The following is a 72,089-nucleotide window of genomic DNA, read 5'->3' on the forward strand; positions in this document are numbered from 1 at the left end:
ATCCCGTCTTTCCTCCAAAGTTTGCATACTGAGTAGCGAGATTCCAGAATTCCAATAAGTAGCAAGATTCTATGCTATGTAATCTCAGGTATAGGCAACGGCTTTTTCTCAGGTCTACTTTAATAACAACTTTATGAATTTGTCCTTCAGAAATTTGCCCACATCTTTTTTTTAAACCCAGCTCAGTTACCTTTTTTTGTACCACTTGCTCCAATAATGAGTTCTAGATGTTAACTATACCCTGAGGGAAGAAATATTTTCTCATAATTGCTTTAAATGTTCTTCCACATATGTAGCTTCATGCAGTGTCCCCTAGTCTTTGTATTTTTTTGATAAAGAATAGATCTGCATTAACTCATTCCACTCCTTTCTGACCTTTTACTCTATCATACCCCTGCTCAGCCATCTCTTCTCCATGCTGAAGAACCTTAACCTCTACTCATAGTAATGCCTTTGACAATGATCTTTATTTTGAGCACCATGGAGCTTCTTAGATATGTAACCAAGGTTCCGTAAGGGCCTCTTCTCCCTCGAACAGAGGAGATTGAGAGGGGACATGATCGAAACATTCAAGGTACTGAAGGGAATAGACTTAGTAGATAAGGACAGGTAGTTCACCCTCTCCAAGGTAGGGAGAACGAGAGGGCACTCTCTAAAACTGAAAGGGGATAGATTCTGTACGAATACAAGGAAGTTCTTCTTCACCCAGAGAGTGGTAGAAAACTGGAACGCTCTTCCGGAGTCTGTTATAAGGGAAAACACTCTCCAGGGATTGAAAACAAAGTTAGACAAGTACCTGCTGAACCAGAACGTATGCAGGTAGGGCTAGTCTCAGTTAGGGCGCTGGTCTTTGACCAGAGAGCCACCGCGGGAGCATGGACCACTGGTCTGACCCAGCAGCGGCAATTCTTATGTTCTTATCTCAGCACAGAATTATCAGAAAACCTTCCACGATCATCTCCCTTGTGTCTGGGCTCGATTCTAAATTTTACCCGAAGGATAAATTGCTTATTCACTCTTTGTACTGCTGCTGGAAGGAATGTTATCTGGACCTGACCCAGACCAATAATGATAGCCCAGCTTCAGCAGAGCATTTTGTTAAGTGAGTTTGATTTCCGTGGTATAATCTAAACATTACAATAGCTACTGAGCTGTTCAGGCGGAACAGGCTCATATAATGAGATCTCCTTCTGGTTCAGGTCTGAGGCTCTGCCACAGACTGCTGCCTTACTAAATCTTCCATTTCCTCTCTCCCTCAACGGGGCTACAAAGCACATTTTTTTGATAACCCTGGCCAGTCCTGGCCAGAGCACAAGCAGCCCTGAGGAGACCTATCGTGATGTTAAACTTTACAGAGGGTGCAATCTGCATGCCTTGAAATTAGAGAGAGAAGGAGGAGAGGATATGAAAGAGATATTCACAAACTGAACCCCTCTCAGGTGCAGGTCAAGGTAGATGCATTGTTTGGAAGAAAGAAACTTCCAGAACATCAGGGTTATGATATGAGGCTCGCAAAATGTTGCATAAGGAAGCATTTCTTCCCAGAAAAATGGAGTGGATGCGTAGAATAACCTTTCCTGAGAGGTAGTGGAGGAAAGCAACAAAACAAAATTCAAGAAAAGAGCAACAACAGCGCAACGAGGATGGACATCTGACTATCTGTATGCTGGGATAAGCATTGTGTGAGTGCCTTCAGTAGGCGTGCTTAAATAAGGGCATGTGGATGCCAACTTATGCTAGTAATCTGTTGAAGAATCTCATCACATAGATGCCATTAAAGAATTGAAACTCAACATGTAACATTGGCACACCTAACTAGAGGTGCCCAGTTATGGAATTGCCCCCAAAGTCATTAGCAGGTGGGACCTCCACTGTGAAGGCTCTTTGTTAATGTGGACCTTCACTCTCCTCTGATTCCTTCCTGTTCCTCCAGGCTTCATCGGTCAGTAACTCAACCCCTTTCTCTTTGGAAGGATTTTATTAGTTGGCTGGCTCTCTATTTCAGTTTCAACCAGTGGCTACGAGTATTGCAGCAACTCCTGTCTCCAGGCACAGTGGTTGGGTTAGAAGGAGACCCTCTTCTCTTCAGTGGAATGGAACAGTGACCAGGAAAGCAAGAACAAAAGACAAGAAAACTCCCACTGATTAAATATTTATATCGCTATAGGTTCCCTCCAAGAGGTTTTCTCCTCCTACCATTGTTACTCTGAAGGTCACTTTGAAGGTCCTTCAGCCCAGTTTCCTGTTTTCAACAGTGACCAGCCCAGCCCATTGTTCCAGAAGCATCTGGATAAGAACAAGGTCAAAGCTCCATTATCCTGGTAGAACCACTATTGGGTCTCTGCAAATCCTTAATAGGCAAAACTCAATGGCCTCTTTGTGAGGCAAAAATCATACCTAGACGGAAGGCATTGAACACTATGGGGTTTATAATCAAAATAGAAATACATCTAAAATCCCGCCCATATCATCACTTGGATTACCTAAAACACAGATCATCTAAGTGCCAATAATCGAAACAGGTTTTTAGAGGTATCCAGAGACTTTTTAGGCTGAAAGGGGCATTTTTGAAGGAGTGGTTAGGGCAAGAGGTGGGCCGACCTAGACTTAGGCCCCGATTCACATGGCCAATCAGGTGCTTCCTTAGGCTCCTGCCTAAAGAAATCTCTGATTGGCTCAGATGCTTCAGGCCCCTCCCAAGAGAAGAGCATGAGGTGTCTGTGCCAATGAGGGCCTTAGACCCCTCCCTGCGCATCACATGATGCACCAGGGTGGGGCCTGAGGTCCAGTGGCATCGCACCAGGCAGAGGGGCAGGAAGTCTTTGTGGTTCCTCCTGCCCCCAATGACAAGATATGAGCCAGGGGAGGGCAGGGGAGGCCAGGGGAGTGGAGTGGGCATTGCGGTGGCAGGAGAGTGTGGGCATCCCTCCTGCCATTTTGGCGCGGAGGGGTGTTCAGCATGGGGGTGTATGGCACAAGGGGGGGTGTTTGACAGGCAGGTGGGCGGGGAGGCGATGGTGCCGATGGCAGGAGGGAGTGGGCATCCCTCCTGCTATATTTTTAAGCATGGTGGGGGGAGCGTCGGTTGGCAGTAGGGAATTTTGAAAACCACAAATGTGGTTTATCACCTGACAAAAGGCAGGAGAGGGCAGCTGAAGCGCTGGCGGGTGAAGAAAATCACTCGCGGTCTGCTCCAACCGCCTCTTCCTGTAGTAAAGTTGGGATACACCAATCAGGAGCTGCTTTGACACACAGCTCCTGATTGGTGTAGCCCGACTTTATTACAGGAAGAGGGGGTCGGAGCAGAACGCGAACGAGCGAGTCTGCGATTCGTGAACCATGAATTCGTGGAGGAACACTGTATATGTAATTTTTTTTGTTTTGTTTATTATCACACTGGCTTTGGAGATATACATAGTAAGATAGTAAATAATGGCAGATTATTATTGGGCAGACTTGAATGGTCCATCCAGTCTGCCCAATAGTTACGCTCGTTAATTCATGATTAAATTATCGTTCTTTGGCATTTCTGAGACAAAGAGCACAGAAGGTTGTTCGGCAATGTCCTTATCTTCCAACTACCAGAATTGCCATCAAAGCTCACTCCAGCCTATCCAAAGCATCTTGTTATTTGCAGGATACAGACCATACAAGTCTATCCAGCACTGTCCTCACTTTCCAAATTACTGGCGTTTCCGACATAAGCCCTCTCCAGCCCATCCTAAACTGAATTGCCATAGATGAAACACAGACCGTACAAGTCTGCCCAGTACCGGCCTTAGTTCTCCTGAGGCAGGGTCACCATGTAGGCACTATTTGACTTGTCAAACACAGATAAAACCATTTAAGTTTTGGTTTTTACCCAGAAAGATTTGGGATACATCGACCTTCTACCTTCTCTTTGGGCAAAGAAACCACAAAGTATACTGTGAATGGAACCCAGAGCTCCATGCTCTAAGCATCTTAATACACAGCCGTCAATCATATGGGGCAGACAAAAATAGAAAAATGGCGCATTGGTACGTCCCAGAGAGAATTTATGTGATTGTAGATGCATAGCAAAAAAGAAAAACCAAAAAAATTCCACCTCATTGGGTAGCTAGCAAACCCATCAACAAAAAGCCGACAGAAAGGAAGATTCAGGCTGCATTGGAAAGATATACAGAAAACAAGCTAAGATAAAGCCATCTCAGGAGCTCTCCTTTTTTTTTTTTGTAAATCTTTATTGATATTTCAAACTTTTATAATGTATACAATTGAAGAATCAGAAAAACTATATGAAAATACATTCTTATCACAATTATTATATTAAACAATTTTTCCTCCCCTTCTTATCCTAGTTATAAACAATAATATTATATCTTATGCTATCAATATAATAAAAAAAATTAATTTTACTCTTCCAAATAAATATTCTACCCCCCCCACCATAAATACTTGTCTATAGAACTTCAAAGCCAGTTTTTCAGTCAAGAAAACTCCATCAGTTTTTTTGCAAAGAATTGATAAAGCAGGCAAAACAGAAGAGCCCCTCGTCTTAGGACACAAACGAATCAACAAGCAAATTCAAGGGGGCTGTCTTAAACCACCAAAACAGGTCTTTATTCAAAGCAATAAGTCCCTTATTCAAAGCAATAAGTCCCAACAAGAATCCCGGTTTCGGCATTTAGAAGACGCCTTCTTTAGGAGACGCTTTGCTGAAAATGATGCAGATGCAAAATAACTTGCGCAGAAAAGTCCGTGCTGAACTAAACGCTGTGAAAGCGAAAGACATATTTATAAGTACAAGCCTGAGGAAATGCACGCAAACCTGTTTGAATCATTGTCCAAGCCCTAACATTGCCTGGAGAGACCAGTCTAAAGGCTGGAATGCCAGTTCCGTCCTATTCCATCTTCCCCTGTGTCTGTAGGGAGCCTCTTCCTTTTTCTTGTTGATCAAGCCCTCTGTTTGCTGGCTTGAAATTCTTTGACATCTCTGGGCATGAAGCCTCCTGTTTTATAGCCTTTTAAATTGCACGTTGAGATTGCAAGGCAACCCTACAGTTTCTTTTGCCACAAGAAAATGTTTCCTGCATTTTAGTAGTGTTGGAGAATAACCTGGAAAAAATATTCACCTCAGCGCCTCCATAGGTCAACGCCTCTGTTGCTTTAACAGTAAGAAGGGTGACCTTTAAAGATGTAGATTGGCACAGGTGACAAGGTTAGTGGTAACCCCATTTTTATGTTGCACTTTGCTGGCTGACTCTGAAGATATAAGAACATAACATAAGAACATAAGCAATGCCTCCGCTGGGTCAGACCTGAGGTCCATCGGGCCCAGCAGCCCGCTCACGCGGCGGCCCAACAGGTCCAGGACCTGTGCAGTAATCCTCTATCTATACTCCTCTATCCCCTTTTCCAGCAGGAAATTGTCTGTAAGATGTGTGCATGGGGATTCTAAACGTTACCCATTGGCTAAAATAGAGCTCGAACATGGTAGGAAAAAGTATAACCTACATGTTGCTATCTTGGAGTCTTGCCCTTTCCCTTTAATTCTAGGTAGGGATTGGCCAGGATGGAGGAAGTGGGTCAGACAAACTAAACCAGTTCTTAGTAAAACACAGGTTGAAATTCAACCACCTACTAAACTGGTGTTTGGAGCCCAGGTTAAGGGGGGTCGGAACCCTGATAGGAAGAATCGGGAGAAAAGACCGGGGTGGCGCCCCACGCTTAGGTGGGTCCCACTGTCTGAGAGTGCTAGAGCCCCCACCCAAGCATACTCCAAAGCGGCGGGCTTTGATATCTATGCAGCCCACGAGCAGGTTATACCCGCTAAAGGCCGAGCTTTGGTTAAAACAGATTTACAGATCGCCCCTCCACCGGGTTCATATATTAGAATTGGAGCCAGATCTGGTTTGGCATTGGAACATTCCCTTGATGTGGCAGCAGGGATTATTGACCCCGATTACAGAGGCAATATCTCAGTGCTCCTAGTGAACCAAGGACATGCTGATTACCAAGTGCAGACTGGTGATAAGATAGCGCAAATGGCACGCTAGGCTAGAACGTTGGGTGTACTTGAGGGAAACTAATAGAGGAGCGAAAGGGTTTGGGTCTACAGGCTTAGGCTGCCCAGACGATATACAGAGTCTGGAGAGGAACGCATCCCAGGACATTAAAGGGGGTAACTTTAAGGAAAGGCTACTCCAAAAATCTGGGGGTGATTGGAACCTTAACTCTGGGGAAAGTATGGTACGTCTCCAACAGGAGTTAGCTTCCCTTAAAAACAAAGTACAGGAGATCACAAACACACAGGTGTCCCAGTGGAAAGAGGAAATGGAAATCCTCCGCCAGGAAATGCTTGGATGCTGTCTCTAAACCCACACCTGAAGTAAAACCTCTCGCCAACAATTGCGTGCTGGAGTTAAGAGAGGCATTGAAACAGGAGATGGTGGTACAGGGACAACAACAAGCGCAGACTTTAGAAAAACTAGTGATCCAAATGAAGAATCAGATCCAAGAGATGGAGGTGAAGGTAGCCGATAGTCAGACTCGGCAAAAAGAAGTATTACAACAACTTTAAAAAAAAAAAACACAGTTAGCGCAGGAACACTGGGCAGCTGAAGGAGTTGAACCGGGCAATTTAATCAAACAAAGCCAGAACAATAAAACCCAGCTAGAACAGCAGGCCGTACAATTAGGAACTATTAAAGATTCAGTAAAACACGTAGGAGGAAGCGTCACCCATTTCCAAGACCAAGTTCAGGAGCGCTTTGAGGAAATAGCTCAGGTTATGACAGCCATTACCAGTAGAATAGAAGAGTTGGAGGAGACTGAAGTCCAACCTGAAGGGATTGAAGCTCAATCTCCAGAACCTCCAGTCTTACATTGGCCTGAAGACTTTGAAAATTTGTGTCCTAATCCACGGCCTGAGGAAAAGAAATTTAGGAATAGGCGACACAAATAATCTTTTCTTGATGAGGGTAAACCCCATGCTTATAGGGATAAGCATTGTTTAAGGGTGGGGGTATGTGACCAGCCAGGTATTCTCCCTGCTAAGGTCCCAGTTAGGGCAGGAGAGAAAGTAAAAATGAAATCCCGGGGTGGAATCTGGAAGGGGCATATGGTTCCTGAGAGTGATAATTCATCCTGTGACCACCAGAGGGAGCCTGAATTGTGCGAGGAAGAATTAGGTGATCACCACCGAGTCACCACCGGGGGAGCCCAAGAGGTCCCAGTAACTCTGCTGAGTCAACTAGAGTAGGGCGTTGCCCCAGAGTATTTAAGCCTGCAGTTGAGAGCAGACAAGGAAGCCAGCTAGGGAGGAGGTTTAAGCCTTTTCTCCCTAGGGAGTCCCCTGGGCCAAGTAGGAGCAACAAACCCATTCCAATGGAGCTGTTAGAGGCTGGACAAGCTGAGGAGCTGCTATTTCCAGAAGAACAGCCCAGGGAGTGTGAGGAAAGTCTGTCAGGGTACGCTCCTGATTTTGCTGAAGCCATGCAGGTAGACTGGGTCTCTACCAGCAAATAGTGAGTGGTGATTTTTGCTCTGGACTGTTTGGGACTATTTTTGTTTTGATAAGCTGGGAGTGTGTATTGTTTGGGAGAGGTTTTGCTATCATCCTGGGAGGGAATTTTGAAAGCCTGTATTGAGGCCTTTCTTTTGCAAAACCTGACACTCTCCTATCCTGGCAGTGAGTTGAACTGGCCAGAGCAGGGGTGTCAAAGTCCCTCCTCGAGGGCCGCAATCCAGTCGGGTTTCAGGATGTCCCCAATGAATATGCATGAGATCTATTTGCATGCACTGCTTTCATTGTATGCAAATAGATCTCATGCATATTCATTGGGGACATCCTGAAAACCCGACTGGATTGCGGCCCTCGAGGACCGACTTTGACACCTGTGCGCCAGAGGCTTTATTAGAACTTTGGGCACTAGAGCTATGGAACAAGTGCCATGAACTGTATTTGTGCTTTTTGAAACTGCCTGCTTGGGAGCAGTCAGTACTAGCTCTGTGGAGAACTGAATCCTCAGGCACAGCTGAGACTAAGTTAATGCTGAGAGCAAGCCTTGAACTTTATTTTGTGCTGTTTTAGTTGCTTGCTTCTTTTGGTATTTTTGTTTTGAGGCTGTTTGAAGTTCTGACAATTTTTCTGCTACATTAATGATCTACTTACCTTTGTGAAGGAAGGAATAAAATGGAATGATTCTCCTATGAACTACAATTGTTGTAGCTGTGATTTATGGTTCCTGTTTAAAGTCCAGTCCTGCAGGGTGACTCCATTTTGGGTCACACGTCAGTGTGCTATTTTGTGGTATCCACTGGGAGTGCTATTGAGCCCTGTCCTGGGCTACAGTGGGCTACACCAGTGATTCCCAACCCTGTCCTGGAGGAACACCAGGACAATCGGGTTTTCAGGCTAGCCCTAATGAATATGCATGAGAGAGATTTGCATATGATGGAAGTGATAGGCATGCAAATTTGCTTCATGCATATTCATTAGGGCTAGCCTGAAAACCCAATTGGCCTGGTGTTCCTCCAGGACAGGGTTGGGAACCACTGGGCTACACTATGTAAAAAATTGATGACATTCAAAGCAAACTTGAAACAACTTTATACAAACTCGAGATGGAGCAATGCTAGACACATGTATATTAACACAAAAAAACAAAAAAGGAACACTACAATCATAAAATCACTTTATAAACTTGCTCGAGGAGCTCAGAACCGTAAGATGGTATGGAAATCAGAAACAGGGATAAACCCTACAAATGTGTTTCAACGTGTCTAGCATTGCTCCATCTCGACTTTGTATAAAGTTGTTTCATATGATGTAAAGCTTGTTTCCAAAATGTATATAATTGTTCATGAATGCACTTTTTAATGAATTTTCAATCGTTCTTAATATGCTAACTTCAACTAGGCTCATTTGTGAGTCAAATCCAAATAAGAATGTGTCTTGCTGAAGCGGGGGGTCTGACGCGTTTCGCCAAGACGGCTTCTTCGGAGAACCTGCTTAAACTGGTTAACATTCAGTGAGAAGAGCTTCATTCTAACAAAAAAAAGATGAAAAATTCCATTTTACTATGTAAAAAATTGATGACATTCAAAGCAAACTTGAAACAACTTTATACAAACTGGAGATGGAGCAATGCTAGACACGTTGAAACACTTTGTAGGGTTTATCCCTATTTCTGATTTCCATACCATCTTACGGTTGGTTCTGAGCTCCTTGAGTTTCAAGTTTCAAGTTTATTAGGATTTTATATACCGCCTATCAAGGTTATCTAAGCGGTTTTTACAATCAGGTACTCAAGCATTTTCCCTCTCTGTCCCGGTGGGCTCACAATCTAGCTAACGTACCTGGGGCTATGGAGGATTAAGTGACTTGCCCAGGGTCACAAGGAGCAGCGCGGGGTTTGAACCCACAACCCCAGGGTGCTGAGGCTGTAGATCCAACCCCTGCGCCACACACGCCTCAAGTTTATAAAGTGTTTTTATAATTGTAGTGTTCCTTTTTTGTTTTTGTTTTTTGCTAAGTGCTTTATCACTTTGGGACACTAGTCTTTATAATATAATAATAATAATAACTTTATTTTTCTATACCGCCATAGTCAGATTGACTTCTAGGCGGTTTACGTAGAAAGAAGGCTGGACAATCAGCGAATTATACAGTGTGAGAGGAAGAAGTTACATAATACATTGGGGGAAAGAATATCTGAGAGAGGTCATCTAATTATATACACTACTAGTCTTTAAGCCCGTTAACATTAACGGGTGCTAGAATAGATGTCTGTCTGTCTGTCTTTCTTTCTCTCTCTCTACCTCCTGCTGTATTTCTCTCTCCCTGACCCCCTTTCTCTGTCTGTCTTTCTGTCCCTCTGTCTGTCTTTCTGTCCCTCTTCCTGCCCCTGTGTCTTTCTTCCTTTCTTTCTGTCTCCCTCCCTCCCGCTGTCTGTCTGTCTTTATTTCTATCTGTCTCTCTCCCTGCTCCATATGTAACATTCCCTCCCCTGTGCAGCAGCATTTCCCTCCCCCAACCTCACTTCCCTGTGCAGCAACAGCAGCAGTATTTCCCTCTCCATCCACTTCTCTGAGCAGCAGCGGTATTTACCTTCCCCTACAGATCCCTGTGCAGCAGCATTTCCCCCAACCCTCCCCCCTTTGCTTCCCACGGTCTGGCCTACCATCGCGCTCACTGTGGTTAAGGAGATCGAGAGGGCACAGCAGGAAAAACGGCAGTACCGGAAGAAGTTTATTTTTAAGTTTAAAGTTGCTGCCGCGATTCCTCTCAAGATCGCTGCCTGCGACGGAAGCCTTCTCCGACGCAGGTGCGGCTCGTGAGAGGAGCCGCCGCAGCACCTTTAATCTTAAAAATAAGCTTCTACCAGTAGTGCCATTTTCCCTGGATTTAGGTTTGCGCGAGGTGGAGAGCAGGGAGAGAGAGAGAGAGCTTTGGGCGGCCGACATCTGCCTGGGAGGGGAGGGAGAGAGAGAGAGAGCTAGCTTCGCGCGCATGCGCACTCCTACCTGCAATGCCCTACATCTCACGGAAAACGGATGCACGCAGATGGGAGTGCGTATACGCGAGTAGCCTTTTATTATATTAGATTACCCAGTAGCGGTTTATGGGGATCCACATGTATATTAAAACAGAAATAAGCATTATCCAAAAGACAAGATAGAGAAAATGATAATAAAAATGAATAAAACATAAAAAGCGTGGGTGAAACCTGTAAAATCGACATCATAGATGGAGCAAAGGTGCGAATGTGAAAAAAAGGCAAAGTATAGACGTGATTGGTTTATAATAGAGAAATGTATTAAAGATGCAAAAAATTTAGGGCTCCTTTTACTAAGGTGCGCTAGCGTTTTTAGCGCATGCAGGATATTACCGCGTGCTACGCGGCTAGAACTAGCGCCAGCTCAATGCTGGCGTTAAGGCCTAGCGCGCACGGCAATTCAGCGAGCGCTAAAAGAAGCCCTTAGTATCATCAAGAAACCTCAAACTTTTTTCTTCTCCCTACGCCTAAGGGGCCCCTAATCCGAAAACATAAACGTCCAAAAAGCATCCTCAACCAGCAATTGGACTTCCTAATTGCCAGGACGTCCAAGTGCCAAGAATCAAAATCATCGTTTTGTCCGTGTAGCAAGGTATATGTACATTTACATTACATTACATTACATTAGTGATTTCTATTCCGCCTGTGCCTTGCGGTTCTAGGCGGATTACAAATTATAAGAGATCTGGACATTACCGAGAGAATTGTGTAACAAAGATTATCTAGAGAAATTACATAACAGATTATCTAGAGAAATTACATAACAGTGATTCATGTACTTTACATGGTGTGGTAGAGGATTCAATTATAAGAATTACATAGCAGAGAATCAAGTGATAACAGGGTACAGTGGAGAATATCATTATATACAGGTTATAGACGAGAAGTTACCTAACAATGACGTAAGAAGTTTGTTGGATAGTGAGGTAGATGCTTATTTAGGAATAAGAATATTTTTGGAAGGAAAGGTTCTAGAGTTGACTAATGTGTTATTCAAGAGAGGGAGAGCTTGATTAGTTAGTTTAGAACACGAGATGGGCATGGTGGAGGCGTGTTATGGGCGGGCTTTTGGCAGGGCTGGCTAGACACGGACGTCTCGCTGCGATAAACATTTTGCAAGACAGCCTGGACGTTTGGAACGAGACCTGCTTTAGAAGGGTCTAAGCGCCACAAAGGTGCCCAAACTGACCGGATGAGCACTGCACGCATCAAGGTAAGACACCCCCACACTCCTCCAGTGCTCACTGATCCCCCTTCCACCACACAAAAATGAGAACAAAAAGGTACACAGCAACATCTGGAAGGGGGCATCCTAGTACAACTGCACCCAGGTGTCTTAAGTAGCCTAGTGGGTGGACTAGTGAGGATATAGAGACCGTATCTGGTGAAAGACGTAAGAAGACTTGAGGCGGTCCAGAGGAGGGCGACGAAAATGATAGGAGGCTTGCGCCAGAAGACGTATGAGGAGAGACTGGAAGCCCTGAATATGTATACCCTAGAGGAAAGGAGAGACAGGGGAGATATGATTCAGACGTTCAAATACTTAAAGGGTATTAACGTAGAACAAAATCTTTTCCAGAGAAAGGAAAATGGTAAAACCAGAGGACATAATTTGAGGTTGAGGGGTGGTAGATTCAGGGGCAATGTTAGGAAATTCTACTTTACGGAGAGGGTGGTGGATGCCTGGAATGCGCTCACGAGAAAGGTGGTGGAGAGTAAAACTGTGACTGAGTTCAAAGAAGCGTGGGATGAACACAGAAGATTTAGAATCAGAAAATAATATTAAAGATTGAACTAGGCCAGTTACTGGGCAGACTTGTACGGTCTGTGTCTGTGTATGGCCGTTTGGTGGAGGATGGGCAGGGGAGGGCTTCAATGGCTGGGAGGGTGTAGATGGGCTGGAGTAAGTCTTAACAGAGATTTCGGCAGTTGGAACCCAAGCACAGTACCGGGAAAAGCTTTGGATTCTAGCCCAGAAATAGCTAAGAAGAAAAAAAAAAAAAAAATTTAAATTGAATCAGGTTGGGCAGACTGGATGGACCATTCGGGTCTTTATCTGCCGTCATCTACTATGTTACTATGTTACTATGTATAGAGAGGAGGACCCAGACCCATAAAACAAGCTAACTACTACATTTATGGTGGAAAGTGGGAGCCCACAAAATTCTACTATACTGCCATATAGGTGCCACCCGCAGCCATAAGGGCTATTGAGGTCGGGGAAAGGTGGGCATAGTGGGTTTTTGGAGGTCTCACCATAACCCATAAGGTAGTTCCGGTGAGATGTTTATCAGGCACCCTTTATGTGAAGTTCACAGCAGTGCCCTCTAAGATGCTCCACTGTTCTGTTGCATGGCTGGGCGGCCAGTCCATTACAGGACTGGCCCCTTCCATGTCCAAATGGTCTTGTTCTGGCCATTTAGGACATGGACAAAATTTTGTTCAAAAATGTGGTATAAAGATAGATGTCCTGACGGTCTTGGCGTCCCTATGGCCTGAATGTCCAGATAAAGGATTTTCAAAAATATATAGATAGATTATATAGGCGTGTGGTGGTTTGCCTTTCGAAAATGGGCGTCTTCCTCCTGCCGACCTTGGACGTCCAGCGCCATATGTTGAAATCGGACTTAGAGGTATGTTTTGAAAATGCCCCTCCACGTACTCTAAGAACACAAATATATTCCATTTACAATAGAGTGTTACATAGTAACATAGTAGATGACGGCAGATAAAGACCTGATTCAATTTAATTTTTTTTTTTTCTTAGCTATGTCTGGGCAAGAATCTAAAGCTCTACCCATGTTTTGCTACAATTTAACAAGAACCAGACTGAACAGATGGGCTACTTTGTTTACACCCACGAGAAATCTTTGCAAGATTTCAGGTTTGCATCTCCACATTTTAAAATTGTCCACTGGGCCACCACTAGAGAAAGGGCAGTTTTCTGGTTAGTACCAAATGCTTGGAACACACTACCCGAGGAAATTAGAGGAGAAGTACATTTTAAAAATGTTTTTAAAACTACGAAAAACTTTCTTTTTTTAAGATGGCTTTTGAAAATTGAAGAAAGCCTAAATCTCCAAGAAACAAGGGAAAACATTGTACTATTAGTCTTGCTTATACCTTAAGAATGTGGAGAAGTAACAGGAGTATGACTGTCTTTCTTTTGGATGTGTTTAGGCCTTTACTATTATTTTAATGGTTTTTGGATTTGTTTGTTTTTTACTTCTTTTAAAGTTGATTTTTTTGGAAACTGTAAACCACCCTGATCTGATAAGGCTGGGCGGTATATCAAGCTTTTAAATATAACATACAACATTTTGGCCCTCTTTTACTAAGCCGCAATAGAGGTTTCTACTGTGGCCCTGGGCTCTAAATGCTCCGATGCTCATAGGAGATTGAGAGGGGACATGATCGAAACATCCAAGGTACTGAAATGAATAGACTTAGTAGACAAGGACAGGTTGCTCATCCTCTCCAAGGTAGGGAGAACGAGAGGGCACTCTCTAAAATTAAAAGGGGATAGATTCCGTACAAACGTAAGGAAGTTCTTCTTCACCCAGAGAGTGATAGAAAACTGGAACGCTCTTCCGGAGGCTGTTATAGGGGAAAACACCCTCCAGGGATTCAAGACAAAGTAGATAAAGACAGGTTGTTCACCCTCTCCAAAGTAGAGAGAACGAGAGGGCACTCTCTAAAGTTGAAAGGCGATAGATTTCGTACAAACGTAAGGAAGTTCTTCTTCACTCAGAGAGTGGTGGAAAACTGGAACGCTCTTCCGGAGGCTGTTATAGGGGAAAACACCCTCCAGGGATTCAAGACAAAGTAGATAAAGACAGGTTGTTCACCTTCTCCAAGGTAGAGAGAACTAGAGGGCACTCTCTAAAGTTGAAAGGGGATAGATTCCGTACAAATGTAAGGAAGTTCTTCTTCACCCAGAGAGTGGTGGAAAACTGGAACGCTCTTTCGGAGTCTGTTATAGGGGAAAACACCCTCCAGGGATTGAAGACAAAGTTAGACAAGTTCCTGCGGAACTGGAACGTATGCAGGTAGGGTGGTATCGGTTAGGGCGTTGGTCTTTGATCTAGGGGCCGCGGCGGGAGCAGACTGCTAGGAACGATAGACCACTGGTATGACTCAGCAGCGGAAATTCTTATGTTCTTATGAATTCTATGAGCGTCGGAGCATTTGTGCTCCGGGCCGCAGTAGAAACCTCTACCACAGCTCAGTAAAAGGGGGGGGGGGGGGAATTGTGCTTTGGAGGATCAACAAACAGATGTCATATTTTATGATCTCATTCAGAAAAGAAGTGGATTGCCCTAAATTAAGGGCTTAATTTTGTGTCCAGATCAAAGATCCACCCACAAGGTAATTGGCTAAATTGGCGGTATTGGCTTTAACAAGTGCTTAATTGGCAGATCTGCCCTAAGCCCTATTCTATACCACACCCCTAATTTTTTTCATAGTGTGTCACTTCAAAGAGGATGTGGCCACGGGAGAGGCACAAGCGTAGCATTTATTGCACATATACCTTGTAAGAGATGTTTTTAATCCTAATTCCAATGTTTCAAAAATCACAAACCTACTTTGGCAATGTAATTACAGCATTATTCTAATGCCAGGTCAACGTGCTGTGACCTTCAGTCACATGACTCCTGACAGGGTGAAATCTTCTGCTGCTCCAGTCTCCTTGATGAGACTTGCAATCGGAAAGTGCTGGGAGGACACTTGAAACACTAGACTCAGGTGATCACAACTCGCACATCCTAAATGAGTCATAAATTAGGAGCTGGAATAGTCCGTCTTGTTACAACCACAGTGTAATGCTATGATTTCCCTGTAATGTGTTCTTGAACGAATCATGATGGATGAGGAATTGATTGAACTTCCTGTCCATGATTGGCGCTTGCAGATCATGTGACCCACTGTATCTGAAAGGCTATTGGATTAGAAAGAAAACAATGTTCTCTATGGGTGGACTGAATTCTTTATTATAGTCTTAAGTTTTTCAAGTTTATTAAAAAAAATTTAAAACCGCTTAATCAGGTTTCTAAGCGGTATAATATAAAAATTACATCAAATCAGATTAAAAGTTAGGGATACTAAACAATACCAAAATAGCTTAGTGAAACACATAATAAGACATATGGACTTACTTCATAGAAACATAGAAGATGACGGCAGATAAGGGCCATAACCCATCGGGTCTGCCCACTCTACTGACCCATCCCCAAGTCTACTATCCTAGGGATCCCACTCCTGGTGACAGGTTCCCTTGGCTTAACCCTCTAAGGGATCCCACATGGGCATCCCATTTGCTCTTAAATTCTTGCACGCTGTTTGCCTCGATCATCTGCACCGGCAGCTCGTTCCAAGGATCAACCACTCTCTCGGTGAAGAAATATTTCCTGGTGTCGCCATGAAATTTCCCACCCCTGAGTTTGAGCGGATGTCCTCTTGTGGCTGAGGGTCCTTTGAGAAAGAGAATCTCTTCTTCCATCTCGATACGTCAAGTAATATACTTAAACGTCTCGATCATGTCTCCTCTCTCCCTGCGTTCCTCGAGTGAGTACAGCCGCAAATTTTTCAGCCTTTCCTCGTACAATAGATCCTTGAGCCCCGAGACCATCCTGGTGGCCATCCGTTGCACCGACTCTACTCTCAGCACATCTTTTCGGTAGTGTGGCCTCCAGAATTGCACACAGTATTCCAAATGAGGCCTCACCATGGTTCTGTATAATGGCATTATGACTTCAGGCTTCCAGAAAGAAAGGGAAGAACTATAATCGTGAAAGAAAAAGCAAAACAAAAAAGGAAAATACAATAGGTGATAAAATTTGTTTGTTTTTGTCCTTTAAGAGGACAGTTATTGTCCAAAGGCATCCTGGAACAAAAATGTTTTTAATTTTGATTTGAATTGCTTTATTACGGATTCACTGCGCAAATGATTGGGCAGTGAATTCCAGAGAGAAGGGGCAGTGACGGTGAAATTATTGGAACGCAACGTGTTGATTCATTTTAAAGAAGGTATGACGAGAAGATTTTGTGACATTGAGCGAAGTGATTTTAAAGGATTATAAGGAATTAAAAGTCTGTCAATGAACTCCGGTTGATTATTTAAACGTGTTATAAAAGTTAAAAATAAGATTTTATAACTAATTCTATGTTCAACGGTTAACCAATGTGCGCTGAACAGGAGAGGTGAAACGTGATCGTATTTCTTAGCGCCACAAATAATTTTGATAGCTGTGTTCTGTACAATTTGAAGCCGTCTAATTTCCTTTTTTGTAATGCCTTTTAGAGAGTGACACGGTGACAAAATTCATCACCGTTCCCGTCCCCGCAGATAACCGTGGGAAATAATCCCATGTCATTTTCTAGTGTCTGTTTCAACCTCGGTCCTTCTACACCAGCATTCTTCAAAGCAAAGCTTGCGGGTCAGTGGTTGTGGCCATTCATACTCTGATTCTTATGGGAGCCAAGGATAATGAAGCCATTGTGACATCACTGATGTGATTGGCTCTTAGGCACTGGTGGAATGAGGCATTATGACATCACAATATCTGCTCTGGATACCAGAGACTGTCATTCTGTAGTGTCTGTTTCAACTTCAGTCCTTCTACATCAGCATTCTTCAAAGCAAAGCTTGCGGGTCAGTGGTTGTGGCCATTCATATTCTGATTCTTCCCTCTCTCCTTAAAGAATGACATGAAGATGGTTTCCCGCGGTTATCCGTGATGAATTTTGTCACCATGTCATTCTCTAATGCCTTTATAAAGGGCATTGCAGTAGTCTATGCAAGAAATTACTAGAGAGTGGATCAATGTGTTCAAGGAAGCTGGTTCTAGTAACTTCGCAAGAGAACGTATCATTCTAAGACGATGGAAACATTTCTGGACAACCATACTAATATGATTGTGATAAGAGAATTTACTGTCGAATGTGACTCCTAACAGTTTTCAAGTAGGGACAACTTTGATAGAGAGCGATTCAAACTTCAGGGGAACCTGAAGAGTTATTCCTTCTTTGAAAGGAAAAATCATAAGTTTTGATTTATTGATGTTAAGAGGCAATTTGTTTGAATCTAACCATGCTTTAATTTAGCCTGGAGGTTTCTTACACTTATCATACAGGAGAATAATATCTCATCTAACATACAGTAACTGGAATGTATTTTATACTTCTCTACGAAAAGTACCAAATGAATGTCAAACAAATGAAATGCATCACGATATACATAAAATCAACAATAAACATCACAACAGTGTAGCACAGTAGTTTTTAAACCTGTCCTGAGGGATCCCAGCCACTCATGTCTTCAGTCAGATTGTTGTATTACATAGATAATATTGTATGAAACCCTAATTTGTATTATACGTACAACATATCTGTATCTTGCCTCGTTAACATTTTTTTTTTTTTTTTACTTATTGTATATTAAAATCAATAAAATCTTCGAACTTAAAAAAAAAGATATACCTAATGAATATGCATGAGCAAGATTTGCCTACAGGCATGCACATTCATTAACGATATCTTGAAAAGCCAACTGGCTGGGGGTCTCCCAAGACAGGTTTAAGAACCATTAGTATAGCACATTTGACGGCACCACGTCTTGTTAAATTCAGTCGTGAATAAAAGTCCATTAACCCAGTATTGAAGAGGATATGGGTGAAAAGCCTTGGAGGTGCCTATTTTTTTTTTTTTTTTTTCATGAAAGGAAGAGTTTTATTAGCATGAAAATTAGTTTATGATCTTGGTCTCTCCTTCTTGCCTTTGTATAAGGCTAACAGGGAAACATTAGCCACTTTCACAACTTTGAAGCGGACACCAGGAATGTCACCAACAGCATGACCGGCACGGCCAAAACCAGCAACCAGAACTTCATCATTTTCCTCAATGAAGTTCAAACAACCATCATTGGGAACAAAAGCTGTAATTTTCTTGCCATTCTTGATCAGCTGCACTCTGACACACTTCCTGATAGCAGAGTTGGGCTGTTTAGCCTCTACACCAACTTTTTCCAAGACAATTCCTTTGGCGTGCGAAGCACCTCCAAAAGGATTGGCCTTCAGGGCAGTACCCAAGTGAGCCTTCTTGTATTGCTTGTCATGCCATTTCTGCTCACGCCGATGGTTACGGAGTTTTCTAGGTGCCTATTTTAAGTCCATTTTATAAGGAACACAAAACTAGCATAAATCCTGCAGACATAGCATCTCGATTGAAGCCACAAGGGGCAGGAACAAGTGTCGGTGCTTGAAATACACATGTGGCCAGTCCCCCAGTTCTGTGGGGTTGAGGGTTATCCCAGGGTTCAGGTACACAAGTTATTCTAAAGGTAATCCTATCAGCTGGCACCTAAATTTGGAAGCCAATAGCCTAATTTATAGAACAGCACATGCATAAGTGCCGGGACCTACTCTATAAACAATTTCATCAAAATTGCTTAGGGGAAAACTCTACGAGGGAGCTTCAAAATGTTTCTGCACGTTTATTTATTTTTAAGCACTATTTATTAAATATCGCCAAAGCAAATTGCATCGCGTTTCCACATAGTCGCCCTTTTTTGCGCTACATTTTTCCCAGCGTCCTACTAACTTCGCAATGTCATCAGAGAATAATGTTTTGGGTTATGTATTGAATTCGTGTTCTAGTCCGTTGTCTCAAAAGAGCTCAGAATGGGCTACAAGCTTAACATACAACCACAAAAAACAGGGAGGAATAGAGGGAGGTATAGTACAAAGGTTCAAAAATATCACTCCAAAACAAAAGCACCACACAAGCCAAGAAAGCTAGCTTATTACTTAAGCGAAAGAAGAGCCTCAGACAAACGGAGAGGTGTACCCATACTCTTCCACCAAAAAAGCAGTTAGGATCTGCGTACTGATTGCCTGGATTTGGCGCTAAGGCCCTGAAGCAGTGGTTACCGGCCACAAAACGATCGTCGGCCTGGCCTGTGTGCGTACTGATAGCCTGGATTTGGCGCTAAGGCCCTGAAGCAGTGGTTACCGGCCACGAAACGATCGTCGGCCTGGCCTGTGTGCTACTGATTGCCTGGATTTGGCGCTAAGGCCCTGAAGCAGTGGTTACCGGCCACGAAACGATCGTCGGCCTGGCCTGTCTGCGTACTGATAGCCTAGATTTGGCGCTAAGGCTCTGAAGCAGTGGTTACCGGCCACGAAACGATCGTCGGCCTGGCCTGTGTGCGTACTGATAGCCTGGATTTGGCGCTAAGGCCCTGAAGCAGTGGTTACCGGCCACAAAACGATCGTCGGCCTGGCCTGTGTGCGTACTGATTGCCTGGATTTGGCGCTAAGGCCCTGAAGCAGTGGTTACCGGCCACGAAACGATCGTCGGCCTGGCCTGTCTGCGTACTGATAGCCTAGATTTGGCGCTAAGGCCCTGAAGCAGTGGTTACCGGCCACAAAACGATCGTCGGCCTGGCCTGTTTGTGTTCAGTGGTTTTTACCATTAATCATTCTTGGCTATTTTTTTTTCTCCCACCCGCTAACTTTAAACTTGTGCGAAAGTTTATTGCCTATGACGCTTTGGTGGAAGAGTGTGGGCACACCTCTCCATTTGTCTGAGGCTCTTCTTTTGCTTAAGTAATAAGCTAGCTTTCTTGGCTTGTGTGGTGCTTTTGTTTTGGAGTGGTATTTTTGAATCTTTGTTACAAGCTTAACAAACACAATTTCTGTACAAGTTTTTATCCTAACTTGATACATGCTAGGGGCTATTAATAACATTAAAACGTAAAGTTGTCCTTACGATGCACGGTTTCCAGTACAAGGTATATCTAATTCGACACACTGAAAGTTACGGTGTATGATACAAGTTATCCTTATGTGACACATACCGGTTCTGATACCAATATACTGTACATCTCTTTGTAGTCTGTCGGTCAAGGGTAGGGGTTTAGGTGAAGAGGTATGTTTTTATTGTTGAGCGCATAGCCATTGATGTGTCACCACTTTCATGTCATCATCGCTTGAAAATCTTCTGCCCCTTGAAGCTTCTTTGAGTGATCCAAAAAGGTGGAAATCAGATGGCGCTCAATCTGGCCTGGATACTGGATGTTCCATGACTTTCCACTTCAATTTTCTGAGTGTTTCCAATGTGCAGGTTGCAGTTTCGGGGTGTGCATTGTTGTGTAACAATAGAACACCCCTTGACAGTGTCCCTCTTCTTTTAGACTGCTGGTACAGTCATTGATTCTGTCCACCCTAGACTACTGCAACATCATTTATGTGGGTATACCTAAAAAAAAAAACATGAGAAAATTAAGAATAATGCAAAACACGGCCGTCCGCTTAATATTCGGACTAAAGAAAAGTGATCACATTAGCCCCTACTACAAACTGCTACACTGGTTACCAATAGAAGCACGAATTTTATTCAAGTTCTCTTGCTTTTGCTACAAAGTGGTGTGGGGAATGTCTCCCACCTATCTCTTACCTCACTTCGAACTATACACCCCCCAAAAGGACAACCAGAAATCGCAACCTCTTTGCCTATCCGAAGATCACCGATTGCAAATACAGGACCTTTCTGGACAGAACTTTTAAGTTTCAAGCTGGTAGACAGCAATCTTGGCTAGGCAACTTCATGGATAAAGCCAGATCGACCTATGGCGCTTTCCAGAAAGAAATTAAGACCGCTCTGTTCAATAGATTTATTACCTAGTTAGACAACTCCCTCCTTTTTTAAAGCTAATACTCATCATGTTGATACTGCGTATTCTCCCTAATTGTACCTGTATTCACTGACTGGTCAGTGATTTCTTCGCCATTTGTATTCTGAAATTCGCTGGCTATCCAGCCCCCTTCACTGTAACATGTTAATATTATAATTCTTACTATTCTGTACTCTATAATCACTGACTGCTCAGTGACGTCTTTCCCTATTTGTACACTGTAATTCGCTGATTGTACAGCTCTCTTCACTGTGAACCGCCTAGATGTCGCAAGATTATGGCGGTATAGAAAAAAATAAAGTTATTATTATTATTAGAGCAGATAGTAGGGTTCAGCTCTCTTTGAAGTTGTGACAGTTGGTCCTCTTTCCTGGTAGGTTTCAAGAATAGGGCCTTGAGAATTCCAGAAGAAGGTCAACATCAAATTTCCTGCCTGAAGCTGCGTCTATGAATTTCTTCACCGCAGGAGATGATCGATGCATCCAGTGTTTACTTTGCCACTCGCTTTCTGGTTCATAGTGGTGAACCCAAGTTTCATCAACAATGACTGTCTGCTGCAAAAAGTTTTCACCTTCTTCATAATTTCAGGCCAAGTGTCAAGAACAAATGTCTAAGCACTTACGCTTATGCTCCTGTGTCAGTTCCTTAGGCCAGTGGTTCCCAACCCTGTCCTGGAGGAACACCAGGCCAATTGGGTTTTCAGGCTAGCCCTAATGAATATGCATGAAGCAAATTTGCATGCCTATCACTTCCATCATATGCAAATCTCTCTCATGCATATTCATTAGGGCTAGCCTGAAAACCCGATTGGCCTGGTGTTCCTCCAGGACAGGGTTGGGAATCACTGCCTTAGGCACCCACCTGGTACACACTTTATGGAAGTTAAGGCTCTTATGAATCAGGGAAAAGGCAAATCCAGCTTTTCTGCCATTTGATCAACCATAATTTGTGAATCATTTCCAGGTCTCTTTCATCATTCTGTGTGGTGGTGGCTGTCACAGGACGTCCAGAGCACTCTGCATTTGTACGGCCATTTTCAAACATTTCTATCCACTCATAGATGAGTCCGCAAGAGACAACTTTGCCCCCATGAATTTCTGCTCCTTCTGCCCACAAAAAATATACGACAGATTGTTGTTCCTCTTTGGTGCAAACTGCAAGTCTACCAGCCATCTTCACCACAGCGTAACAGCTCTCCCACTACCTGCAAGGTGAGCCGGTTTGCCTGACTGACTAGCCACAAAACATTCTACGACATGCCCTCTGACCACTTCTCCCACCCCCAATCATTTCCCGTGAAAATTAGAAAGTGCGGAAACTTTTGGAAGAGACCTTGTATAAATGGCATTGAGAGCTACTCTATGAAAACTCTACGAATTGAGCACCCTTTATAGAAGGGTACTTAGAGTTGATTCCCATGTTCAAAGTTGGTTGTCGGTATTTACCGGAACACATCATTATAGAATATTTGTTTCCCTATCTGTATATAAATGCACTTCTCAGACATGAGACTCCCTGTTTTGTGCTTCTTTGACTGACTGCTTTGTCTAACAGCTAAAGATCCCATGTATCTTCCATTCAGATACTGCATTTTCACCATTGGCTAATCCTTTCAAGAGCTGACATCACTGAATGGTCATGGTGGGTCCATGAGATCCTGGAACTTTAAATTCCATTGTAGACTATTTTTGTTTTGACCTGTCTCACACATCTCCTGTTTGGTTTAATAAAACTTAATATACGACTTAGCTTATAGACATCAAAGGGCCATACACAATAAAATATCATATTTAATATAGGAAAAACTATAAATTCTGATAGGAAAGTAACTAACACATTCATCAGAACAGTCACACAAAACCTAGTTTAACCCTTTAATTTGGCGGATGGTGAATCATAACTTGATGCTGAACGAGGGCAACGGCGCCAAGTAACAGGCATTTGGGGAGTCAGATCTCCCATAAGAGCCATAGAAAACACATGTTGCTTCTGAGCAAGAATGCAAAATAAAGGGTTTTAAAAAAAACTTGTAAGAAGCCAACTCATCACCCCAAAATTATAAGCCAAAAGATTATCTAAAAAACTGAGTTTTTAACAAACTTCTTTAAACCATCTTCTATTTAAATCTGTAGGGGTAGCTCGTTTGACCAGGTAGGTGCCACCCCCTCCCCCCCAAAGCACACCGTACCATATTTAATCATTCTACTGTGAATGTCTCCGTGGCACTAGATCTTATTCCAAGCCTGTGACCGAAAGAATGAACGGCTTAATAGGAGAGAAGTGTACAGAGAAGCCAAGAACAAATGCAAGTGCAGAAGGAAGTCAGAAAAACTATGGGCGTGGGCTTAGAACATAGTGGCTAGCCAACAGCAGTTTAAAATTATGTGTTTTTCCAGTTGTATTTACTACCCTAGCACTACTGGCATGAAAAGGTCTGGTTGTTATTGCTGCGAAGGCTCTGGAGCCAATCTCTAAACCATCAACATCTGTCGAGAAGGGAAAGAGCACTCGTGTTGACTCTAAGTCATTAAGGAGACGAAGCCAGCCTTTCTTTTGTTGACTCCCATCTCTTATGAGCTTCTGGCAGGGGTTTTCAGCAAAGCTGTCTTGCAGCCAGACACTCGGGTACTTCTGTGCCTGCTTACATTTCAGAGAAGTTCCAAACAATAGGGTAATTTGAGAACTGGCTGAAAGGTAAGCAGGTACAAAATATTTTGCTATGGGTGGATGGTGGAGGACTGGAGCTTTCACATCCCTTAACGTATCACGTAGAAGAATCAACCCTTTTCTCACCTAATTTGGATAGATTTCAGGTCTTTCTGCAAAATGTACTCGACGAATGTTACAGCAAAATATTAGACATTATAACATAAATACAACACATCGATACAGAATAGCAAATTAGACCAAGCAGTTACATATTCTATGAGTGAATGACAGAAATTAAGAGCAATTAAAATCGCACTAGGTGACCAGAAAGCAATTAAAACTGCACTATTTGACAAATTCAGCTCCTAAACTGAAACCTCACCTCTTATTAAATTATATTTTCCCTCTGTCAATCTCGGTGTAATATGCTGCCCTTTTATCTGTTTCTTATGTAATAAGCTGTACCCCCACTCTTGCATTCTGTAATTCGCTGATTGTCCAGCCTTCTTCAATGTAAACCGCCTAGAAGTTATTATTAGTATTATCTAATATAATAAAGCCCTAAGCGTGCATGCGCACTCCCACCTGCGTGCTCCCGTTTTCCGTGCGCTGTAGGGCACTGCAGGTAGGAGTGCACATGCGCGAGAATCCCCCGAGGCGGATGTCAGCCATGGCGGCTGTTGGCGGCTGCAGGTTGATTGGCAGCTGTTGGTGGCTGAAGGCCACAGCGGCAGATGGCTGAAGCCTGGCTGGAGGAGGACGAGGAGGAGCTGCAAGAGCTCCGCAGAGGCAGGAGGTGAGGAGAGAGAGACAAAGACAGATGGATGAGAAGGACAGAGGGGCTACTAGGGGGACCAGGAGAGATGGTAGGGGATAGGGAGAGATAGACTTCAGGGAGTGTGAAGGGGGCAGGAGAGAGAGATGGTTTTGGGGAAGGACAGAGGGGGACAGGAAAGAGAAAGATGGCAAAAGAGGTGAAACAGGGTCAGAGAGAGATGGTAGAGGGTGTGAAAGGGGGAAAGGGAGAGATGGAAATGGTAGGACCACTGCTGCTTTGGGGCACTGAGGGAGGAAAGGTTGGTATGTCAGGACTGCTGCTGCCGCCTCGGCTTAGTAAAGACCCTGTCAGGAGGGCCAAAAGGGTACAAAGGAAATGGTGAAAGGTGAGGTGGTGGGACTGGGATCAGTGGGAGGCAGGGTCCGGGCATGATAGAGGCGGGGCATGGGTGGGGTCAAAGTCAGGGTCAGGGTATAGGTGGGGCTATTCTAGCACCCATTACTGTAATGGATGTAACGGGCTAAAACACTAGTAATGTTATAATACAGTAGGTTGCCTTTGTGTGAAGGGCTGAGAGGTGACTAGTCAGCCCATTTAATAAAGACGTGCTGTAGAAGTGATTATTCTCTTTAGAACATTCTAGCACAAATTGCAGTGAGAGAGAACTGGTGCTGTTTGTGCCTGCTTCGTGCATATGGTGACTCTGCCTGGGCCCCAACCCAACTCATCTACTGAATAGACCTATTCCAAAGTCACATCAAATTATGCACAGAGGCACCTAATTGCATTGAACATACATTTACGTGTCAGGCAGTTTTATAAGTCAATGGTCCCCAACCCTGTCCTGAAGGACCACCAGCCAGTCAGGTTTTTGGGATAGCCCTAATGAATATGCATGAGATAGATTTGCATGTAATGGAGATGTCAAGCATGCAAATCTGCCCCATGCATATTCATTAGGGCTATCCTGAAAACCTGACTGGATGGTGGTCCTCCAGGACAGGGTTGGGAACCACTGTTATAAGTCATTTCATCTGCCTATACTTGAAGTTAGCAACGTGGGTTACTGTTAACCCCAGTTATTAGTAATTAGGTCTCCTTGTTAAAATGAGACGTGCTAAAAATACCTCGAGTTAGTGGTAAATAATCCATCTTAATAGTAGCCACGTTGATAACTTCCCCCTTAGCGTGAAGAGTTTCAGTCTCTGGTAACCAGAGCTGAGATTGTGATGTCATAATGCCTCATTCCATCAATGCCTAAGAGCCAACTTCATCAGTGATGTCATAATGCCCTATACTTGGCTCACATAAGAACATAAGAGCTGCCGTACAAGGAGAGACCGAAGGTCCACCAAGGTCCATCAAGCCCAGTATCCTGTTTCCAACAGTGGCCAAACTAGGTCATAAGTACCTGGCAGAAACACAAAGAGAGCTCAGATTGTGATGTCATAATGGCTTGATTGCCCTGTACTTAGCTCACTTTTAGTACATATAGCAGTAATTTTGATTCCAGAGATATTATTTTTCTTTAATTAAAGTGGGAAGTTTTCATTGTGGGTTACCGTTAAGACATGTTATTTTACTGTTAACCCTAGTTAATGGTAACTAGGTCTCTCTGCATCAATTACCTAAAGCAAAAGGTCATGGTTGAATGTATGTATGCATGACTATCTTATGTTATTTTTAAAATTTATTTCTATTAGGACTCCTAATGAAGGCTTACAGGCTGAAACACGGACTATTAGGTCCTTCCTTGGCATCCAATATCAAATGTTTGCAATTGAGTTGGACTTTGGGTCATTCCTTGGAATCTAGTGCCGAACTGTTGCATTTAAGTTGGACTTTAAATAAAACTGTGATCGTACGCTCCTGGCTCATTGTATTTGTCACTCCCATCCTTGTTTGGATTTTCATTTGTGGTAAAATAATCCACCACATCGAGAGCGGTGCAGAATGGCTTTGTAAAACTGGAACATGATTTAAAGATTTCTAACCACTTAAGTCCCTGTTAAATGCTCCTACCAGTCTTTGTCCATTTGTCATTCTCATGATTCACCGAGGGAACCAGAGCTATGCTACACTCCCATTACTTTTGAGGCTTGTTATGGAAATTCCCATCACTGCTGATTAACTAAGATAAAAATTACATCCCCCCCCCCCCAAAGAAGGCTTGTGGTCGCCAAAACTTGGCCAAGTCAGGATTAAGACTATGACTTTAAAGCTACATTTCAAGATTGAGATGGTTTATGTGCAATTAAAAAACTGTGCAGTAACTCAAAACATAAGAACATAACATAAGAACATAAGCAATGCCTCTGCCGGGTCAGACCCGAGGTCCATCGCGCCCAGCAGTCCGCTCACGCGGCGGCCCAACAGGTCCAGGACCTGTGCAGAAATCCTCTATCTATACCCCTCTATCCCCTTTTCCAACAGGAAATTGTCCAATCCTTTCTTAAACCCCAGTACCGTACTCTGCCCTATTACGTCCTCTGGAAGCGCATTGGCTAAGGCTCTTAACATTTGCATCTCCTCTTCCTATAGGCTAAGGCTCTTTGCACCTGCATTGTGATGTCACAGAACTTTAGTAACATAGAAACATGATGGCAGATAAAGGCCAAATGGCCCATCCAGAGCATCCATATCTCCTCCTCTCCCTATTGGCTAAGGCTCTTAACATTTGCATCTCCTCTTCCTATAGGTTAAGGCTCTTTGCCCTGCATTGTGATGTCACAGAACTTTAGTAACATAGAAACATGATGGCAGATAAAGGCCAAATGGCCCATCCAGAGCATCCATATCTCCTCCTCTCCCTATTGGCTAAGGCTCTTAACATTTGCATCTCCTCTTCCTATAGGTTAAGGCTCTTTGCCCTGCATTGTGATGTCACAGAACTTTAGTAACATAGAAACATGATGGCAGATAAAGGCCAAATGGCCCATCCAGAGCATCCACTATCTCCTCCTCTCCCATAAGAACATAAGCAATGCCTCTGCTGGGTCAGACCTGAGGTCCATCGTGCCCAGCAGTCCGCTCACACAGTGGCCCAGCAGGTCCAGGACCTGAGCAGTAATCCTCTATCTATATCCCTCTATCCCCTTTTCCAACAGGAAATTGTCCAATCCTTTCTTGAACCCCAGTACCGTACTCTGCCCTATTACGTCCTCTGGAAGCGCATTCCAGGTATCCACCACCCGTTGAGTAAAGAAAAACTTCCTAGCATTTGTTTTGAATCTATCCCCTTCCAATTTTTCCGAATGCCCTCTTATAACCGACAATCACGTGAGACTGAACATTCAACTGGAAGCTTGTTGCAGAACAGTTAAGAACTTTATTTTTTAAACCTTCCAATAACTTTTCGCCCAGAATGGAACATCCGTAATGGAAGTGATTATGAAGCGCATGGACTGAAAAGGTCAACGATGGTTTCTGACAATAGTATTCAAATATCTGCACCCCCAGATTCTAAATATGGCATCCAAATTTGGAGCCTAAATTTCAGCACAGAGTAAAAACGCATATGCAAATTGCTCAACAAGCCATTACGGTAACTAGCAATTAATGAATCGGGCCAATATTCAAAGCAATTTTAGTGTGCTAGAGCCTCTCCTGCTTGCTTAAATCGCTTTCAGCCACCTAAGTGAGAATATTTTGCAGCACTTAACCAGAGAGTAGTGCTCAATATCTCGTGGACTGCCCAGACCAAAAGGGGGCAGGTCAGGTGCAGGGAGAAGGCCGAGGTTATGAGGATGCTGGCGATATTCCGCGCATAAAAGGCTTAATTGAGGACAGCTCAAAAGCCACTTAGCATAACTTTTTTTTTCAATATGGTCCCCCGAGCCCCCTCTCGCTCCCCACTTAACAATAACCCTTCTTTCCCCCCCCCCCCCCCCCCCTTCCGAGCAAACTGAAAACAAGAAATCCCCTTCAGAAGGTCACCCCTGCACCCCAGCCTCTCGGGCCAACCTGTGTCCGTGATGAACCAGCAGTGGTCATTGGGGCAGAAGTGCAGCCCCCTCCCTCCTACCCCTTGCAGTGCTATTGCAAAATTCCTGCCGCGATCTCTTGCGGCAGCTCGTGGGCCTTCTTCTTGACTATGGACTGGGGAGGAGGAGGAGGAAAGAGCTCGGGGACCGTAATGAGCATGTGTTTTTTTTCTTGGTTCTTAAACAGGTCTCACATCCCACTGAGGGCCGGAGTCATTCTTAAAAAATCACGCATGCAAATGAGACCAGCAGATGGTAGTGAAGATTCACTAAATTTACATGCGTTGAGTCGCTGGTGATAGTGATCGGCACATGCGAAAAATACACAAGAGGCGTGAATGTGCGCATGTGCTGAGAAAAGCAATGCAATAAGCACGTGCCTGGTTTGAGCATAATATACGCTTACGTCATATGCGCGCAACACACGTGCCTGTAGCAGTTGGTCGCAAAAGCTGCTCATGTCGCAAAAAAACAGATAGAAGCCCAGTGCGAGCAGTTCATGTTGCAAAAAACAATAGAAACCCAGCGTTTCTGAGGCTGAATTTTGGCTGCTGTGGAAATACAGCATCATTTGTCATCTTGCTTCAAACTTTTTCAGTCGGTCAGTATAAAAGCAGGTTTTGCAGGAAGGGAGAGGAGGGGAGAAGCAATGTCAGCTTTTAACAAGCGCACCTAAAACATGCCTTGCTCTCCCCAAAACTACTATACCGTATTTTTCGCTCCATAAAACGCACTTTTTTCCCCAAAAAAAGTGGGTGGAAATAAGGGTGCGTCTTATGGAGTGAATACCCAACCCCCCACCTCTCGCTCCAGTAGCCTAAGTCCTGATATCTGGGTTGCCACACTGCCTCGCGCTCACTAAACAGCTCCTGCACCACGCCAAGGGGGTTCAGCAGCCCGGCATTCTCCCTCATGGACACTCTCACCACTGCTTCTTCCTCTGCTGCTCGAGTGAGTTGCTGCCCTGGGCCATTCCATTAGATCGGACCCATCCCCATTGTGCGGTCCCATTGGCTGCGTGCTTCAAGAACTGGCGTCGGATTGGCTGTTTGGTTCGCTGCATGTGAAGACATGTAAGAGCAGCTCAGACATGGTGGACAAGAGAGCGAACAGCTCCTCCACCACCAACATGCTCTTCTCCTCCGCCACCGGCTTCAGCTTCAGTGTCCCCTTCATCTCCTTGAGCCAGCCAGCCGAGTCTGCTCTGCTGACTTTGGGTAAGAGAGGCTGATCCACTACTATTAATCCCTTCTATGGTGCTGTACACTTAACCATCAATTGACGGTCCCTGCTCAGAATGAGCTTGCACTTGCCCTGTCGCCACTCTGACGCTCCCTTAGGAGTCAGCTAGAAGGATGGGCAGCAGCGCAGGATACAGTCCTGAACAGCAGCAATTTTAAAAAAGTACTGGGCAGGGCCCTGCCTGCCTGCCTTGGGGTGGGGGGGGGGCCCTGCCTGACTTCCTGCCTGTCACTAGGCCACTAGGCCTGCCTGCCATGTGCCCTGTCCCAGCCTACCACTAGACCACCAGAGGGGGGATAGGGTACAGAGCCTAGCAGGGAGGAGGGGACAGGGTGCAGAGCCTGGAAGGGAGAATTTGGTTCAGAATGTTTTTTTTCTCGTTTTCCTCCTCTAAATCTAGGGTGCGTCTTATAGTCCAGTGCGTCGTATGGAGCAAAAAATACGGTAATTCAGGTAAATCTTGTAATTTGTTTGTAACGTAAAATTTTATCATGAACCACAGCCAAAAACACATAAGACACAGGTATCACACACATGCTCAAGAAGCGGGCTTTTACCACTCCCCTTAAAATATATATATAATTTATGTGAATCATGTAATTTATTAATTTTTTTTCATTAGCCACTCTCAAAACACACGCCACAAGATGCCCTTTTAACAGTGCTAGCACTGTACCAGCACCCCCGGACCAATCGTTAATTTATGTCGCTAAAGCCGACGCCGCTCTTAGAGAATGGCTCGGCAATTTTTAATAATCCGCCGGAGTGCTCATTTCAATGTTGAAGAGCCCATTTGCATGGCAATGTCGAAGACTGCTAGAAAGCTCGCTAAAGACAGAGATAAGCCGTTTTGATAATCCGTCGCTAAAACGTATGCAGGCTAAACCGTCGGAAACCAGTTTAGCGACCATGTTAAAGTTTTGACCATCTGGCCCTAAGACTGGTTGATTCTCAATAGCCTTAAATGAAGCACATCCAGCTCTATGGACCTTTGAAGCCAGACCGTTTTTTACTATGGACGACTTGCGAGTTAGACGAAAATGGACTTATACTTTCCTTTCGATTATGCCCCTCAATGGCTATATTGTCCCTTCTAGATGCTTCCATTGCTGACAAGAGCTCAATGGCAATTTCAAGTTGTATCGTTGATTGCCAATTAACTTTAAATGTGCAGGTCTCAGTCACTGTGAAATCTTCTTTTTAGCTTTGTTATATATAAGCCTAATGTTATATATAAGCCTAAAAGGGGGCCTAAGTTTGCTTCATTTTGGTTACTGTATCATGCTATTTTATTTTTATTTTTTAAATGCAATTATTAATTATAAATAACAGTTTATTTATATACCGCAAAGCTGTGAAGTTCTATGCGGTTTACATAATTTAAAATCCATTTAAAATACAATAAAAGCAGAATAAAATTAGAGAATAAAAACCAATAGCTAAAAATCCTAAAAATCTAAAATTACATAATATAAAATTTTACAAATTAACTGTACAGTGCTTAATTTTATGGGACTGGATTTGAAACTGGTTCAATGACAGGCAACAGAGGGTAGTGGCAAATGGAATTTGCTTGGAGGAAAGGAAGGTGAGTAATGGAGTACCTCAGGGGTCAGTACTGGGGCCAGTTCTGTTAAAAATATTGCAAGAGTCATTTGCCTTTTTGCAGATGACATGAAGACATGTTAGAGGTCTATAAAAGAACGAGTGGAGTGAAAAATGCTAGGTCTAGGGCAGTGGTCTCAAACTCGCGGCCCGGGGGCCACATGCAGCCCACCAGGTACTATTTTGAGCCCCTCGGTATGTTTATCATAATCACAAAAGTAAAATAAAACAGTTTCTTGATCATCTGTCTCCTTAGCTATAAATTACAATTATTATTAAGACTTAGCCAAAAGGAAAGATTTATAAAGAGTTTTACCTCATGCAAAATTGTCATTTCTTTAATAAGACATTAACTATTTTTTCTGAGGCCCTCCAAGTACCTATAAATCCAAAATGTGGCCCTGCAAAGGGTTTGAGTTGGAGACCACTGGTCTAGGGGACATGCGATGAAGCTACTAAGTAGTAGATTTAAAACAAACTGGAGAAAATATTTCTTCACACAGCCTGTAATTAAACTCTGGAATTTGTTGCCGGAGAATGTGGTGAAATCAGTTAGCATAGTGGGGTTTAAAAAAGGTTTCGATAATTTCCTAAAAGAGAAGTCCATAGGCCATTATTGAGATGGTTTGAGGAAATCCACTGCTTATTCCTAGGTTAAGCAGCATAAAAATCTGTTTTACTACTTGGGATCTAGCTACGTACTTGGGACCTGGGCTAATAAATGACAGGGGGAAATATTTAGCTTGTGACGTGAAATGGCTTGTAAACCACTCCCAGCTGTGGGCTGAACTAATTATCGATCCACAAGAAAAGTACAGCAAGGACGGCAAGAGTTTGAGTTTCCATCACAACGACACCTCAGCCCAGCTCATGTCTAGTCCAGTGGTACAAGTCCCAAGAGACTTTCTTTAGCAGGACCAATTCATTTCACAGTATAATGTGGTTGTGAAATAGGTACTTTTCCCGTAGGAGCCATCCCAAGATTAGCATCCATTATGGGTAGTGTGTGGTGCAGTGATTAGATCACACCTGGAATACTGTGTGCAATTCTGGAGGCCGCATTACCGTAAGGATGTGCTGAGACCGGAGTCGGTTCAGAGAATGGCCACCCGGATGGTCTCGGGACTCAAGGATCTCCCGTACGAGGAACGGCTGGATAAGTTGCAGCTGTACTCACTCGAGGAACGCAGAGAGAGGGGTGACATGATCGAGACATTCAAGTATCTCAAGGGCCACATCGAGGTGGAAGAAGATATCTTCTTTTTCAAGGGTCCCGCGACAACAAGGGGGCATCCGTGGAAAATCAGGGGCGGGAAACTGCACAGGGATACCAGGAAATTCTTTTTCACTGAAAGGGTGGTTGATCGCTGGAATAGTTTTCCATTTCAGGTGATTGAAGCCAGCAGCGTGCCTGATTTTAAGGCCAAATGGGATAGACATATGGGATCTATTCACAGAGAAAGGTAGGGGAGGGTCATTGGGGTGGGCAGACTAGATGGGCTGTGGCCCTTATCTGCCGTCTATTTCTATGTTTCTAAGTGTGTCTCAACCTTTCTCGAAGTGTTCTTAAGGAAGTGGCCATGGCTCAAGACACCCGGAAGTGCACAGACGTCGCCGTTTCGATAACTTCATCAGGAGCTGAGACACCAAGTTAGGTCCCATCTGGAAACATAGAAGAAAATGAAACTTTCAAGCCGGAGAAAAGTGAACTCCTGTATGAAGGCAAAAACTCCATCCGCGGACGAGATCAGACCAGCGTGGGAGATGAAAAAATGAATAACGACTAAAGCTTTTGAAGACGCCCTGAAGATCCCGCGAGAACAGCACACTCAAAAACGTCAGGACGTACATATAACGTCAAGACATGAAACAAAAGGCTGTCACTGAAAGAGCCATTAATAATTTAAAGGAATCCAAAAGATTTAAAACAACTTTATTGACGAAAGGAAAAAAAAAAGATTTGTTTTTTTTTTGGTGGCCTATATTACAAACAGCTCACACGTCCATTTTCTCCTCCTCTCCCCAATGGTCCAGTCATCAGGAATCTTGAGAAATCCGCAGCCGGTGGCACTTGCTATCTCTTGTCACTGAGCAGCAGCCACCAGCCCCACTCCCACAAAAAAAGTTTTTTTTACAATATGTTAATAATATTGCATTCTTCCTCCACATCTTTATTGTTAGGGTTACCAGATTTTCCGGAAGGAAAATTCGGACCCATGGCCACGCCCCCAGGCCCGCCCAGTTTTGCCCCGTTCCACCTGTGTCACGCCTCGTTCTGCCTCCAGCTCCGCCTCTGTATGGCATCCATGCATACGCGGACGTAATGCATTGACATCACGTGTATGCGCATGGCATCACCGAGTGGTGTCCATGTGTGCGCAAATGCCCCTTCCCGACGCGATTTTGATGGGAAGCCCGGGACATATCCTCAAAAAGGTGGACATGTCCAGCGAAATCGGGACATCTGGTAACCCTATTGATTGTAGATTTCTATACCGCTTATAGGCCCCCTTTTATCTAGCCGTGTTAGGGGGTTTTTTAATCGCCAGCCACTGCGGTAAGAGCTCTGACGCTCATAGGAATTCCTATGAGCATGGGAGTTTTTATCACAGTGGCTGGCGATAAAAAAAAACCCTAGCGTAGCAAGATAAAAAGTTACCATAATAGCTGGTCAATTCAAAGTAATTTACAATAAAAATCCATAATACCGTTTCATATAAAATACTGTTTAAATTTAATAAGTCTACAGATGTCTGGGGGTCCCGACGGCCTTTCAAAACATGGCACTTTGTTTGGGTTGTGAAAAACCTCCCCTAAATCGCATTGGGCAGGAGGAAATTCGCGCGCGTACGGATTTCTTCCTGCCCGACCAGAGCAGGCAGCGTGGGGTCGAGCTGGAGTAGGACTCCGGCGAGAGTGAAGCAGGGATGGAAGGAGGGTCTAGCGGTCCTTGAAAATTGTGGGCACAAGAAGAAATGACATGTTTTCAGTTATAGCTCCACAATTGTGGAATTCATTGCCACTCTATATCAGAACAGAAAAAGATCTTATTTCCTTTAAAAAAACTTCTAAAAAACTTTCTTGTTTAATGATGCTTTTAACAATTAAACTCTATTTAATGCAGAATTCAATTTTTTTCCCTTCCTCTTGTTCTTTCCTCTTTTATGTTTTTTTCTACCTGAAAGAATTGTAACTTTACCCCTGTTATCCTCCTATATTTTGTCTGTCCTTAACCCATATGTATGATGAAATTTGTTAAGTGTTATAAGTATATTAACTTTTTACCTGTGTTTTAAAATGGTTTGTCCTCTAAATCAGTGGTTCCCAACCCTGTCCTGGAGGAACACCAGGCCAATTGGGTTTTCAGGCTAGCCCTAATGAATATGCATGAAGCAAATTTGCATGCCTATCACTTCCATCATATGCAAATCTCTCTCATGCATATTCATTAGGGCTAGCCTGAAAACCCGATTGGCCTGGTTGTCCTCCAGGACAGGGTTGGGAATCACTGCTCTAAATTGTTGTTTTTAAAAATTGTTCATCGCTTAGAAAGTTTGTATAGGCGATTCATCAAATGATAATAAAACTTGATTTTACAAGCGTAAAATCTGGCAACCCTAAGCAGCGTAATATCAGCAAAAGTAGTGTGTTGTTTTTTTTGTTTTGTTTTTTTGCTTCTCCCCCTACCAAAGACTGCTGCACTCATCTCTCATCTGGTGGCGACATTAAGAATTACATATCACGCCCTTTCAAACGTATATTGTAGATTTCCAGTGTTGGCGCCTTTTCGAGAGAGAAAAAAATAAAATAGTTCCCATGACTTATGAATCAACTCTACACCAATCCAACCCCAACCCAAGTCTACAGAGGACAATGTGCCCTCCAGACCACCTCCACTGAACAAAACTGCTTGTACAGGCCTAGCATGGGGCAGTAACGGGGTTAACCAGCGCTAAATACTTCCTTATCCTCTCTTCTGTAAACACACTAGGACAAGTCCAGGACTAACTGCTTGTAAATCATGTGTTTCACTGAAAGAAGAACATGCATTTTAATCCTGTAATTAAATGAAAACATGTTGGTTTCAGTTAAAAGAAACATGATCTTGATTCCAAGCGGTACTAAAGTTGACCTGAAATGATAGACTTGTTTGCCTGAAATGCTACGTTACACCATTGTACATGAACGCACCCGGTTTTCAAGCCAGAATTGCAGACACTTTAAAAACAGCGTCACCGTCATTGTGCCAAAAGAGGAGAGCCAGCTTCCCCCACACACACCCCCCTACCCCAGCCCCCAGCAAATCATATCTTAATGACAGCTTTCTTGTGAAAATCCCTTTGAGAGACCAGGGGGGTTTCTATGTGCTGAAACTCGGCGGGCTCAAGCTATACTGAGCACAGCCGCAGGGACAGCCCTTCGGTCCCAACCTCGGCCGCCTCCCCACCAAAGCGAAACCTGCAATTTTTCTGTGTAAAACACACAGTTTGGGGTTTTATCCGCTCCCACCCTTGGCTCTCACCCTTATTTGTAAGCCGATCAGATGTAAACACAGCCTGTATTTTTGAATTTCTCTTCAATTATTCTGTGGTTGGAAACTGTGAATCTGGGCCATTCTTTCATCAAAAACATCTCTGGTCTTAAGTAAGAGGGTTTAATTGACGGTGGCTCATTTAAATCAACGTGTACTGATTGGGTGATCTATCCATTGACACATGCTAGTTCCAGCCAAACAAAACCTTTATGCTAATTTACTATTTCATACTTCTACCTTATTCCGTTTTTTCAGCTAGCAGGCGCTATAGCGGGCGCTAATCCGGTGCGTGCGCTAAAAACGGACAGGAATTTATCTATGATTACTCAAGTTGATTCATTGGTAAAAAAAACAAACAATAAAAACTACGCTTCTTTATGCTTTGGAAACTTAGGGCAGGATTCACTAACCTGCCAGATCGGGCCCGATTTCGACCCGATCCGGGCAGGTCCAACTAATTCAGTAAACTTTAACATGCAGATGAGGGCGGTCGGAGGAACGCCCCCATCTGCAGGCACGGATCGCACTCTAGCGATCCCCGTGCATGCGCAGACCATCTGTAGATGGTCTGAGCTTGCGCGGGATCTCCGTGCCCTCGGAGTTGGGTTGGTTTTATCTTCTTCTTCTTCTTAGCGCAGCCAGGGCCGCAAGAAAGCCTACAAAAATTCTATTGCTGGACCTCAGGGCCGGCAATAGATTTTTTTTTTTTTTGGCGATTGAGGAACTTTTGAGAGCCTGTGGTTTTAACCCGCTTAAGCCCGCGGGCTAAAGCCATGGGCTTGCAGTGCGGGGAAGGGTGGGAGAGTTGGGGACAGGCAGGCAGGCGGGTTCGGGTTCGGGGCTGGAAGGCAGGCAGGCACGTTGGGGCTGCAGGAGGCATTCGGAGAAGCAAGAGATCGGGGTGGACAGGGCAGAGAGCGGGGCTGCAGAAGGTAGGGCAGTCGCAAAGAGCTTCAGCGATTGGTCCTGAGCAGTCGCTTTATGCGAGCACAATTGGATAGGAAAAAAGTTTAGTGAATCGCGTCCCTGCCTACATTTGCATGGCCTTGCCCTCGTTTGCATGCGCGGATCGGAGGATGGTCGTAAGACAGGTAAGTGAATCGGGCCGGGGTTGCTAAGGGCTCGCAAACCGATCGGTACACGATCGGTTTGCTTTGTGAATCTAGACCTTAGACTGATAAGATGATATTTTGATGACAAATCGTTTAGACCAGTGTTTTTCAACCTTTTTACACCTATAGACCGGCAGAAATAAAAGAATTATTCTGTGGACCGGCGGTTGAAGAACACTGGGCTAAGTTGTGGGCCAGACCCCGCCCATCTCTACACAATCTCCACCCCAGACCCCACCCCCATAATAGTACTAATTGCATCTTGCACGTCCCGTGCCTCATCTGGAAGCCTTCCCTCTGACGTTGCAACGTCAGAGAGAAAGCGTCCAGTTCAGGCGCAGGATGCCCGTAGGAGCCACTGCCTGTGGCTTTGTGCACTGAATCAGTTAGGAAGAGGGAATTGGCTCGAAGATAACGCTGCATCGATCACACCGTGGACCGGCGGTTGAAGAACACTGTTTTTGGGCCTGATGCACGTGCTGGCCCTGTGGACCGGCAGGAAATTTCTGTGGACCGGCACTGGTTTAGACTATTGGTTCAGTCTTTTGTCCTGAGTACTCTGAACTATTGCACTACTGTGCATCTGGTGGTCAACCAAAAAAAAACCTGGCTCGACTTTGATTAATGCAGAATACAGCAATTCATCTGATTTTTAAATGTAAAAAATCGGACCACATAATACCTTATTACAGGGAGCTGCACTGGCTCCCCACAGAAACTCGAGTGTAGTTTCAGTTCGGTTGCTGTGTTACAAAGTCATATCTGGGATGGCTGCAGCCTCTTTAGGCGATCAATTTATTTTTTCCCATCACAGACATTCTACTCGGATAGCTTCCCTTTTTGATTTTCCATCGCCCAAAGGTTGCCGCTATAAAAGACTACTATAATTGACTACTGTCGAGGAGACATGATCAAAACATTCAAGATAGTGAAGGGAATTGACTTAGTAGAGAAAGAGAGATTGTTCACCCTTTCAAAGGTGGAGAGAACGAGAGGGCACGCGCTAAAGTTAAAAGGGGATAGACTCCGTACAAACGTAAGGAAGTTCTTCACTCAGAGAAAAGGTGACTGCGTGGGGATATGATCGACATCTTCAAAATACTGAAAGGAATCGACAAAATAGAGCAGAGAAGATTATTTACATTGTCCAATTTGACACGGACTAGAGGACATGTAATGAAGCTAAGGGGGGACAGGTTCAGGACTAATGTCAGGAAGTTCTGCTTCACTCAGAGAGTGGTTGACACCTGGAATGCCCTCCCAGATGAGATTATTGCGGAATCGACCGTCCTAGGCTTCAAGAGCAAACTAGATGCATATCTCCTTAAGAGAGGCATGTAAGGATATGGTGGACTATAAATTACGACAGGTGTACACCTGGCAGGGCCTCCGCGTGTGCGGATCGCCGGACTTGATGGACCGAAGGTCTGATCCGGAGATGGCATTTCTTATGTTCTTATGTTATGTTCTAAGTTCCTGCAGGACCAGGACATACGCAGGTAAGGCTAGTCTCAAATAGGGCACTGGTCTTTGACCTAAGGGCCGCCGCGTGAGCGGACTGCTGGGCACGATGGATCACTGGTCTTTCCCAGCAGCGGCAAATCTTATGTTCTTATGTTCTGTCATTTCAAGCAGCTACTTGGGATACTGATTTTTGAAAACTATTCTTTACATCTACATCATATCAAAATTTTAGGAAACTATTATAGCCTTCGGGACAGTAAGGGAGTTTTTTAAGTACCTTCTTACTTCTCATTTATAATCTTAATGTATATTTTCTTCAAACCGCTTAGAACCTAAAGGATATAGCGGTATATAAGAAATAAATTACATTACATTACATTACATTACATTACTTATTTATTTAAGAAATTTTTGAAAGACTGAAAATTGTATTTCATTCTGTGTTGTAGTAGTATTTTACTTAGATCTGAAGGGTATGTGGGAAACGAAAGTACGATAGTGTTTCTCCTTTGTTGAGAAAGCTTCGTTGGCTCCCAGTCCGCTTGAGGATCCAATTTAAATGTGCCTGCATCACCTTCAAGTTTCTCTATGGAATATTTGACCCTTGAGTCCCCTTATATTGGAATACTTTTAGATCTTGTCATTCAAGGAATATACAGAGATATAAGCTATCTTTCCCCTCTTGTAAGGGAATTAAATCTGTTGGGAAGCTTAGTCAATCTCTTCTCTTCAAGCTGGTAGAGATGTGAAATGGACTTCCTGACTAGAGAATGACACGGTGACAAAATTCATCACCGTTCCCGTCCCCGCGGATAACCGCGGGAAACCATCTTCATGTCATTCTTTAAGGAGAGAGGGAAGAATCGGAGTATAATTGGGCACAACCACTGACCCGCAAGCTTTGCTTTGAAGAATGCTGGTGTAGAAGGACCGAGGTTGAAACAGACACTACAGAATGACACTCTCTGGTATCCAGAGCAGATATTGTGATGTCATAATGCCTCATTCCACCAGTGCCTAAGAGCCAATCACATCAGTGATGTCACAATGGCTTCATTATCCTTGGCTCACATAAGAATCAGAGTATGAATGGCCACAACCACTGACCCGCAAGCTTTGCTTTGAAGAATGCTGGTGTAGAAGGACCGAGGTTGAAATAGACACTAGAAAATGACATGGGATTATTTCCCGCAGTTATCCGCGGGGACGGGAACGGTGATGAATTTTGTCACCGTGTCATTCTCTATTCCTGACTCTATTAGACTGATAGGCCAGCTACAACAATTTCGTAAAGCCCTGACAACTCTGTTGTTCACACAGTATTTAAACGGCTTAACTATAGTATCAACGAAATGATAGCAATACAGCTCTTACTTCTCTCATGGTCTTCTTCTTATGTACTCTAGTCTTAATTACATGTGAACTGAGTTGAGCTCCGTTGGGAGATGACCCAGTATATAAATCGAAGAGTAGATTAACTGTTATGTTTATGTTATGTTATATAGAGTATCCAAAATCATTATACTGTACAATTGTTTAACCTTGTAACTAGCAGTGCATCGCAAATTTGTAAAGGATATAATAATATTTATTAGAAAATAAACTTTTGATTTATAGTGAATGTAATTGCAATTGGAAGGTTTGATGGGCACTAGCTATCGGAAGCAACTGAAGAGGGCTTAATAAAATGTGAGCTTCTACTGTTAACAGAGTTGCACAGCATCAGGTGGCCTCACCAATTTTCTTCCACTAATCCTCTGCCGTGGTTTGCAGGTTCACTCTCCACCAGCGCCATCTTCTGGTGATCCTCTGTATCTCACAGCATCCAATCACAGATTGAACCTTAAATTTAAATTAATACATAAAGCAGTGGTGTAGTAAAGGTGGGGGCAGGGGCTGGACCGCCCCAGGCGCTGTCTTGATGGGAGGCCTGGGGCGGTCCACCTTGGCCCGCCGCACCACGCCACACTTGCGCCATCCCTCCTCCCCCACCCTGTACCTCAGTAGATCTTTGCCGGCACAAGCAACTTCTGCCTGATGCTCGCGCCGGCCTGGTTCCCCTCTGAATCCCTTCCGGGCCATGGGACCAGGAAGTGACATCAGAGGGAAACCCAATGCTGGGGCGAGTGGTATGCTGGAAAAGCCACTCGCACTGGTGAAGAGTTACAGAGGTACGTCGGGTAAAGGGAGAGCGTGAGTATGGAGTGGGGGTGGGAAGGAGCAGTGTGGGGAGAGGAGGGTGCGGGGGTGGCCATCAATGATCTCTTTCTTTGTATCTCTGTGTGTCATAACTGCTGGGGTGGATAGCATGAGGAGAGATCTAGCTAAGCTAGAAGAACGGTCCAGAAATGGACTACTAAACTTGAATGCTAAAATATGTAGGGTTGTGCACTTGTGCTACTCAATCTAAGGGTTCAGTACCATTTAGGAAAGGGGTGTCAAAGTCTCTCCTTGAGGGCCGCAATCCAGTCGGGTTTTCAGGATTTCCCCAATGAATATGCATTGAAAGCAGTGCATGCACATAGAGCTCATGCATATTCATTGGGGAAATCCTGAAAATCCGACTGGATTGCGGCCCTCGAGGAGGGACTTTGACACCCCTGATTTAGGAGGAGAGGTACTTTTGTGGGGGCAAAACTTGCAAACTTAAGGCGGACAAACAGGTAGAAAGAGCAATGTCCAAAGCCAGAAGGACACATAGGAATGGCCAGCAAGGTGGACGGGAGGGAAGGAGAGGTGATAATGCCTCTGTGTAAGTCTCTGGTGAGACCCCACATAGGGCTCGATTCACTAAGCAAACCGATCGTGTACCACTCGGTTTGCGCTCACTTTCCGACTCCGGCTCGATTCACTAACCTTCCTCCAGACCCCATCCGATCTGCGCATGCAAATGAGTAAAAAGGCATGTAAATTTCTTAACGCGTCGATTCATGAAACCATTTCGTCCAAACCCACTGGCCTGTCCTGTCCAATAAGTTACGACTGCTGAGGACCAGTCGTTTACATCCTCGCCGGCTATTTCTGCCTAGCAACTGACGCGTGCATGTTAAGAACCCCATTAAAAATATATATCTACCCCTCCAAAAATCCAAAATATATCAAAACTTTTAAATATATGTAAACCTTCATGTACATAAGCGTTAGAAATATTTTTTTTTTCTTTTTTGGGATGCGCATAGCGAGCGCAGGAGTGAATCTCGTATCCGTAATGCGCTAGGTGATAAAATCACGGATTAACCCCGTGCTCTCCTTGCGCATTGTACATTCATTGTACAGGTCATTGGTGAGGCCCCACTTGGAGTATTGTGTTCAGTTTTGGAGACCGTATCTGGCGAAAGACATAAGAAGACTTGAGGCGGTCCAGAGGAGGGCGACGAAAATGATAGGAGGCTTGCGCCAAAAGACGTATGAGGAGAGACTGGAAGCCCTGAATATGTATACCCTAGAGGAAAGGAGAGACAGGGGAGATATGATTCAGACGTTCAAATACTTAAAGGGTATTAACGTAGAACAAAATCTTTTCCAGAGAAAGGAAAATGGTAAAACCAGAGGACATAATTTGAGGTTGAGGGGTGGTAGATTCAGGGGCAATGTTAGGAAATTCTACTTTACGGAGAGGGTGGTGGATGCCTGGAATGCGCTCCCGAGAGAGGTGGTGGAGAGGAAAACGGTGACTGAGTTCAAAGAAACATGGGATGAACACAGAAGATTTAGAATCAGAAAATAATATTAAATATTGAACTAGGCCAGTTACTGGGCAGACTTGCACGGTCTGTGTCTGTGTATGGCCGTTTGGTGGAGGATGGGCAGGGGAGGGCTTCAATGGCTGGGAGGGTGTAGATGGGCTGGAGTGGGTCTTGACGGAGATTTTGGCAGTTGGAACTCAGGCACAGTACCGGGTAGAGCTTTGGATTCTCGCCCAGAAATAGCTAAGAAGAAAAAAAAAAAAAAAAAATTTAAATTGAATCAGGTTGGGCAGACTGGATGGACCATTCGGGTCTTTATCTGCCGTCATCTACTATGTTACTATGTTACTATTCATAACCTGTTAACTTAAATGACCTGCACATTCCTTTCCTGATAACTTCAACAACCTCATTGTTTGTAACTTTGATTAACTGATGTGAACCGCCTAGAACTCCCTGGGTATGGCGGTATACAAAATAAAGTTATTATTATTATCATTATTTCAAATATCAATGCCAAATAACAAAAATCAAATAAAACTTTTATGGGCCAGCTACCCCTCCCCCCTTCCTTCCAGCTGGATTGTCGCGTGCATGTGATGTCAGGGTGTCGCTAGTGGTTGCTACTTGCTCCACAGCTAATAGAGCCGCACGGCCTTCTGGGAATCGCAGGCTGTATATAACAGCGTGTGATCCCAGCTGTTAACTGTTCTGCTTTCTAGCAACTTAACACTACTTTTCCAGAGAGAAATGGACGGTGCTCGTCGGCTACACTATCTGCTTCCTTTGGAACACGAGTATGCCGAGGAAGCTACGGTCACAGCTTGTACAGCTTGCAACAGTATTTCAGAAAAATACCGGTTGGTAAAAAGACTTCCTTATATTGCCTTTGTTACGACAACAATGCTTTGCGGTAGGCGCATTCGGAGCCCGCTAATGACGTCCGCGATTAAACCACGCCCCCATTTCTACGCAGTGAAGTCCTAAAGAGCTAGCGCATGCGTTATGAGCTTCAAAACCAACCAGGATACAGTGCGCACGCGCGTCGATCGACGTTTCAGCGCTAATAGCAGCGTGTTTACGACTGGATCATTTGCACGGACAAGCTTTACTGAATCGATCGGCTTCAATGACTCGGAAACGGATAGGACACGAAGCGGATAGATTTCGAGACTTTAGTGAATCCTGCCCTTAGAGAATGCTTATGTTTATTTAAAACTAGCTGATGCCCCGGCGTTGCACGGGTATTTAATTAAAGCAATAACACTGTAAATGGATTCAAATAAAGATACTTTATAGTGGTGAATGAAATTATTTTTTTACAGCTTAATAAAAAGTACAATATTCAAATTATAATGTGAAATATTTGACAAAATGAATACAATACAACTAACGCAAAACGTGATTATAAACAACATTTTTAGTTTCACCTCCTGGAGCAAGAACATATAAATTCTTGGGTGAACCCAGCCTTGAGCAAGCAACATAGAGTTGTGGGCCGCGAGACCCCCAGAACATATCACCCCAGGTAGTGAGGGATCTGCATACCAAGTTTCGTTCAAATCGGTCAAGCCGGTTTTGAATTACTGTGAGAATGGCAGCTTTTTACATTTTTTCCATTGACATGAATGGGTGAAATCTGAATTTCTGTTTGTAGCTCCGCCCATGTGTGCAGGTGGGCCGCGAGACCCCCAGAACATATCACCCCAGGTAGTGAGGGATCTGCATACCAAGTTTCGTCCAAATCGGTCAAGCCGGTTTTGAATTACTGTGAGAATGGCAGCTTTTTACATTTTTTCCATTGACATGAATGGGTGAAATCTGATTTTCTGTTTGTAGCTCCGCCCACGTGTGCAGGTGGGCCGCGAGACCCCCAGAACATATCACCCCAGGTAGTGAGGGATCTGCATACCAAGGTTCGTTCAAATCGGTCAAGCCGTTTTTGCGTGATCGCAGCACATACACACATACATACATACATACACACATACATACCTCCGATTTTATATATATAGATTCCATAGCTTACCTAGGGTTTCCACATGTCTGGATTTGCCCCAGACTTGTCCTCTTTTTCAAGGACAGGTCTGGGGGTCCGGATGGTTTTTCGTGGATTTCCTCCTGCCCAATGAGAGCAGGCAACAGGGGGCGGGGCTGAGGCAGAATTGGGGGTGGGGCTGTGGCATAACGGGCGGGGATGGGTGGAACAGGGCGGGGATGGGGGAGCAGGTCCGGATTTTACTATAGTAAAATCTGGCAACCCTAAGCCTACCATTACTGCACACCGATCAAGGTAGTTTACAATACTTGTAAAATGGAAAATGCATCAAAATTATACAAGAAAGGAATGTCATTTTTTGATAGGCTAGAAAAGGTGTCAGTCATTCAAAGATCATTTACGGTAGGAGACAGGCCTCTAACCACAACAGGAAGTACTTCTTCCAAAACAGTTCCCGCCTTAGGAACTGTTTATGTCTGTAGACCAAGCCCATTCGATCCAGTAACTGTTTGGATAACGTCATTTCCCCCTGCAGTTGGAATGCCAAAAGCTAACCCAAAGAAATGGGTTTTAAATAAGATCTTCAATTTAGCTAAGTTCTGAATGGAGATTGGAGGGTAAAGTATTCCAGAGAGAAGGGGCTGATGACCGGGTTGTTTTATAATGAGCCTGTTTGGTTGACGTAAAACTGGGTGGGTGGTATGGTATGGCAATGGGTAGGGTTACCTTATGGCTCCAGAAAAAGGAGGACAGATTGAGACATCCGGGTTTTAGTTGCACTGAATGCAATGGAAGTAAAACCCGGCTGTCTCAATCCGTCCTCCTTTTTCTGGAGCCATATGGTAACCCTAGCAATAATAATAATAACTTTATTCTTTTATACCGCCATAACCAAAAGTTCTAGGCGGTTTACACTAAAAAGAGCTGGACAATCGGAGAAATACAATAATACAGTAAAAAAAAAAAATACAAGTATTTGTAAAATAGAATTTCAATAATAAAACTCCCTAAGTAATAAAAGAGCAACGTTCCCTTCGGCTGCTGGAAGAAATGGCCGTATCAGTCAGGAATTACTCACTTAACCCTTTCAGGACCAAGGGACATATTTGTCCCATAACTTTAAAATCCTATACATTTTGATCGGGATAGTCTACAGTTCTAAATTTGATATGTACGGATTCCATAGGATACTGCCTTTATGTAAACAAACTGGTTCCGACATTCATTCATTAGCGTCGTTGCTAGATTGACGAGAAGATTCACTTGCCACACTGTCCGTAAGCCAGAAGTTTGATTTTTTAAATAAAAATAATGATATTTCACAAAAAAAAAATCAATTTTTTGGCATCTGCAAGCCCTTTTTACCATAAAAATGTCGTCAAAACCACAAAAATTGGCCTACGATCCTTATGGTCCTGAAAGGGTTAAGGGCTCACTAAGGTCACTTTGAAAAAGGACCCCTCAGTCAGTTAGTTGCCTTTTTTTTCCCAGAAGCCTCTTGGGCTCCAGCGGCATCTTCTGGGTGGCGCTGCTCTGGAACAGTGCTCTCCTTCTTTTCCCCTTTACAGATAGATTCTGAGTCCCTGTCGGAAAGGTGAGGGGTGGCCTAATGACAGAGCTGCCTCAGCACCCAGAGGTTGTGGGTTCAAATCCCAGCGCTGCTCTTTGTGACCCTGGGCAAGTCACTTAATCCTCCAGTGCCCCAGGTACAAAATAAGGACCTATATATAGGGTGCCCACAAAAACACTCCTTGATTTTAAATGGTTACAAAAGTTATTGGAATATCTTTATAAATAAGATGGCAGCAAATCCAAGTCCCAAAAAGCACGGTTCGCAAGATCTTACACAATCGCTTGCACTTTCACCCTTATAAAGTGCAGAAGTTAGACAAGGCAACGTGACAAAATGGCCAGGTGTTCCTCCAGTGGCCCCCGAGATCACCGGAGAATACCGTTTGTGACTTTTTCCTTTGAGGGTGCGTAACCTTCACTACCCGCAGGAACGCGTCACTGAAGCTATAAACGTGATCACACCGAATATCGCGTCGATGTTTGTCGAGTAACAGGTGGGGCGCACATCGAGTGTATGCAATCAACAGATACCGTATGAAACTTTATGAGCTGATGAAACTGTAGCCTCAAAGGTGAAAGAATAGTCCAATAAATGGTGGTTTTGTAACCATTTACAATCGAGGAGTGTTTTTGTGGGCGTCCTGTATATCTAATCTAATCTTCGATTTGGGCGTCGCGCATACCCACAGAGAGATGAAAGGTAGAATAGATGAGCAGATCAGAGTTACGGAGGCAGGGGAAAGACAGAGGAGAATTAAGGGAAGGTAACTGACTTGCAGGAAGAGATTCATGTCAAGTTCAGGTATGAAAGAGAAGGGTTTTCAGTTTGTTCCGGAATAAGGTGTAGCTAGCCTCTGTTCTGATTGTTTCTGCGAGGTCGTTCCAAGTTTTCACTCCCAGGAAGGTTAGCATGGAGTGAAAAATACATCTGTACTGGAGATTTTTTGTAGCTGGGAGATTTAAACTGCTTTGATGTGGATCCACAAAAAGGCAGTATACGAGCCCCATTCTCTCCCCGCCGCCATATGTATTTCTCTTTTTAATGTGACCTCTTTTCTTCTAATTTCTGTTTGTGTATGTACCCTTTCAAACAAATGGATAATTATCAATCCCTAATATCTTACTCACAAATGATTCTCTTTCAGTAAACATTCACGTTCTCTTCTTAACTTCTTTCTCTGAGCTTTTCCAATGTATGGTTTATTGGTAGGGCTTATAAGAACTTAAGAATTGCCGCTGCTTGGTCAGACCAGTGGTCCATCCTGCCCAGCAGTCCGCTCACACGGCAGCCCCCAGGTCAAAGACCAGTGCTCTAAATGAGACCAGCCTCACCTGCGTACGTTCTGGTTCAGCAGGAACTTGTCTAACTTTGTCTTGAATCCCTGGAGGGTGTTTTCCCCTATGACAGATTCCAGAAGAGCGTTCCAGTTTTCTACCACTCTCTGGGTGAAGGAGAACTTCCTTACATTTGTATGGAATCTATCCCCTTTCAACTTTAGAGAGTGCCCTCTCGTTCTCCCTACCTTGGAGAGGGTGAACAACCTGTCTTTATCTACTTTGTCTTGAATCCCTGGAGGGTGTTTTCCCCTATAACAGCCTCCGGAAGAGCGTTCCAGTTTTCTACCACTCTCTGAGTGAAGAAGAACTTCCTTACATTCATACAGAATCTATCCCCTTTCAACTTTAGAGAGTGCCCTCTCGTTCTCCCTACCTTGGAGAGGGTGAACAACCTGTCCTTATCTACTAAGTCTATTCCCTTCAGTATTTTGAATGTTTCGATCATGTCCCCTCTCAGTCTCCTCGTTTCAAAGGAGAAGAGGCCCAGTTTCTCTAATCTTTCGCTGTAAGGTAGCTCCTCCAACCCCTAAACCATCTTAGTCGCTCTTCTCTGGACCCTCTCGAGTAGTACCGTGTCGTTCTTCATGTACGGTGACCAGTGCTAGATGCAGTACTCCAGGTGAGGGCGCACCATGGCCTGGTACAGCGGCATGATAACCTTCTCCGATCTGTTCGTGATCTCCTTCTTTATCACTCCTAGCATTCTGTTCGCCCTTTTCACCGCTGCCGCACATTGCGTGGACGGCTTCATCGACTTGTCGATCAGAACTCCCCTTGATGTCCAAAGACAGCTGATGTCCTTAAACTTTCCCCAGCTTTGTTCAACCTTCTGGGTTGTTTGTTTTTTTTTCCAAGTGCTCAAACAAAGTGATTTGTTGACTTATTCTTATTATGATCAAAGTTGCCAAGCTAGTCAAGTTTAGCCATTGTTCTTTCTTAAAATCAAACAATGACTTTCACAGATCCAATGCCAATATTTTCAATTAAGAATACATTCTCTTAAATGTCAGGGGCCATTGTCAGCCCTCATTTAAGAAATTTCAGCAGCCGTTTGCTCTCTCCTCAACCAACCTTTTAATCCCCTCTACCTGTCAGCACAAGGCGCTCAAACTTCATAGTTCCTAAAATGAAACTAAACTCCAGCGACAGAAGCCCCTGAAAACAAGCTTGCACTGAAAGGATGTTTAATTGTGTAATGCAAATAAAGTGTGGTGAAATCGCAGCTTATTTTCAACCCAAAATGTAAGTCACATACTCTCCCTTTAAACACCATGTTGGCTTTCTCTAAAATCTTACCATAACACCCAGACTGTCACTTTCAAACACTCCAGCAGCATTTTTACTCATAAACTAAATACAGTAATCCTACATTTCTCTTATCTATATATCAGCTGCATATATCGAAAACACATTTTCTCTTTTCCTTAAAGACCCACCCAAATGTCAGGCTGTGGTTCTTTGAGATCTCACAGGGACAGGGACAAATTTGTCCCCATGTCATTCTCTAATGCCCCCGTCCCGTCCCTGCGAGTTCTGTCACTGTCTCTATCCCATTCCTGTAAGCTCTGCCTTAACCACACAAGCTTTGAACACTTATGTTTTTAAAGCGTTCAAGGCTTGTGCAGATGAGGACGGAGCTTAGGCATTGGTGGAATGAGGCATTATGACATCACAATCTGAGCTCTAGAATGTTGCTGCTTAGGATTTTAAAGCGTTTGAGGCTTGTGCAGATGAGGACGGAGCTTAGGCATTGGTGGAATGAGGCATTATGACATCACAATCTGAGCTCTAGAATGTTGCTGCTTAGGATTTTAAAGCGTTTGAGGCTTGTGCAGATGAGGACGGAGCTTAGGCATTGGTGGAATGAGGCATTATGACATCACAATCTGAGCTCTAGAATGTTGCTACTTAGGATTCTAAAGCGTTTGAGGTTTGTGCAGATGAGGACGGAGCTTAGGCATTGGTGGAATGAGGCATTATGACATCACAATCTCAGCTCTAGAATGTTGCTACTTAGGATTTTAAAGGGTTTGAGGCTTGTGCAGATGAGGATGGAGCTTAGGCATTGGTGGAATGAGGCATTATGACATCACAATCTGAGCTCTAGAATGTTGCTACTTAGGATTTTCAAGGGTTTGAGGCTTGTGCAGATGAGGACGGAGCTCAGGCATTATGATATCACAATCTGAGCTCTCGAATGTTGCTACTTAGGATTTTCAAGGGTTTGAGGCTTGTGCAGATGAGGACAGAACTCAGGCATTGGTGGAATGAGGCATTATGACATCACAATCTCAGCTCTCGAATGTTGCTACTTAGGATTTTCAAGGGTTTGAGGCTTGTGCAGATGAGGACGGAGCTTAGGCATTGGTGGAATGAGGCATTATGACATCACAATCTGAGCTCTCGAATGTTGCTACTTAGGATTTTCAAGGGTTTGAGGCTTGTGCAGATGAGGACGGAGCTTGCAGGAATGGGGCAGGGACAGAGCTTGTGGGGAAAGGACGGAGATAGAGAGATCAGATCTCTCAGTCGTCCACTGCTCTTGATCTCTATATCACTCCGCCTGCAGCCTCCACAGTGGACACACCACTACTTTCCAATACCTTGCTAGGGTCTTCCAGCATGCTTCCTCTACATGGCTCAGCTCAATGAGCTAGTCAGCAATGCTCCTCCCTGTACACATGCGCTCTAGCGTGTGCTCATGCAATCCGGGGATCATCAGCAAATGCCAACCATTGCCACTGGGGATCCCCAGCCTCATTTCCCCCCTCATGGCCGAAAACATCTGCTGCTATTCTTCAGACCATTTCAGTCCCAAGATAAGACACCTTTTTCCATTGCGGTGCAAGCCGGCGCTTTCAGCTGAACATGAAGATTGAATGGATGGCATTGCTTTGAGATCTCTGATTGGCTAAGATCCTGATTGGCCGACTGGGTCACATGGGTAGCATTTAAACCGTGAAATCAAGCCGCAGCCATCTTGGCCACCTCGATGGAAGAATGGAAGAGATGGCTCCTAATAATGGGGCTACAAGACGTCCCTGAAAGAGAGGGAGGAGAATATTAGCCAGCATTCGCTGGCAGAGCTTAAGAGAGAAATTAATTTGGGGGTCGGTGTTCAGAGGGGGCGAGGCAGGCTGGCTAAATCCTGCCAGCATTGAATATCCTTGGGGGTTTTTGGCCACTAAAAAGTTAACCGGTTAAGTCAATATTCAGTGCTGACCAGTTAAGTTTAGAGTGGCCAAAGGACAGTTACTTATGCTTTTCAATTTGGCCAGTAAACTTAGCTGGTCAACACTGAATATTGCCAGTTATCACACAATATTGCCAGATAATTTTTAGCCGCAACTGGGCAGATTCAGCAGAGATAACCGATTGCATTTAACCAGTTAAGCGCTATTTAACCAGTCAGTGTTGTTTCTAACTAGTTAAACAGCACTGAATGTTGGCTGACATGTGGACCAAATGCGCACCGAAGAAGAGACCGAAGCCAGTGTACAGGTCATTGGTGAGGCCCCACTTGGAGTATTGTGTTCAGTTTTGGAGACCGTATCTGACGAAAGACGTAAGAAGACTTGAGGCGGTCCAGAGGAGGGCGACGAAAATGATAGGAGGCTTGCGCCAGAAGACGTATGAGGAGAGACTGGAAGCCCTGAATATGTATACCCTAGAGGAAAGGAGAGACAGGGGAGATATGATTCAGACGTTCAAATACTTAAAGGGTATTAACGTAGAACAAAATCTTTTCCAGAGAAAGGAAAATGGTCAAACCAGAGGACATAATTTGAGGTTGAGGGGTGGTAGATTCAGGGGCAATGTTAGGAAATTCTACTTTACGGAGAGGGTGGTGGATACCTGGAATGCGCTCCCGAGAGAGGTGGTGGAGAGTAAAACTGTGACTGAGTTCAAAGAAGCGTGGGATGAACACAGAAGATTTAGAATCAGAAAATAATATTAAAGATTGAACTAGGCCAGTTACTGGGCAGACTTGTACGGTCTGTGTCTGTGCATGGCCGTTTGGAGGAGGATGGGCAGGGGAGGGCTTCAATGGCTGGGAGGGTGTAGATGGGCTGGAGTAAGTCTTAACAGAGATTTCGGCAGTTGGAACCCAAGCACAGTACCGGGTAAAGCTTTGGATTCTCGCCCAGAAATAGCTAAGAAGAAAAAAAAAAAATAATAATAATTTAAATTGAATCAGGTTGGGCAGACTGGATGGACCATTCGGGTCTTTATCTGCCGTCATCTACTATGTTACTATGTTACTATGTTACAGTGATTTGGTCTTAATTTTCCTCTTCTCCATTTTGATATAAGAACATAAGAAGTTGCCTCCGCTGGGGCAGACCAGAGGTCCATCTCGCCCAGCGGTCCGCTCCCGCGGCGGCCCATCAGGCCCACTGCCTGAACAGTGGTCTCTGACTAATTTTATAAATTACCTCTAATCCTATCCCTATAACCTTCCTCTACTCCTATCTGTACCCCTCAATCCCTTTGTCCTCCATGTACCTGTCCAGATCTTCTTTGAAGCCCTGTAGCGTGCTTCTGCTTATCACATCCGTGGTCTCCTTGATGGCTCCGAGGGGCTTCACAGGGGCTGGACATGTGACTTTGCTCACACCCCTTTGGTCACATGCCTCGCTGTATGCCTGGAACAGGCTGCCTGAGTCAATAAGTCATGCTCCGTCTCTAGCGGCATTCAGATCCAAACTAAAAGCTCACTTTATGAAGCTGCGTTCAACTCTTAACTCACTCACCGTCAGTTACCTTTACCCATCATATCATTCCTTCTGCAAGAAACACTCCGACCCTGAGATATCCTTTCTGTCCGTCCAGATTAGATTGTAAGCTCTTCTGGGCAGGAACCGTCTATTGAATATTAAATGTACAGCACTGCATACGACTTTAGAAATGATCAATAGTAGAAGTACATGGGAGATGAGTTCTAATGCTGAGTGCCAGTGAAATGGTTTCGGCTGGGTGGGTGGAGGGTGGCAGAGTGTTCCACTCAATTGGCTTGATCTTGTTTCAGCTGCTCCTTTGGCCCATGATTTGCCCCAGCTGGCTCCCCAACTGCAGACTGATGTCTCTGGGCCATGAAGTATCAAGCATCCCCTTTCTCCTTGTAGTGATAGAGGAATGGGATACTGGATAACTCATCCCAGATGCCAGTCTGCGGTTGGGGAGCAAACCTTGGGGAGCTGCAAGATGAAGGAAGGGTGGAGGAGTGGTCGAGTGGATAGAGCTGTTCCCTCAGCCCCAGTGCTGCTCCTTGTGACCCTGGGCAAGACACTCAACCCCAGATAGAAACATAGTAACATGATGGCAGATAAAGGCCAAATGGCCCATCTAGTCTGCCCGTCCACAGTAACCATTTTCTTTCTCTTTCTCTCTCTGAGAGATCCCAAGTGCCTATCCCAGGCCCTCTTGAATTCAGATACAGTCTCTGTCTCCACCACCTCTTCCGGAAGACTGTTCCACGCATCTACCACCCTTTCCGTAAAAAAGTATTTCCTCAGATGAATCCTGAGCCTATCACCTCTTAACTTGATCCTATTCCCTCTCATTCCAGAGCTTCCTTTCAAATGAAAGAGACTCGACTCATGCACATTTATATTACGTAGGTATTTAAACGTCTCTATCATATCTCCCCTCTCCCGCCTTTCCTCCAAAGTCTACAGATTGAGATCTTTAAGTCTGTCCCCATACGCCTTATCACGAAGACCACACAGCATTTTAGTAGCCTTCCTCTGGACCAACTCCATCCTTTTTATATCTTTTTGAAGGTGTACTCTCCAGAATTGCACACATACACTATTCTAAATGAGGTCTCACCAGCGTCTTATACAGAGGCATCAATACCTCCTTTTTCCTACTGGCCATAACCTCTCCCTATGCAACCTAGCATCCTTCTAGCTTTTGCCATCACCTTTTCAACCCGTTTGGCCACTTTAGTTAGATTGTAAACCCACAAGGACAGATACAGACAATATAAAATACCAGCAGACTAGTCAATGTAATGTAAACAGCTTTGATATCTGTAGAGGAAGCACAGCATATCAATTAAAGATAACCCAGCCCGATTGAACTGACTGAGTGTAGAGCTCTGCTTCCAGATGATGGCATGGCACAGGTGCTCCACGTTATTCTAATGAAATCACGACAACAGATGCTTTGTGTGAGGAGCAAGTTCCCGGGCGTCTATCTTTTTACTCATCTTAAAAGACAGGCACTGCTGAAGCCCAGGCTGAGCGGACATACGTGGACTGGAAGTACAGTGGCTGTAGTCTTCCCCAGCCTTAAAAGCTACACTGATCTAGGCGTGAATCATAGCAAGAGCGAGGGGGAAAGAGGAGAAGGAAAATTTGGAGGCCTGAGGGAATGCCAGGCACCCACTACCATGTTAAGGCATTGCTTCCAGGCCCAGACCTTCACCCAAAACCCTAAAGAGGTGAACCTGAGGGACTACCAGTGGGAAACTGGGATAATGTCAGGCTTCGAGAAGAAGGGACTTGATCATTCCTGGAGGCTGGTATTTGTATCCATGCCAGAGCCTCGCAGAGCTATCATCTCCAGCCAGCCACTTTACTGGTTTTCTTTATGACAGATGTTGTTTTTGGCTGGTCTACCATGGTGCTCGCATTTCACTTTCTGTTTTTATACAAGTCAAGTAATCTACCATAGTTGAAATTTCTTGAAACAGGAGAACTTAATCTGATCATCTTCAAGGCAACATAACAAATCTCCAGTGATGTGAAATGTAATTCATTTTGAACTTTAGATTAATGCATTTTACACACAATTAAATACACTATTTTTAAAGATGTGTCACAGATGGTGTCGAGCTACCGTGTGTTTACAACGGATCGTCTAACGTGATTCATGCACCTTTCGAACAACCAATAAATTATGAGCTCTTCTGGCTGCCGCTTTCTGTTTATAGTAGAGACCCCCCCCCTCAAAGAAAGAATTAAAATTTGGAGGGCAGAGAAGAAAATAGTGGAAAAAATTGCACAGCACTTGTATACATTGTCAGGACAAGATTTAAACACTAGTCGACCAGGTCCGTACCTATTCCCTAGACCAGGGGTCTCCAAAGTCCCTCCAGTCGGGTTTTCAGGATTTTCCCAATGAATATGCATGAGCTCTATGTGCATGCACTGCTTTCAATTCATATTCATTGGGGAAATCCTGAAAACCCGACTGGATTCGGCCCTCAAGGAGGGACTTTGGAGACCCCTGCCCTAGACCTCTGCTCTGTTGCTTCCTGCCACTCTCATGGACCTCAGGGCTCTGACGGCAGCAGCATCTGAGTCCCCCCTACTGTGGCCAGCCCTACTGCGGTTGCGCCCCCTTCTGGCTTCCATGTGGAGAGGTGTCAATGAGCCATAAAAGACACAAGCATTGCACGTGCCCATCCACCTCCTCTCATGAAGGGATCCTTAATAACTACCAAGTAGTAGGGAACCCATCTCTGTACAGCCCTCAGCTATTAGGTTAAGGAAGGGACAGCTTCAGCCTTGTGCTCTATTGGGTCTTCAATATTATCCAGTTGATACAAGTCCCTTTTCAGCCTCTGTGGGTCATAAGTCCTTTACCAGGGAAATTGTAGTTTCTCCATGTTGACTAGATTATATGCTCCAAGGAGTAGGAGCCAACCATTATAGGGTTAATTTTAATAAGTTTACATTGTAGTGAATGTTATGAATTATATAAACAATACACCCAAACAGGAGATTCTATCTCCTCAAGGTAGAACACAGTAAAACAAATGAGGTGACCTGTGGTGCTCAATCTTTTATTCACGTACAAGACCCGACACGTACGTGTTTCGACCCTAAGGCCTGCCTCAGGGGTCTTATATTGAAATAATTCACAGATTATAATTCATATTATATTGAAATAAGTCACAGATGATGATTCTAAAAGGTGGGTTTTGGCATCCAAATTGTGGTACAAAAACACTTGTAACATTCCATAAAATAAATTTTAAAAAACGTCCAAAAAGCAGCCCAAGTAGGTACTTGGACGATCAAAAAGACAGATCGCTCAAGTACCGATAATCATAACTGGTTTTAGACGTATCTAAAACCAGCTTAGGCCTTTTCACTGCCTCTGTACGCCCAGACTGAAAAGGGGCATTTTTGGAGGAGTAAATAAGGCGGGAGGTGGGCCGACCTAGACTTAATCGTCTGGCAGTCATAATCAAAAAGGTTTGACAGGTTGCTAGACAGAACTTATATGTTTTGACTTAGACCAAGTCAAAACAGATATAAGTACCGAATCAGACCACTGAGATGAACGTAGCTGTTGTGATCAGCTCAGTGGCCCAGGTAACCCGTCCCTCCGCACTGGTAACGATCGTGGCAGGAGAGATGCCTAATCTTTCCTGCCGCAATCTGCCTGAATCTTCCCCGGCAGGAGAGATGCCCAATCCCTCCTGTCGGACAACCCACCTCCCGAACATTCACGCGGTCACTGACAGGAGGGTGCCCAATCCCTACTGCCGGACAACCCCCTTCGAACCACCCATGCACCCACCCCCCGGGCACCCCACCTCCATCCCCCCTGAACCCCTCCTCTAACCTTAGAAGATGGACAGATGGACGGGTCTGCTCTTAGGCCGGACAGCAGGCCCTCATTCCTCTGAATGGCGAGCTCCCCTTCCTGGTGCATAGTGGGATGCACCAGGGAGGGGCCTAGGCCTGATTGGCCCAGGTGCCTATTTTCTGCACCTAGGGATTTAGGCCTAAAGGAGACTTAGACATTTCTTTTGATTATGCCCTTCCTCGTAACTAGGACACATGCCCATGACCTGTCCAGGCTCCACCTCCAAATAGCTCCCCCACCTTAAAATTAGGCACTTCAAGGTGTTGCCCTTATAAAACAGCACTTACTAAACACAGATGGCTATCAATTAATAGTGCCTTCAGCACAGGTGCCCCCTGCTTCCTTGTGCCCCGCTAATCATAACAACAGCAAATATGAAAATATAATGGAACGTAATCTCATTCTGAATGTCAAGCCCAGACAAATCATTTCATGACCTGATTAGAAGTGGCTGTTGACCTTTTTCTCCCGATGCAGCTTTTGTGAAACAAGGCCTCTTGGCCAAAGTCTCTTTTTGAGAGTCTAGCTATAAAGAGAATCCAGATGAGCAGAGAGTTTTCGATGTGGAACACCACCCGCTTGGATTACAGACATCGTTTGATGGGAATGCCACGAGTAGACGGCAGATTTGAGCTAAGTGACGACTTGAATGGCTTTTCTCCTGGTATTGTGAGGTCTTTATTCTTTCAACTTTTGTAAAAAGTGTACTCTATACCAGTGGTTCCCAACCCTGTCTGGGAGGACCATTAGGCCAGTCGGGTTCTCAGGATAGCCCTAATGAATATGCATGAGAGAGATCTGCATATAATGGAGGTGTCAGGCATGCAAATCTGCCCCATGCATATTCATTAGGGCTATCCTGAAAACCCGACTGCCTAATGGTCCTCCAGGACAGGATTGGGAACCACTGCTCTAGAACAATGATATCGAATGCGGAATTTGTGCAGAGAAGTGTTTTCCTGAACATTAAGGGGTTTTTTTCTTCCCTGGTTTGTTTCCGCATTTGGGGCCTGTGAGAATAACGATGACCCACCAAGAGGGACTTTGTGTCTCACTGTTGGAGCCTAAGGGCTTCTTTTCGAAGGTGCGCTAGGGTTTTTAGCGCATGCACAAAATTACCACGCGCTATAGTGCGCGTTTAGGCCCTAGCGCACCTTGGTAAAAGGAGCCCTAAGTTTCCTGTGGATTTGAGGCCCATTTCTTTAAAATTCAAGTTTCAAGTTTTCTTAAGATTTGTTATCTACGCAATATCTTATATTTCAATGCGTATAACATTTTTTAAAAAGGGGAGGACGAAACAAAACATTGAATACAAATCAGATACGTTCTAATACTTAAGTGGTGCATAAGGCAAGGGAGATGAACTACAATCTTTAAAGAAAGAAAAGAAACATTTAGGGAAGAACATATTTGGCGGGAACACATAAGGGGAAAAGAAATAAAAAGGATCATTTTGTGACCTACTCGTAGGATTGATTAAGGTCTAAAAGATTTAGTGATTGGTAAGTTATGCTGTCTACGTTTCAAATGCGTCCTTATAAAGAAAGCTTTTTAAGGAACGCTTGAATTTTTCTAAGGAAGGTTCATTACGTAAGTATAACGGTAAATTGTTCCAAAGCTGGGGTGCTATGACCGAGAAAATGGTAGATCTCCTGGTCCATATTATTAATGATTATTTGCATACAGACACTGCCCACAAACTGGAAATTGGACACAAGCTTCAGCTTAGATGTACAGTTTGTAGGGTGTCCTTTCCTCTGCATTTTGATAGAAACATAGAGTATGACGGCAGATAAGGGCCGGCAGCCCAACAAGTCTGTCCACTCAAGAACCCTCCCTGCCTGGGGTATCCATTTTTTTTAAGTACCCTCCAGAGTCCTCTTCAAATGTGCCTGCTTAACCTTCAAGATCCTTCACGGCATCCTCCCTCCCGTTATTCCAGTCTTTTGGAATTCCTCAAATCCTAATTCCGCCAGATCCTCCCAAAAATTGAAACTATCTTTCCTTCTACAAAAGGTATATCCTGCGCAGGAAAACTAGGAACATCCCTCCCCTTTAGAACCACAGAACTCTGGAATAACCTCACATCCCCGCTCAGAAATTCCAGCTCCCTCCAACTCTTCCGCTAACACCTGAAAACTTGGCTCTTCTCAAAAATCTAATACCTCCCGCTCTCTCTTACCCTGGCCCCTCTCTACCCTCTTAGTTCCTTTCCTTTAATCCTTCATTGGAGTTCCTTTCTATCCTAACTCTGTAAACCGTGCCGAGCTCTGCACTTGCAGAGATGGCGCGGTATACAAACCTAAGGTTTAGTTTAGTTTAGTTTAAGCATAACTCTGTGGTACCCCTACCTGTTTGTTCCATCGATTCTTGAAGACGATCACGCTACTGGCCTCGACCACCTGGCGTGGAAGACCATTCCATAGATCAATCACCCGCTCGGTGAAGAAGTATTTCCTGGTGTCTCCATGAAATCTTCCCCCCATGAGTTTCAGCGGATGCCCTCTTGTCGCTGTGGGACCCTTTAGAAAAAAGATTTCTTCCTCCACTTCAATTCGTCCCGTGACATATTTGAATGTTTCTATCATGTCCCCCCTTTCTCTGCGCTCCTCGAGAGAATATAAGCGCAGCCTAGACAGACGTTCTTCATATGGGATGTCTTTAAGTCCTGAGACCATCCTAGTGGCCATTCTCTGGATCGACTCCATCCTCTTCACATCCTTCCGATAATGCGGCCTCCAAAACTGGACACGGTACTCCAGATGGGGGTCTTACCATGGCCCTGTATAGCGGCATTATGACTTCAGGCTTTCGGCTGATAAAGCTCCTTCTGATGCACCCCAGCATTTGTCTGGCCTTTGCTGAACCTTTCTCCACCTGATTGGTAGCCTTCATATCTTCCCTCATGAGGACTCCCAGGTCCCTTTCTGCAGTAGTTCTTGTTAAGTTTTCCCTCTCTCAAGCAGTTAAAATAAGAAAGCGGCCAAGTTTTGAAAACTACGGAAAATCTTTATAAGATCGCATATGGTGGACATCCTCCAAACCTAGCCTAAAATGGTCTTATTTCTGATATTGCAATTGAGAAAACCTAAATGAATTTTATCTTATGATCTTAATGGTTGTTCTGGAATGCACAGTTTTACAAAACGGCTCATATAAACTGGTGCCAATTCATATAACATTTTAAAACAAACAATAAAAGTTTAAATGTAAGCCATGCCTGTACTGGTAGCCAGGGTAATTGAATCAAATAAGGGGTGGCCTGGCCCCCCACTCACTCTATCCAGAATTAGTGTAGCCATTATATTTTGTCATACACTGTATGCAATTGCTTGTCTGGAAACCCAATAAAGAGATGTTACAATAGTCTAAATCTTATCTAATCTAATCTGAACTTCTGTATCACGTTTTTCCAGAACAGGTTCAAGGCAATTTACAAGCGAAGAGACCCTTTCAGTACACGGGGAATTACATAGTTGAGAACAAAATAATTACATCTTATAGCTGCAAATTACAAGGAACGAGACCCATGCAGAATACAGGAATTATAAAGTAGAGAAGATAATTACTTCTTATAGCTGTCCTAGTGAGTACAGAGACAGTTAAGAGGGCTTGTAGACGTATTCATATGTGGATGAACGCAATGAGGAACATGATAGCCTGTATACTTTGGAGGAAAAACGGAAGAGGGGAGATATGATAGAAGTGTTTAAATACCTACGTCATGTAAATGCGCATGAGTCGAGTCTCTTTCATTTGAAAGGAAGCTCTGGAATGAGAGGGCATAGGATGAAGTTAAGAGGTGACGGGCTCCGGAGTAATCTGAGGAAATACTATTTTACAGAAAGGATGGTAGATGCGTGGAACAGTCTCCCAGAAGAGGTGGTGGAGACAAAGACTGTGTCTGAATTCAAGAGGGCCTGGGATAGGCACGTGCGATCTCTGAGAGAGAGAAAGAGATAATGGTTTCTGTGGATGGGCAGATTGGATGGGCCATTTGGCCTATATCTGCCATCATGTTTCTATGTTTCTATAACTACTTCATACAGTTATTTAAGAGAATTCATAGTCAGAGGGTGGCTTGCAAGGATGTTTGCCGAAGCATTCAAGTGGCTGATCAGCAAGGTTGCAGAGTTTCGATACTTGGGTTAATAGAGAAATCATGATGTTGGTTGATGGTACCCTTGTCCTCAACTTCCAATTCTAAACTTCGATCCTTTCAGCTTGCTGCCGGAGTTCATCCACCACGCCCCTTCCATGGTTCAAAAGTAGGTTGTAAAACCATCTTTTTGAGACGGCCATCAACTCATAACCCTGCTAAGAAGAAAAAAAAAAATAAAAATTTTTAAATTGAATCAGGTTGGGCAGACTGGATGGACCATTCGGGTCTTTATCTGCCGTCATCTACTATGTTACTATGTTACTATACTCCCTTCTGCCCTCTGCTCACCACCCTAGCCAGCAGTTTAACCATTCCATTTAACTCTAATATTTGAAAAGACTAAAGCATGTCATCCAAAAAAAAGAAAGAAGACTGAATCTGACAAAGCAAGTTTATTAAGTTTATTATGCAATTTGATTAATCGCCTATTCTACATTCTAGGCGATATACAAACGATAACGAGTGAATAAAAACTTGGGGTAATTATTACATAGACAAATAATATTACATAATTACAAAAACTTACAATCATGAAACACTAGGAAAACTATATTTAAAGGGTTACATTCTGTATCAAATTCTATATTTCAGGATTACAACAATAGGGAGGGGATAAAAAGCACAAATAAGAAAATGAAAGGTTAAGAAGGAATATAAGGTTATTAACTAAAAGCATCATTGAAAAGAAAACTTTTAAGCTTAGTCTTGAAATTAACTAAGTTCTTTTCTTCTCTTATATAGATAGGGAGATTATTCCAAGATTGTGGTGCGGTCACTGAAAAAATAGTAAGCCGTCTAGTGTTAATAACTTTCAATGAGGGAATAGCCAACAGATGTTGGTCCTGAGATCTAAGTGTTCTTGTAGTTATATAAGGAATTAACACTCTGAAAATAAAAGCTGGGGTTTGAGACATTATTGATTTGAACGTAAGCAAACATATTTTATATAAAATACGATGTGCAACGGGAAGCCAGTGGGATTCTTTAAGTAAAGGAGTGACATGGTCGAATTTCTTTGCTTTATGAATTATTTTTATGGAAGCGTTCTGTATGATTTGAAGGCGTCTGATTTCTTTTTGGGATATGCCCATGAACAAAGCATTACAATAATCTAGTTTAGAAATGATTAGGGAATGTATTAGGATATTTAAAGATTTTGCGCATAAGAATTTTGCAACAGAACGAATTTGGCGTAATCTAAAAAAGGTAGATTTAACCACGTTACTTATGTGATCGTGGTATGATAATTTAGTGTCGAATGTTATACCTAGGCAAAGTTTGGGACAATACAGAGGAGTATAACTTTAATTTGACTGTCACCTAGCCTGAAATCCAGACTACAGGCTTCATTTTATTATTGCAAAGGAGTTATCGCTGGCATGAAAGAGGATTTAGCATTTATCCAGAATAAAGTTGTCTTTTATGAATTTAATTCTAAATGGTGACTAGTCGTCCAAATTGAGATCATTCCCAATCATTCATTCTATCTTTGCAGAGTATTCTTTAATGGAAAAATAATTTGAACATCATTTACTCAACAGACAGCCCTTCGTTCTGAGCGTTACTTCTCTAAATTTAAATCAAGACTGAACTTCAATTTTGTATAACTATTCCTTGCTCATTTGGTTAGAAACATAAGAGCTGCCGTACTGGGAAAGACTGAAGATCCATCAAGCCCAGTATCCAACAGTGGTCAACCCAGGTCCCAAGTACCTAGCTAGATCCCAAGTATTCTCTGGAGTAAAGTTGATTGGCACTCAGCAGTTTTGGATGGTTATGTAACATTGGACATTAACCTCCGGATTCTCTAACCGGCGCCCATTTCAGCAGCCACCTTAAAAGTGACCGCCAATCGTGTGGCAATCATGCAATAGCACCGGTTAGAAAATCGCGCCTGATTGTGGAGCAGCCATGGTAAAAGAGCAAGAAACCGCGCCTAGCGCCTGCTCAGAAAAGCAATCACTAGACACAGCTCTTCCCCTCATCCCTCCTGTCAAAATTTTGAAAAGTTTTCTTCTGCCTGCTGCCGCTGCTCTCGCTGCTGGTTGAGCTGATCGTGGTAGGGAAATCCTCTGTCGGCTGAGCCAGCAGGACTTCACAAAGCCGCTGGCTTTGGAGATTCCTCTATGCTCAGCTGTTTGGGGCTTCCACTGCTGGCTCATCAGCTGAGCTGACAGGGGAAGCCCTAAACCGGCAGCTTTGGGAAGTCCCAGCAGCTTAACTGATCATGGATTCCTCTGCAATCAGCTCAGCCAGCAGTGAAAGCAGCAGCAGCGGTTGGCAGGAGACCCTGCCCCACCCCCCCAATTGCCAGAAGGGATGCTCAATACCTCCTGCCTGAGGATAACCCCCATAGTAGATGACAGCAGATAAAAACCCGAATGGTCCATCCAGTCTGCCCAACCTGATTCAATTTAAATTTTTTAATTTTTACTTCTTAGCTATTTCTGGGCAAGAATCCAAAGCTTTACCCAGTACTGTGCTTGGGTTCCAACTGCCGAAATCTCTGTTAAGACTTACTCCAGCCCATCTACACCCTCCCAGCCACTTAAGCCCTCCCCAGCCCATCCCCCACCAAATAGAAACATAGAAACATAGAAAAAAGCAGCAGAAAAGGGCTATAGCCCACCAAGTCTGCCCATTCCAAGTATCCCCTCCCCTGAATTTACTCCCTTAAAGATCCCACGTGAGTATTCCATTTTCTCTTAAAATCCATCACGCTGCTGGCCTTTATCACCTGGAGTGGGAGTCTGTTCCAATGATCCACCACTCTTTCGGTGAAGAAGTACTTCCTGGAGTCGCCATGAAACTTCCCTCCCCTGATCTTCATCGGATGCCCTCTGGTGGTCGAGGGTCCCATGAGCCAGAAGATATCATCTTCTGACTCGATGCATCCCGTGATTGTACTTATATGTTTCAATCATATCTCCCCGTTCTCTTCTTTTCTCAAGTGAGTACAGCCGCAATTTTTTAAATCTTTCTTCATACGTGAGATCCTTGAGCCCCAAGACCATCCTGGTGGCCGTTCGGTGAACCTACTCGATCCTCAGCACGTCCTTTCAGTAGTGTGGTCTCCAAAACTGAACACAGTACTCCAAGTGAGGCCTTACCATGGCTCTGTACAATGGCATCATAACTTCAGGTCTCCTGCTGACGAAACCTCTGCGGATACACCCCATCATTTGTCTTGCCCTGGAGGAAGCCTTCTCCACTTGATTGGCAACCTTCATGTCCTCACTAATGATCACCCCTAGGTCGCGTTCCGCCGTGGTCCTAACCAAGGTCTCACCATTTAGTACATAAGTTCTACGCAGGTTTCTCTTACCCAGGTGCATTATCTTGCATTTTTTAGCATTGAAGCCTAGCTGCCAAGTAGTTGACCATTGTTCCAGCAACAGTAGGTCGTGTGTCATATTATTAGGTAATAAGCTTTTGCCTGCTATGTTGCAAAGTTTGCAAAGACCATGCAAGTCTTCCCAGTACTGGCCTTACCTCAACACCTGAAACCAGAAGGAGGAATTCCTACTTCCTCCTGTCTGAATGACCCACCCCCATCATTCTCCATACCTTGACTAGAAGACCGGCAAGAGGGATGCCCACTCCCTCCTGCCAGCAGGCCCGCCTCTTCAAAATGGTGGGCCCTCCCCTTCCAGGTGCACCCTGGGATGCACTGGGAGGGGCCTAAGGCCCTGATTTGCCCAGGTGCCCTGATTGGTCTCATCGCCGTCATTTCAGGCTTTAACGCATTTTTCAACAGAGAAGAGATTTATTCGATGTGATTTATTTTTGTTTTATAATCACAGGCACATGGTCCCTTTTGGAGCCCTGGTTTCTCATTTTGCAATCCTAAAATGATAGCAATTTTTTTTTTTTTAATTAGCAGCTTAACTCTGAAGAAAAGAGAACTGGACCTTGCAAAAATAAAAGATGAATACAAACTTCATTGAATTATATACTTAATCACGAGTTATCAACACGAGAGATCAGTGACTGTCTACAGAGGTTGCCTAAACCACAAACTTTGAATAACAACATGCCAGAGAAGACTTTGCCTAGCCCACAGCCTTTCTGTTTGCTGAGGCACGTTAGGACTTATGATCACCATGGCTCCAAGTCCTTGGCATGCTACTGTCTGGAATTTGCTGAGCTTGCAGCAGGAGGAAGAAAGCCGACTGAGTCATCAGTTGCCACTAAAGCAGGAAGTCATTGTGCTGGTTGCATCTGCTTTCTTATTTGGCTTGATGTGTTTACCCACAGTGGGGGAAAATAGGTTGAATGATACAGTGTGAATATTCTTCATTTCATAAGAACAGTATTTTAGCAAACAGATTGTAATTCCATTGTCGTGACACTGTTCAGTATTTAACTGTCTTGCAACTGCACCACCGGTATTCCCAAATTGCACACCTCCTAGGGGGCATGCAATGAAGCTACTAAGTAGTAGATTTAAAACAAACCAGAGAAAATGTTTCTTCACACAACGTGTAGTTAAACTCTGGAATTCGTTGCCAGAGAATGTGGTGAAATCAGTTAGCTTAGCGGGGTTCAAAAAAGGTTTGGATAATTTCCTAAAAGAGAAGTCCATAGGCCATTACTGACATGGCTTGGAAAAATCCACGGCTTATTCCTAAGATAAGCAGCATAGAATCTGTTTTACTACTTGGGATCTAGCTAGGGTTGGCCACTGTTGGAAACAGGATACTGGCATGTCCTTATGTTCTTAAATGCAGCCATCAGTACATGCAGAAATATGGATTCCATCAACAAAATGTTTTCTGTCGCTCTGAAGGAATCACTGGAAGGAAGGTTCATATACTGGAGCAGAAGAGATAAAAAGAGACGTCCAGGGTCATGGGGAGAATCTTCCACATTTCTCCTGTCTCATAGTTGGACGCTTTAACCACTAGACCAGGGGTAGGGAACTCCGGTCCTCGAGAGCCTTATTCCAGTCGGGTCTTCAGGATTTCCCCAATGAATATGCATGAGATCTATTTGCATGCACTGCTTTCAATGCATATTCATTGGTGAAATCCTGAAGACCCGACTGGAATAAGGCTCTCGAGGACCGGAGTTCCCTACCCCTGCACTAGACCAAAGCTCTACCCTTCCCTGCCTTATCGCATCATGGGTGATCAATCTGCTTTGCCAGCTACAGACACTTTCTCCAAACAAAGACAATTTTCCAATTGTCTTTGACCACGAGACTGCCTGAGTGGCACTAACAGACCCGGTATTTAGTGAAACAATACCTCTATTTAAAATGTTTCAGGCAACAAGGCCTGGGGTCAGTTTTGAAAGGGATGCCTTCCCTCTTCCCTTGCTCAGAGAGCCAAGCCCACACGTAGGATCATTTCTAAGAAATGATAATATGTTTTCTTAACTTCCTTTTCTGTGTGTTTCCTTTGTTTTCTGAGTTATGCCGCCTCTGTCAGTAGCCGATCTGTTGTTTCCAGCTTCTTCTGTCACATCACATATGTTGGCTTTCACCATGCCGGTTAGAAATTAAAGGATAGCGTAGCTGGTTTTAAGAAAGGTTTGGAAAATTTCCTGGAGGAAAAGTCCATAGTCTGTTATTGACAAAGACACGGGGGAAGCCACTTCTTGCCCTGGATCGGTAGCATGGAATGTTGCTACCAGGGCAGGATTAACCAATAGGCCAAGTAGGCACATACCTAGGGCCCGAAATGGTCAGAGGGGCCCGATGAAGGAGGGCATCAACATTGTTTTTTCCAAATGGCGATGGGCCCCTCCAGTATCGATTGGCAATGCGGGCCCCCTCTGATCGGCAACGTGGCCCCCCCCCCCCATCGACAGAAAGTAAGACAAGCAAGCAACGTGGGTAAGAAAGGCAACAGGAGCTGTAATTGTGCAAGTGGTGCTGCTTGTCCAAAGCTTCCCTCTGACGCAGCTTCCTGTTTCTGCCTGGGTGCATGTGGGGTGGGGCGGGGCAGGGGGCCCAGTGTACTTGTGTGCCTTGGGGCATTCAATGAATTAATCCTGCCCTGGTTGCTACTCTTTGGGATTCCGGAATCTTGCTATTCTTTGAGATTCTGCATGGAATGTTGCTACTCTTTGGGATTCTAGAATCTTGTTACTCCCTGGGATTCCAGAATCTTGCTATTCTTTGAGATTCTGCATGGAATGTTGCTACTCTTTGGGATTCTAGAATCTTGTTACTCCCTGGGATTCCAGAATCTTGCTATTCTTTGAGATTCTGCATGGAATGTTGCTACTCTTTGGGGTTCTAGAATCTTGTTACTCTCTGGGATTCTGGAATCTTGCTATTCTTTGAGATTCCGTATGGAATGTTGCTACTCTTTGGGGTTCTAGAATCTTGTTACTCTCTGGGATTCTGGAATCTTGCTATTCTTTGAGATTCTGCATGGAATGTTGCTACTCTTTGGGATTCTAGAATCTTGTTACTCCCTGGGATTCCAGAATCTTGCTATTCTTTGAGATTCTGCATGGAATGTTGCTACTCTTTGGGGTTCTAGAATCTTGTTACTCTCTGGGATTCTGGAATCTTGCTATTCTTTGAGATTCCGTATGGAATGTTGCTACTCTTTGGGGTTCTAGAATCTTGTTACTCTCTGGGATTCCAGAATCTTGCTATTCTTTGAGATTCTGTATGGAATGTTGCTACTCTTTGGGATTCTAGAATCTTGTTACTCTCTGGGATTCCGGAATCTTGCTATTCTTTGAGATTCTGTATGGAATGTTGCTACTCTTTGGGATTCTAGAATCTTGTTACTCTCTGGAATTCCGGAATCTTGCTATTCTTTGAGATTCTGTACGGAATGTTGCTACTCCTTGGGTTTTGGCCAAGTTCTAGTGACCTAGATTGGCCACCATTAGAATGGGCTACTGGGCTTGATGGACCATTGATCTGATCCAGTATGGCTGTTCTTATGTGGTCAGTGCAATTTCTTGGTTCCCAACCATTGGGGGGAGGGGGGTTCACATCACAAAATTTTGTTGCATATACAGTAGTAACTGAGTAAATGACGGTCCATCTAGTCTGCTCAACAGTCACAGGCATTATTAATTCATGATTATATTGTCTTTCTTTCATATTTCCGGGACATCCCAGTACTGTGCTTAGGTTCTAACCATTGGACTTATCGTTGAAGCTCACTCCAGCCTCTCTTGTCATTTGTGGGATACAGACCATAAAAGTTTGCCCAGCGCCGTCCTCATGCGCCATTGAAGCCCTACCCAACCCATCATTTCCATTACAGGACAGAGACTGTGCAAATCTGCCCTGTACCAGCCTTAGTTCTTCACCATCAGAGTCGCCATCTAAACTCTGTTCGACATATCGAACACACATGTAACCATTTAAGTTTTGGTTTTTATGCCATTCTGCACGGGGGCACCAGGAAATTCTTTTTCACTGAAAGGGTGGTTGATCGCTGGAATAGTCTTCCACTTCAGGTTTATTGAGGCCAGCAGCGTGCCTGATTTTAAGGCCAAATGGGATAGACACGTGGGATCTATTCACAGAGAAAGGTAGGGGAGGGTCATTGGGGTGGGCAGACTAGATGGGCCGTGGCCCTTATCTGCCGTTTATTTCTATGTTTCTATTTTTAAGGCCAAATGGGATAGACACGTGGGATCTATTCACAGAGAAAGGTAGGGGAGGATCATTGGGGTGGGCAGACTAGATGGGCCGTGGCCCTTATCTGCCGTTTATTTCTATGTTTCTATTTTTAAGGCCAAATGGGATGGACACGTGGGATCTATTCACAGAGAAAGGTAGGGGAGGGTCATTGGGGTGGGCAGACTAGATGGGCCGTGGCCCTTATCTGCCGTCTATTTCTAGGTTTCTATTTTTAAGGCCAAATGGGATAGACACGTGGGATCTATTCACAGAGAAAGGTAGGGGAGGGCCATTGGGGTGGGCAGACTAGATGGGCCGTGGCCCTTATCTGCCGTCTATTTCTATGTTTCTATTTTTAAGGCCAAATGGGATAGACACGTGGGATCTATTCACAGAGAAAGGTAGGGGAGGGTCATTGGGGTGGGCAGACTGGATGGGCCGTGGCCCTTATCTGCCGTCTATTTCTAGGTTTCTATGTTTCTATTCATTTTCTAATTAGAGATCTTCTGGGTTCATCCCACACTTTTCGTGAATGATGTTACCGTTTTCATCTCGGGAGGGCATTTCAGGCATCCACCACCCTGTCCGTGAAAAAGAATGTCGTGACAATACCCCTAAGTCTGCCACCCCACAACCTCAGTTCATGCCCCATCACTTACCACTACTACTTGTCATTTCTATAGTGCTGCCAGATGTACACAGCACTGTACATTAAACACATAAGAGACAATCGTTGCTCGACAGAACTTACAATGTAATCAAAACAGACAAATAGGGGTTAAGGAATTTCTCACAGAGGGAATGATAAAACAGACATTGGTAAGAGTTAAGAGTGCCAAAAATGACCTAAACTGATCATACGAGCACTGGCGGGATTAAGTAATGACCTCCCTAAACTCCCCCAGTGGTCACTGAATCCCCCTCCCACCCCACAAAGATTTGAATGAAACAGTACATACCTGTCTGTAGAACAGCAGCACACAGGTGTCTTAAGTAGCCTGGTGGGTGGACTAGTGAGCCATAGCAAGGAAGACTCGGCCCATAAGTCACTCTAACCACTACATTTCTGGTGCAAAGCGTGAGGCCACTAAAACCCACCAAAACCCTACTATATTGCCACATAGGTGCTACCTGCAGCCATAAGGGCTATTGGGGTGGTAGAAAGGCCAGTATAGTAGGTTTTAGGATACTTTTGAGGGCTCACCATAAATTATAAGGGGATTATGGTGAGGTACGGTATATATCTGGCACCCTTTATGCAAAGTTCACAGCAGTACCCTCCAGGGTGCCCCACTGCTCTTTTGGCGAGCCTGTGTGGCCCGTCCATTACAATGCTGACCTCTCCCATGTCCAAATGGTCTGGATATGGACATTTTGAACTTGGATGTTTTTTTGGCCGAAAATGGCTACAAAAGTTAGCCATCCTATAAGGTTGGACGTCCTGATGGCCAAGACACAAATAGGTCTTAAAAAAAAAAAAAAATGTGGGTGTCTTATTGGTTTCAAAAATGGATGTTTCGCTGCCCCAACTTTTAGATGTCTTGCGGGAAATGTCCATAGTCGGACTTAGACACACTATCAAAAATGCCCCTCCGTTTCCATAATAATAATAATAACTTTATTCTTGTATACCGCAATACCATAGAAGTTCAATGCGGTTAACAATAGAAGAGACTGTACATTTACAGCGATGATACATATTACAGTGTTGTTACATTTACAGCAAAGTTACATAAATAGCAGTAATAAAAAGGCATATACTAAAGAAGAGACTGTACGTATACAGCGATGTTACATGTTATAGCGGTGGTACATTTACAGTGATGTTGAATGTGAGGCAATGAAAAGGCAGGGCAATTAGATAAAACAGAGATTGAGAAAGAGAGGCCATAGTGGCTTGGGAGGGGGGCGTAGTCGGAGGGAAAGGAGGCATGTCGAGGTCAGGAGGGTGCAGGGAAGGAGGGAAGGCAGCGTTAGCGGAATTTGTCGAAGAGGTAGGTTTTTAGTGACTTCCTGAACAGGTGGTAGGGCGGGGAGCTGGAGATGAGGGCGGTAATATATCCCTTTCCTCATCCAAACACTGTGGTTGTTTCCCAGCTTTGTTGGACTCTCTTGTTATTTATCATGGGATTCACTTGGCTCCCCCATTCTGCATTTGCCAAAAGACAGCAATGTCATAAGAACATAAGACTAGCCTTATTGGGTCAGACCAATGGTCCATCAAGCCCAGTAGCCCATTCTCACAGTGGACAATCCAGGTCACTTGTACCTGGCCAAATCCCAAAGAGTAGCAACATTCCATGCTACCGATCCAGGGCAAGCAGTGGCTTCCCCCATGTCTTTCTCAATAACAGACTATGGACTTTTCCTCCAGGAACTTGCCAAAACCTTTCTTAAAACCAGCTATGCTATCCGCTCTTACCACAACCTCTGGCAATGCGTTCCAGAGCTTAACTATTCTCTTAGTGAAAAGAAATTTCCTCCTATTGGTTTTAAAAATATTTCCCTTTAACTTCAGAACATAAGAATAGCCTTACTAGGTCAGACCAATGGTTCATCAAGCCCAGTAGCCCGTTCTCACAGTGGCCAATCCAGGTCATTAGTTCCTGGAAAAAAAACCAAAGAGTAGCAACATTCTAGCATCTCAAAGATTCCGGAACCCCAATGAGATCAACATCCCAGAGCTGTGATTGTGATGTCATAATACCTCATCAGTGATGTCACAGTGGATTGATTTCCTAGACTTGGCTCACATAAGAACAGTCGAACAGTCATACTGGGTCAGATCATTGGTCCATCAAGCCCAGCAGCCCATTCTCAATGTGGCCAATCCAGGTCCCTAGCACCGGGCCAAAACCCAAAGAGTAACAACATTCTATGCTACCGATCCATTTTCACTTTGCTGTAGTGTAGACCATTAAAGGAAGTTCAGTTAGTCACAGCAAGCAGGTCTTGTTTGAGTCTGAATTGCTTGAGTCACCTTGTCATTGTGTGCAATATGAAAGTGGGCAAGTAAAAAAAAAAAAAAAAAAAGGGACCAGCCCTTATTTGCACAGTTAAGCCCAAACGGTGATTAAAGAAGAGTTAAATATTGGAGCCTGTACACGAGAAGACTCGTCATGCTTTTCACATTGCAGCTGGAAAAGATTCTTCTGTTCCTGTATTAAACTTAGCACCTTTGGTTCCAGTCTTGGCTGGCAAATTTGTTTTGTTGGTCAGGGGAAGGGTGCCTGAAAATTTCACTGTTCCAGAGAACTTGGCTGCCAGCAACCATTAATTGTGGTTCTATTTCTCTAGTGGTTTTAGGAAAGCATGGGAAAATCATGGTATTTATGCAGAAATCTTAATATAGAACCCAGATTATACAAGCTGAGTTGAGTGCAGGTCTGTCTACATGGCACCCGTTTTAAGGAGCTGGGTCAGGTCATCCAAAAACCAGCTCTGTTATATGCAATTTGCCTTTCAGTCATTCTCTGCATCAATATCAAAAATAAAGCCCTTAGGATAAATCTTCTAAAATAATAATCATAACAGTTTCCATACCGCAGGACCGTGACGTTCTATGCGGTTTACAATGATTAAAAAATGCTACAAACTGAGTAGGACTTACATAGTTGGAGATTAGTGACTAACAGTTTATGAGATCAGTTGTTGTGGGAGAGATTGTGCAGATCAGCTACCTAAGAACTTCAGGAACAGATATGTTTTTAGGTGTTTCCTAAATTCCCCGTAGTTATTTGCATGCATAAGTAATTTTTCCAGGTCTTTGCCCCATAATGCTGCTTGATAAGAGAGAAGATGTTGATGGTGTCTTTTAAATTTACATCCTCTAACCCAGGGGTAGGGAACTCCAGTCCTCAAGAGCCGTATTGCAGTCAGGTTTTCAGGATTTCCTCAATGAATATGCATGAGATCTATTTCAATACATATTCATTGAGGAAATCCTGAAAACCCGACTGGAATACGGCTCTTGAGGACCGGAGTTCCCTACCCCTGCTCCAACCGGTGGGGAGATGAACTTCAGGTGCGAGCTTCTCTTATGTCTATTGGTTGAGAAGGAGAAGAGGTCAGTTATATATTTAGGGGCTAAACTGTAAAATGAGACCTCCCCGGTCATATTCTGTGACTTCCACCTTACAGTTTCTCATGACCCCCCTCCCCCCTTCCTCCTTTAAGACACTGAAGGGGAGGAAGAAATCTCTAGTCAAAGGGGATTTTGAAAAGCAGAAATTTTTTTTAAAAAAAAGACAAGGCCAAATGTGAGAACTACATAATAACATAGGAAATGTTGGCAGATAAAGACCAAGTGGGGAGTGGAATAGACCACGTCAACCTTGCGATAGGCAAATTTTATTTTAATAAATTCAAAACGAATACAAGAGCACATGTATAAAAAGTCCTAAGGATGTAATGTCCTTATGTTGAAAGGATCCAGCCACTGACCCGACACGGTCTGTGTTTCGGCCCCCAGGTGGAGGACTTCTATGTACCCTCTTGATTTCATCCTTCGGATTCTCTAGGAGC

The 72,089-nt window shown here is 44.1% G+C and overlaps 1 protein-coding gene across 1 annotated transcript; it reads right to left on the reverse strand.

Moving 5' to 3' along the window:
• Positions 1-18,235: 18,235 nt before the first annotated feature.
• LOC117360423 (40S ribosomal protein S23-like) lies at positions 18,236-48,543 on the reverse strand. Its single transcript, XM_033944135.1, has 2 exons — positions 48,493-48,543; positions 18,236-18,697 (listed from the first exon to the last, which is right to left on the reverse strand). Exons 1-2 carry the CDS (start codon positions 48,541-48,543, stop codon positions 18,290-18,292), a joined length of 459 nt encoding a protein of 152 aa, XP_033800026.1. The 3' UTR covers positions 18,236-18,289.
• Positions 48,544-72,089: the final 23,546 nt, after the last annotated feature.

The sequence above is a fragment of the Geotrypetes seraphini genome, chromosome 5 (genome assembly GCF_902459505.1).
Source record: "Geotrypetes seraphini chromosome 5, aGeoSer1.1, whole genome shotgun sequence".
NCBI lineage: Eukaryota > Metazoa > Chordata > Amphibia > Gymnophiona > Dermophiidae > Geotrypetes > Geotrypetes seraphini.

Excerpts from the sequence above, each read along its gene's own strand:
- LOC117360423 (XM_033944135.1), bottom strand. The coding sequence starts at position 48,543 with ATGAGTAAAAATGCTGCTGGAGTGTTTGAAAGTGACAGTCTGGGTGTT. Across the intron at positions 18,698-48,492 it reads GTGACAGTCTGGGTGTTATG|GCACCTAGAAAACTCCGTAA; the intron begins GTAAGATTTTAG and ends GACTTAAAATAG.